The 72,089-nt window shown below is 40.6% G+C and overlaps 3 protein-coding genes across 3 annotated transcripts; 2 read left to right on the top strand and 1 right to left on the bottom strand.

Annotated features, from left to right (window-relative positions):
- Positions 1-10,609: 10,609 nt before the first annotated feature.
- LOC131231382 (pentatricopeptide repeat-containing protein At4g21065-like) lies at positions 10,610-13,540 on the bottom strand. The gene has a single exon (XM_058227548.1). The coding sequence runs from the start codon at positions 13,454-13,456 to the stop codon at positions 11,087-11,089; it is 2,370 nt and encodes a 789-aa protein (XP_058083531.1). The 5' UTR covers positions 13,457-13,540; the 3' UTR covers positions 10,610-11,086.
- A 36,318-nt stretch (positions 13,541-49,858) lies between these two features.
- LOC131231560 (MDIS1-interacting receptor like kinase 2-like) lies at positions 49,859-54,241 on the top strand. Its single transcript, XM_058227789.1, has 2 exons — positions 49,859-52,596; positions 53,561-54,241. The coding sequence occupies exons 1-2, from the start codon at positions 52,152-52,154 to the stop codon at positions 53,809-53,811; spliced, it is 696 nt and encodes a 231-aa protein (XP_058083772.1). The 5' UTR covers positions 49,859-52,151; the 3' UTR covers positions 53,812-54,241.
- Positions 54,242-66,269: 12,028 nt separating this feature from the next.
- On the top strand, positions 66,270-71,283 carry LOC131231276 (probable leucine-rich repeat receptor-like protein kinase At1g35710). Its single transcript, XM_058227422.1, has 2 exons — positions 66,270-69,363; positions 70,691-71,283. Exons 1-2 carry the CDS (start codon positions 66,339-66,341, stop codon positions 71,047-71,049), a joined length of 3,384 nt encoding a protein of 1,127 aa, XP_058083405.1. The 5' UTR covers positions 66,270-66,338; the 3' UTR covers positions 71,050-71,283.
- Positions 71,284-72,089: the final 806 nt, after the last annotated feature.

Below are 72,089 nucleotides of genomic sequence, written 5' to 3'. Positions count from 1 at the left end.
TGCACGATATAAAGATGTGGTTGCAAACTTTGGGAATAAAATTTCAAACTATGAGGGTGGTTTTCTCTTGGTGTAATTTGAATGATCTGAAATTTATATTTAAATAGAAATAAATAATAACCATTAGAAGCACCAAAAAAAAAAAAAAAAAAGAAGAAGAAGAAGAAGAAGAAAAACATTAATAATATCTTTTCATCTATGTTTGTAGGGAAAATAATTCATCACTAGTGATCCATAGCCTAATGACATCTTTCTAATCTTCTCGACAATTTGTCGTATATGTGATAAGCACATAATGCTTTTTTAAAGTTTGGCTGCGCCATCTTTTTAAAATTTTTAAATATCCTTTCTTTTTGTAAAAAACTCTTTACATGTCTTTTTCTTTTTGGTAGCCTATTAAGAAATAGAGCTTTTACGGGAAAGCTTTACCTCATCCAAAAACTAATTATCTTGGTAAAAATATCTATATCTATTAATGTTTTATATTTAAAAAAGTATGGCATGGCCAATGCTTATGAAGAGAGGAGTGGAGAGAAAAAGAAAGAGATCGAAGAGAAAAGGTGTATCAATGTAGAAAAAAGCTCATGCAAGCTACGCAAAAAGAAGGGCGAATTTCCGCATAGAAATAGTTTGTAATGGGCGTCTCATTCCTACTATTTCTAGAGTTGTGGCCTATTTGTGTTTTAGATTTGATTTGCTTTTGGGTTAATCTTTTAAAACGAGCCGGCACAATAGATATATGGATTCGATGTTATAAAAACATTATAGTGAGCCTCGCAATGCTTTTTTGAGTCACATGCCGTGTGAATGGTGGCGGAGGAATAAGAGCATTGTTTTTAACCCAACTTCCCCTGCATTTGTAGTTAGCTTGTTTTTAAGTACTACATATTTCAAACATTTCCTATCAATTTGATAGATGCTTACACACAACATCTAGTCATAGGGTTTAAACATTTGGTGTGTGGGACTCAACCATGGTGTTGTATGTCATCTGGACTTTCCCGTATGATCCCTCACAATGAAAATGAGATGCCCTAAAAAAACAAGTGGATCCAGCTATTAAATGAGACCCATATGAAAATAGAGTTATTTGAGTAATTGTTCATTATTTTTTTATAGAGTAAGCCATCTAATGGTTAGATTGATCTAATTTATAGAGCATTCCATTTTCATAGTGGGATTACCTTGTTAGATGTACAACTAATTATGCTAGAGCATTTCTCAATTAATTTAAATACTTCTTTAGTTTAATTATAAAATATTTGAATCTCAATTAATTTAAATACCTCTTTAGTTTAATTATAAAATATTTGAATCGGGTCCTCAAGTCGACCCGACCCGTCTGGATATCAACTCAGGTACCCGGTTTAGTAAACCAGGGGATGTGCAGCTTTTCCTGTCTATCTACCTGTCCGTTTGTATCGTACAATGTGGCCCACCTGAAGAATGAAATGCTGGACGTCTAGGATGGAAGATCAAAACAGTGTGGCCCACCTGATGAAAAGTTCCAACATCACCCACAACTGTCATATTAGCACATCTGCTAGCTTGTGGACGACAGAGCTCTATTTCCAGATCTAAGCCGTTCATCAGGCAGGTCCCACCTCGTGGACCCCTTATGTTAAAAATAAGGTTGATCCAACCATTGACAGTGAACTATTGATTAATTTTCCATAAAAATTCTATTACTTTATAAAGTGTGGTCCACATGTCATCAAATTGTCCCAATTTTCGAGAAATGCATCTATTTGGTGGGGCCCACCGAGTGAATTGATATGATCCGTACACGTGCTCCTCATGTGGAAAGAGAATGGCAAAAGAAAGTGCACTCGCTCGAGTACACTCGGCCTTGGTATTTTGTAGCATTGAAGAGAATGGGGTCGTGGCCAGCTAAAGGCCATGAGAAAAGATAAAGAGCTTGCTTTAGTAAAAAGGAATTTCCAAAGAAAGATAAAAGGAGTCTGTGGATACAATCATTTCATTCAACCGTGCATTCCATGGCCCACCACATGCACACAATCCAACGGTGCATGTTCATGCACACATAAGAAAATAACCTAAGAAGTGCTTAGTTATAGTTAAAGAGATTCTAGTTGCATAGGTTCACTTGGAGTGTCTAATCTATTGATCTGAACCGTCCATTAAACTCAGGACATATTTCATATGTTTCCATCTTAAAATATCACTGGTCAGATGATCCAATCACTCCATGATGTGGCCTTCTTCTCTGTAGCCATTCATTTTTGAAGCCATGGATCGGAGGGTTATAATTACCTAGAACAAGTGATCCTTTAGTACCATAAGCAATCCAGGATGGGTCCTAACAAATAGATTGATCAAATTGAAGATTGGACCAATTTTTGTGTAAATGATATTGACCGTCCATATTAGAGACTATTGATCAAATAGTGAAATTTCTCAGATTTCATGTAATTTCTGCATTGTAGACCATGAAATATGTGATGGACCTAATGAACAGTCTAGATCAATGGATTGGACTATCTAACTCATACATTGTCATTATGGAAAATAATCACATGCAACACCTTTGGCATGATAAGCTTACTTTGTTATACTCTTGTGACATTTCTAGGAGATCTGAGCCGTGTAAAGATGGACCCATCAAGAAGATCCTTCACACAAATCAAATCAAGTGGATCGAATCAGTCACAAGTGGGCCAGACTATAAAAATCAGTGAATGTATGAAGATCCAACCCAAATTAGAAGTGTGGCCCACTTGATGAATCGATGGGCCTGATTTTCATGATGCTTACCAACTTTTCGACGGCTGAGATGTTCTACAAATGTGACACGATACCGTGCATTGATTGTATGTGATCATTCCACCATTAGAAGAACAATCACTAGTTATTATTACTTTATTGAAATGCATGATTTGGATTTCTACTAATCCTTTTAGAAAAAAGCTTATCTTACAAGTTACTTATCTGATTGTGAATATTCACTCATCTGAATATAGAAATTATTCATCATGTCTATTCAACTTCATATGTGTGGGGCCCATCTGTTATGTTTAATTCCATCCAAGCCACTCATTAATCTGGTCCCACAATCATGATGAGAATTGCCAAATATCAAGCTGATAGAATCATTAGGTGTGCCACAACATAGAAAACAAATAACCTCCATCCAAAAACATTAAAATTAATATGGTTGGTCACATGATGGTTGGATTAGCCTGATTTTTGGGCCATCCAACATTCATGGTGGGGCGAATTTTCTGATAGGTTGGATGCCATACACATACGGTTGGATGCCATGTACTGTATTATTTGGGCTCTTCTTCCTTTTTTTTTTTTTTTTTTGAGATCATGGTTTAATGATCAAAGCCGTTGATATGATGGGCCTCGCCCTGGATGGTCCATGAAGAAAATCTTTAGATTGGGAGAGAATGTGAGCTGTTACTGTATCTTCTCTCTTAATCGTCTGCTTGTTGGACTCCCAAATGGAGAGTTAGGATTCGTTCCACCTGGAGATTTCCGGGCCATTGATCATCCTAGTGGGTCCAATCAGATCAACGGTTTGGATCGTTGCACAATGGGCCTTATAAAATACGTAGCTTAAATAACTTTCTTTGAATTACTTGTATGGATGTCTCTTGGGTGATCCACTTTTGAGATTCGAGTGGATGGACGGTTGCGATTAAAGGGAAAGCTCGTTGGTAGATTTTCCCCACGATTCTTTTCATGCATCTGGTTACTGTCCATTTACTGGGGCCCACACATTAGGGACCCTTATTGCTAGCGTACTCCAAATATCTCTAGCTTGTGATATGGTAGAGACATCTTTACCATAATATGATAGTCCTCAGGCTACCATATAGCACAAGGGATGGGAGATCAGGACCATGAACCTGGTGGGACCCACCATGGATGATCCATACTGTTAAAAAACCTCACAAATGTGATGATCCAAGACATGGGATTCTTTGACCTTTAAACGGACGGTGTAAAAGAAAGAAAATTAATTGTTAAAAGGAAGCTGGACAATTGAGGAAAATGATGGCTAGGATCTTCCAACACTCTTCAACCATACACATGGCTCACTTGTACGGCAATCCATTCCAGAGCATCCAAATCGATCACCCAACTGTGGGTGGAGCATGTCCAGAAAATTACATTAACTGTCAGATTTTTATTTTATTTTCTCCCTTTAAATTTGATTGCCATTAATGGATGGTTTATGATTGCTTGATACGTGTGATTTTAGAGATATCCTCTATTCACAGTGGGACCCACAATTTAAATGGCTTGGATATCTATACATCAGTGCCACATATGTGGATATATGTCACCCCGAATTCTTAAATTGTGCAAAACTAACATAGATGTCTATTTCACAAAAAATAATAATAATAATAAATAAAAATAAAGATAAAAATAAAAATGCTAGAAACCTTGTATCCATAGTGGAATTACAGGTCCTGCTCAAACTAATCGATCCTAACAAACGAATGTGGGGCCCACTGTTAAACCATCACCATTGATGAGATCTTGTCCTAACACCTCTGATTGACCACAGACCTTCGAGTCGACTATGAGTATTTGGGTGTTTTAAACTATGGCGTTTACCATCGACTAACTAAATAGGCCCGTGGGTCTTTACTCTTGCTCGGGTGGTAGACTCTCAGGAGTATCAACTCCCGATCAAGGGTTCGAGTACCCATAGGTGGTGAAATTCCACCAGTGTGAATGTGTGGGGGGGTGTGTGCGTGTGTATTAAAAAATTAATTTTTTTTTTTAAAAAAAATCTAAATGGGCCCGTCCATCCAGGTCAGGCCTGTTCAATCTCAATGCAAACAACTATCTAGAATATAAGAGTAGGCCCGGCCACCCACTGACCCAGTACTCGATCGACTGCAAGAGTAGGCCCAGCCACACACTGACGCAGTACTCGACTATAAGAGTAGGCCCAGCCACTCACTGACCCAGTACTCGACTACTCGAGCTGTGTGGGCCCCACCGTTATGCCTTTCGAACATCTAATCCATCAGTCAGATGCACCATTCCATCGTGGGCTTATGTCTCAAAAAGCAAGTCAATCCGTGACTTGTCTGGGCCACACCACATACAGAAGTGGGGAGGGGCCATGTACCATTAAAACATTCATAATCAGTTTTTTGGGCCTAGCGAGATGTGGTTTGCAAATCCAAACCATCCATTATGTGTGTCCCACTTGCATGAGGGTTCAGACCAAGTTTTACCAGCATTCAAACTCAGGTGGGCCCCACCAAGTGCTTTTATATGTTTTAACGGTGTTTCATAGATTTTAGATGGTATGGCCCACCTGAGTTCCGTATACGGCTGATTTTTGGGATATCCCATAATTTAGAGGGTACCCATCAAATGCACGGCGTGTGCTGTTGGTAGACACGCATCACGGTAGGGCCCACACAGCTCGACCTCACGGGAGCTAATATAGTACCTTTTCCCATAATATATTAGGGATGAGGGGTTAGACCCAGTTTCATCCGCATCCAAAACTCAGGTGGCCCCACCAAGTACTTTTATATATTTTAGGCATGTCTTTACATGATATGGCCACCTGAGTTTCATATACAGCAGAGTTTTGAGATAAACCATAACCTAGGGGGACCCATCAAATACACCGTGTATGTTCAACATGCATTACGAGGTGTGTGTGTGTCTATATATATATATATATATATATATATATATATATATATGCAGGGGTATGTATATGTATATGTATATGTGGGGAAAAGGTTCTAGCAGTTGAGCTCATGGGAACTTCCCATGAGGTTGAGCTGTGTGGGCCCCACCATGATGTATGTCGAAAATCAACACTGTGTATTTGATGGGTCCCTTTAAATTATGGGATATCCCAAAAATCAGCCGTATACGGAACCCAGGTGGGCCATACCATCTAAAATCATGTGAAGATATTCATAAAACATATAAAAGCACTTGGTGGGACCCACCTGAAATTTGGATGCATCTGAAACTTGGTCTACCCCTCATCCAAGTGGGACACACATAATGGATGGTCTAGATTTGTGAACTACATCTCGGTTGGCCCAACAAATGATTATGAATGTTTTAATCGAGGGTAACCCCTCTCAACTTTTGTATGTGTTGTGGCCCACACAAGTCACAGATTGACTTGATTTTTAAACCCAAGCCTACCATGGAATGGTGCATCTAACTGATGGGGTAGATGTTCGACACGCATCATGGTGGACCTACACAGCTCGACCTCACCTTGTGGGAAGTTCCCATGAGCTCGACCGCATAGAACCTTTTCCCGTGTGTGTGTGTGTGTGTATGTGTGTGTGTGTCATGGTCAGGCCCACAAATTTAAACTAATTCTTTTGAGCTGGTTTTCCTGGGAGAAATATTATTGTATTTTTCAAACAAGGTGAAAATGTAATAATTGCTCAATTTATTAGGTATTTATCAAGGATTTAGTAAATCAAATGGACCAAAAGCTAAAAAGGCCCTAGATGGGTCTACTTTGACCCAACCCACTCTAAAAACACATTGACTTGGTTGGCTCGAACCGGGCAAAAGCAAAATTTTGAATAGACCCAGCTCACCAGGTCCAGCCCAAACAGTTCAAAATCCTTCCCGACCGTTGACAGCCATAGTCACTTACCTGGGCAAGCTCTTTTTCATTTTACAAACTGCTAAGAAAGCAAGGGCCATTGACCATTTTGATTATAAAATTTCTTGGACTGATTTTATAAGAAATTTATTTCTAGGAAAATCATTTTAGAACTGTCATCCAAACGGGCCTTAATTATTTAAAACATTTGTAATTACAGAGTCAGCTGAAGACTTTCAAGAGTCTTTCAATTGACCCAACTCAGCTAGACTTTGAGTCCAGTCAAGTTTTGGATTTTTTGGAACTATGACTTTAGGGTCTGTTTGGTTTACCAAATCTCGGAGAAATTTTCGTTGTTTGAGTTTGAATTTCGCTCCCGTTGTGGAATTTCCATGCGCTCATGTCAGCATAATGAGAGAAATCCTGAGGGAATTTGAAAAGGGTGGTAGGCAGGAACATCCACAACAACAGATAAAGCTTCAATAGCCACAACTAGTAATTCCGAACTCCAAACTGCTAAAAATATACCAAAGATCACACTACTGCTAGCATAAGATAGATAATGGTTCCAAGCATCTGAAGTGTTCCTAATTCTCTAAGTACCAAAAACAGGAATTGGGTCACATGGATTTTTTCTTTCAATTTAGGAAAAACAAATGATATTTTAGACGGATGGTCATCAAGTCCGCAGGAATTAGGCTAGAAGAAGATGCTTGATTGAGGATTGAAAAGTTGCATCTCTTGCTTAACGTATACATTTATAAAAGATCTTATTATGGCTGTTGCATTTGATGTCTTAAATCGAGTCGGATACGGGGCCTGTCGATGCCATCGACAAATTGTTCGATGTCACCTTTAATGGCATTGAACATTTCTCGATCTTATCAATATTTTCTGAATTTCTTCAATTGGTCACTGCACTAACTGGGCACCTTTTTGATGCCATTGAGAATTTCCGGAAAATCATATTTTGTCTCTGGACAGTTGAGGTGTTAGTTCAATGCCATGAAAGGATTACTTTCGATGCCATCAATGAGTGTTTGATGTCATCGACAGATTCTACGCAAAATACGCAAAGTTGCGATTTTGCGGGATTTATTTCCAATTTCGTTTGGGATTCCATCTTGACTTATAAATATGGATGTAAATGAGATCGTGAGTTATTCCAAGGGTTTCAAAATTGTTCAATGGTTTCAAAGAGTGTAGCAAGGCTGAGATTCAGTGTTGTTCGAATCGGGTAATCTCTTTCTCTTTGTAATTTCTACTTTCATAGTGTTCATTTGTTGCTTTATGTCGTAGTTTTTCTCGAAAAGGTTTTTCCATGTTAAAATTGCTATGCTGTTCTCATTTTTACTTAGTGTTTTTGGATTGCTATCCTTGATTTGTTCCTGTGTGCTTCCGCAATCCCCCAACAATGCCTACATGTAGAAATGTTTTGAAGATCACAATTAAGAAATCCACTCCAACTATTAGATTTCACAAAAATCATTTAGACCTGGGGTTTAAAAATTAGGACAATCCCTAATTTAGGTGGGTCATACAAAAGGAAAATAGTTTGAAGGGTGGGCATCACCATTTACACTGTTATTTAGTTGGGTCACGTGGAAAGAAAGAGTCTGGAGGATGGGCATCTTTGTGCACTGTTTCCAATCGCATGGTCCACTTAAATCACAAATTAAACTTTTTTAATGCCCACGCATAAAAATTAAGTCATGCAATTAGTGATTGGATTAGATTTTCGGAAATGCAACAAATGAGGGCTAACCTAGCTTCTCATTTCTTAGGCACCGGGGAAGACAAGGCTTCCCGTTTTGCGAGTAAATTTTCACCTCCATTCCATTCACATCATCATACAAACGGTTTGGTAAATATGGAGAGTCAAAGCATGTCATGGGAATATCATATGCTCATAGGAATTTTTTGGTACAAACCATTCACCTAGCCTATTCACTTATTCACTTTTATGTGTGGGACCCTTCATGTTGTGTGTGATTCCATCCTAACTATTCATTAAGCTAGTCCTACAATCATCAAGTGTGCCAGAACAAACCCAATTGGGCTCTCAAACAAAATACCAGAAAGTAAATTCTCGATGACACAATAAAATCCATACAATCACGCAATAAAAATAAAATAAAATAAGAAAAATATGGGGCTGGGTGATATGAAAATACCCATCATTAGAAAACTCAGACAAGATACCAGAAAGTAAATTCTCGATATTCGGAAATTTGAAGCAACAGCTGAATTTTTTCTGAAGCTAGAGGTAAAAGTTGTTAGTTGGTGAGTTTTTCTCTGCCGTGAGTCCGGATCGTTTAAGAGAGGGAAAATGGGAATTCAAGCAAGCGAAGGTTGGAATTTCTTGTAGAGGATGGGGCTGTTGGGAGAAAAGAAAACATGCTCTCTCTCTCTCTCTCTCTCTCTCTCTCTCTCTCTCTTTAATTTTATTTATTTTTTTATCTGTATAGGGATTGGATTTAGTAGAGGGAATGGGTGAAGATTGATTGATTTTTTTTTTTTTTTAAAGTTTTCTTGAAAAATGATTTCTTATTTTTTAATACCGCTTATGCCGACATCAGTGCTTGCTAACCTGGTCCAATAAAAAACAAGGAACATGGATTTCTTGTTCCCTAGGAATTGACAATCTGAACTCACATGAGAAACGGGGGACCAGGCAAAAGCGTCATGGAAATTTGCTTATCATAAGTGGTATTCTAATACAAGATCTAGGCTGTACATTTAGTGGGTCCCACTATGAAGATATTATTGGTTCAAAGATCAAGTCAATCCACTCATAAGATTGACCACACTTCACAAAATAAATGGATGGTTGAACAAACTTCAAAAAATGTGGCCCGCTTGAATTGTTGACCCATCTAATTTTTTGCTCCGAACATGTAATTGGTTAGTCAATTTGATTTACAGCTTGGATCTTGCTTCCATATACAATAAACTAGGATGAATTCTAGCAATAGGTGTAGCCAAAAAAAGAAATGCAGGAACGTGATAGCGCATTTTATGATTAATGTGGAATGGGGAGGATGTTTTGGGATGCGAAAGTCCTAAAAAAGATGCACTCCATGCATTTTTATACATTAGGTTAGAAAAATGCAGATGAAAAACTAGTTACAATTTCATGCACTGGTATTGATGGAAGTGTGACGTGCAACACACAGAGAGGATGAGGGGAAAAAAATTGAGAAAATAAAAAACAGTGCAGGATGAGAGGAAAAAAATTGAAAAAATAAAAAAAAACAGTGTACGACCATTACCATGTTTTCCTATGACCTATTCAAGCTTTAGGTTGCTTCCTTTTTTAACTAATATCCTAACATGTGCCGGTGCAATAAAAGCATGACATGAACTTCACACGGTTATGGCATTGGGCAACACAAAGCCTTTATTACACAATCTCCCCACTGCTAGGCTTGGTTCAAGCAAATGGCATCAAACAATAGAAAAGTCAAAAATATTTGATCACTGGTAAAAGTCAAATCATTTAAAAGGTTTAGTCAAATCATTTAAAGGTTCGCGGGTTACACCTAACTAGAATATAAGAAAACAACCATATTTTTGAATTCTTAAAATATGTATTTATTTAAAATGTCTTTCCATATCCTTTTGAATGTTTTGATTTCACAAGTACAGATATACATAAATGCGCATAGAGTACATTAATTGGACAGAGATATAATAAAAAAGACATCTTGAGTTCAACAGTGATGTGGATCTCAGACGGTGGGCCATCAACTGTTGGCGCCCACCCAGTGGAAAGTCCTAATAAGCCCATTCTGATTGATTGCACAGCTAACAAACAATGCAGCATGTTACACTTCCAATACAATTTGGAAAGAGCTTTTCCAAGCCCACATTCACTTCTAGGCATGGCCAGCATAAGATATCTGAGCCATGCATCAAGTCCATTATGTTTTGATTGTTTCACCAATTACGTCAGTAAAGAAAATAAGCAATGATTATAAATTATTTTACTTGTCTAGTAACATCAACTCTATTTGACAACAATGCTTTAATTGTTTATTTTATTCATATAAAATCATATATGTGACAATTTCACAATATAAAATTGTAATGATTACAAATATCTTTATCAGTCTTCTATTATATTTGCATTTGATCCTCAAATTATGTGTCGTAATACTTGTTTAAATAAGCACTGTAAAATATTAATGATGGCTTATTAACATTACCCTGAAAATTAGCAAAATAAACAGGCATTAAAAATTTGGGCAGTGCAATAACATTGGTCGGTTTAGAAAAGCCATTGACCGTCCAAGCCCAATTCCCACATGGCCCACCAGATGAGCAGGTGATCGGAAATTCTGGCCAAGGTCCTCTACACAATGGGCCTACCTGATAGACGGCACCAGTGTCTCCTGTGTGGGCATGGCAGAGCTCCTACCAGTAATCTCTGCAAAAACAAGATCCTTCACTACAGAACCATTGGTGGGGGACACCAGACCCAAATTTGGGCTTCTAGTCTTACCAGTAATCTCTACAAGAACAAGATCCTTCACTAAACCGATGAAATCGGTTCCGGTCCCTTACGACAATCACTCGGCCATAGATCTTTGAAAGAAGCTTAGTTGCAGCATGACAATCGTCGCATACCCGTAGATTTTTAATGATCCAAATTGGGGTGTTTGGAGCTGTACTGATCAGACCGTAGGCCATTGCTAGTTTCTCACTGTGGTAATTAAGGGCAGTTTCCTTCTCTTCATACTCAAGGTTGAGCAACACAGCTGAAGTATCTGCTACATACCCTGCCTCTCTTAGTTTTCTACTCATTTCAGCTATCATTTCATGTATTTCGTTAGTTTTTGGATGGGATTCATCGCCCATCACAAACTCATGAACTGACCCATTCACTTCAATCGAGCTAAACCCAGGCGCCTTTTTCAATCCAACATCTTTCATGGCCCTTCTCATGTCTGCAACATCCGCCCATCTATTAGCAGCCGCGTAGATGTTCGATATCAGCACATTGTAACCGCAGTTATAAGGCTCTAGTTTGAGAAGCCGTTCTGCGGCCAATTCTCCCAGACTTAGATTTCTATGAAGCTTACAGGCAGCGAGGAGTGCTCCCCATACGATGATATTGGGCCTGATGGGCATGCTGCATATCAATTTGTATGCCTCGTTGAGTCGGCCTGCTCGTCCAAGAAGGTCTACCATACATCCGTAGTGCTCTACTTTTGGTGCCAATCCAAAATCATGCACCATTCGGTTGAAAATCCGTTGCCCGTCAGCAACCAATCCCGCATGGCTACATGCGTGGAGGATTCCAATGAATGTGATGTCATTGGGCTTTATCCGTGCAATCTCCATTTGGGAGAAGAGCTCAAGTGCTTCCTTGCCATGACCATGCATGGCTAGCCCGCCCATCATGGCATTCCACATGCATACATCTCTATGTGGAGCAGTGACGAATATACCGTAAGCTACATCTATATCCCCGCATTTGGCATACATATCAATCAGAGCAGTTGCTAGTACAACATCCGATTCAATCCCCTGCTTGTCGATGCAAGCATGGATCCATTTGCCGAGATCGAGCGCTCCAGCTTCCACACACAGTGAGAGGAGGTTAACCATTGTGACTTCGTTCGGCTTGATTTTTGCATTCTTCATCTGTATGAAGAGATCAAATGCCTGATCAAGGAACTGGGCCTTTGTGTACCCAGAGATCATCGCTGTCCATGTCATCACATCCCTCCCATCCATACGATCAAATACAGCTCTCGCACTGGCGACTGCACCGCACTTACCATACATATCTACCAAGGCCGTCGCTAGGACAATGGACATAACAAACCCGTTCTTAATCACGTATACATGCAACCATTTGCCCAATTCCAAAGCCCCTCTGGACCCACATTCCAAAACCAGGCTTAGCATTGTAATCTCATTTGGAATCACATTCTCTTCCTGCATTTCACAGAAAAGTTTCAGCACCTCATCCAAGTTTCCACAACGGATGTGCCCTGCAATCATGGCTGTCCATGATACAACACTCTTCCTAACCATCTGATCAAAGATCCGCCGGGCCGGTCTTATACTACCACACTTAACATACATATCAATCAAAGCAGTATTTACAGAAACCCCAATAACCTCAGAGCTACAATTCTTTATAACATAAGCATGCATTGCTCTCCCCATTTCCAAAACTGCGATGCCTGCAAAGAGGCTGACCATGTTTATCATGGCAACCTCCGTGGGCCTTATTTCCAAGCTACGCATCTCTTTAATGAGACCCAAAGCTTCGTAGAAGAACCTACTCCTGTTGTAGATTCCAATCATAGTACTCCATGAGACTATATCTCTTTCAGGCATTTTATCAAACACCCACCGAGCAGATTCTATATCATCACATTCTGAATACATCTGAACCAATGCATTATGTATGAAAATGTCCCAGTCAAGCCCAATCTTCAATGCATAGCCATGGATTTCCTTTCCTTGTCCGATCTCCGATCGACGGCCGCAGGCTTTCAGGACCGACGGCAATGTGAAATTATCAATAAAGATGTTAGCAGCACGCAGGTGGGCGTAAACGCTGATAGCCCAATTGGGTTTGTCGTGGTTGATGTAAGATGTGATGATGAAGTTGAAATGGGTGGGTTGGGGTTGGATTGGGTCGTCGGGGGTGATTGGACGGCTGGGATTGAGATGGGTCTTGATCATGTGGGCATGGATTTGCTTGGTGTGATCCAGGGTGGTGGGGTGGGCATTGGGTGGTGGAGATGGGTTTTGTTTTGGTTTGAGATTTGGAGGGAGATCTTGGAGATTTTTGAATTTGAATGGGAGGAGGGAGGAGAGGTGGGCCTTGTTGGGGGACATGAGATCCATGGTGGGGATGGTTCTCTGAGGAGTGGGATACCTCCTTTTATAGTTTGGAGAAAACTTTGATACTCCGGAGAGTGTGATGGATGATATGCAGGCAGTTAGAAATTGAATACTTGGCATATAAGAATTCAAATTAAACCGTTTGACTTAAGGATCCTAGTTTAGATGTATCATGAACCAAATATGATAGTTGACTGTCTGATTATTAGATTGGTGGACATTTATTGGATGATTAGAAAATAAAATATCCACAGGGTTGGTCCATGAATCAGAGGCTAGGATTGTTCAACTAATCTGAGTTTTGGCATGTGACTTAGATACGGTGGGTCCCACAATTTAGTCGATTTAATATGAGTTAATGTAAGACACATGTTCCATTTCGAAGTGCCTGTGTAGCGAGTGTCATACGCAGCTAGAATATCTGATATTAAAAAGACCCCCTTGCATGATCCACGTGGCATGGTAAACAGAGAGAATCCCGAGTTTTAGGGCGTGTCTGGGCGCATGGATTAGGTGGGAGTAGAGTGGAGTAGGTGGGATAGGGTTTTCAAAATCCCATCTCGTCCGCTTGTAGTTCTGTTTGGGCGGCACGGTTTTGCCGACGGATGGGAGTGGTCTCTGGATTCGGGAGAGGATCCGTTGGATTGCGAAATCCCGTTGACTTGAAATCTCGCCTCTTCGCTATCCCATACCTGATCTCATCCCTAGCCTATCTGCAGTCTAGCGTACGGACTGCGGGATGGGATTTCACATGCTTCTGATTTGAAGGAAGAGATGCTGGTGGTAGGTTTTCGTTTTGGCGCGAAATGGGGTTTATAACAACCACCTGAGGGTCGCGATGGCCGTCTTCATCGATCGGCTGCCATTGCGAGCTGAGGGTCTGTTCGTCCTGAGGTATGTCTTCTTCCTCGCACGATGAGCATGAGACGTTGTTCTGTACTATGCATATGTCTTGCATGTTCCAGATATGGAAGATTTCTGTAGCATCCGAGAGGGCCATGAAGGGTTTTCATGCATCTGATGTATATCTGTCCATTCCGGCGAAACAGGCCCTCCGATATGGAGTTGGCTTGTCTGGCTGGCTGCGATGGCTTCTAATCCAGGTCTAATATACATGTGCAGTTGGATTTCTTCTCCATCCGTCCAAGCTGCCTTGTTTTTATTCCTATTGTTCTAATCTTTCTTACAAAATCTGCGAAATGGAGGTCACCGCATCATTTCATTCTCTTCACTTTCTGTTAACTCAGATGAACGAGATGTCGTTGTAGAATGACTGTATGGGGTTATTTCTATATCGATTCTCAGGTTTAAGCATTATGGATTCAGATTATAAAATGTCTTGGCAATTGCATGATCCATGGGGTTTTGGGTTCTCTGAATATATTTGAGGAATTTGACACCTTGTTATTTTTTCTCATTCGTAAATCTCAAATGGTATATAATCTACTAATATATGTACTATTTGCCATAGATTGTTCATCTGAGAATCTCTTTTTACTATATTAGAGGTGTTACAATCATAGATCTCAGATGGATCTACTCTAGTTGGTTTTCATTGGAATTGAGATATGAATTTCTTTTAGGGATACGTATGTTAACCGCTGTTTGATTAATGCTATCTTCAATTGCAGATCCATGTTCATGCGTATCTTCTTTTCTTTTCATTTGAGATGAAATGTTTACTTTTCGTTGAATGTATGCCTAGAAATTTTCCTTGTTTTCACATTCACTTTATATTGTAGATTTTCTTAGAATATTGTTGTATGTTTTTTAAACTTGTCTTAGTTTTCTGCTTTACTATTTCTTAGAATGTGGGCCTATCGATGCTTACTTTCATATTCTATGGAATTTCATTTAACATCGATTGATGAGTCATCCGAATATGTTTGAATGTTTTGTTGTCTGGGTTTTCTTTGATTTACATAAGGTGGAAATTTGTCTTCCTCTCTACAATTTTCTAACGAAATGTGTGGTTTCTGCTTCATGTATTGCTATTAATTTCCTTGGATAGTTACTGTGATTGAATCCCATGTGTCGAAAAAACTTCCTATTCAAACTCATTTTGTTCTCCCTGTTACCAGTCAGTCTAAATGGATTTAGTGGTTTTGGTTTCCTTTGAATCAAGTTTTGAAATTTTATTTAAAATAAGTATATGAATCTGTGGTTACCAGATCTATCTGTATTATTAATCATCTGTGGATTCTGTTAAGTAAATTGCAGTGAACTCGTATGTTTGTTGGAATGTATTCTCAATAAATTTTCAGATATTACATTTCCACTCTAAAACCATATGGCATGGAATGATGCTGGCATTTTCCACTTGAGGTATATTTGTCAAGTGGCCTGTGTGTGCAAAGATTCTTACGTATCCTGCTCTTCACATTTAGTTTGTATATGACAATCGTTTCTTAGTTTATATACAGGAAACAAATATACTTACAGGAAGAATTGTTTTGATTTATATTGTTTTTTCAACAGTGTTGATAATTGTTGTCTTTTGTGGTTTCAATGGTTTCCTTTGGATTCAATCCAGATGTATTCAGTTGGATACCTACTTTAAGTAGGGAATATGCTTATTTGGATGGTTTTCTTTGGACTCAATCCAGATATATTCAGTTGGATACCTGCTTTAAGCAGGGAATATGGTTATTTCGATGGTTTCCTTTGGATTCAAACCAAATATATTCAGTTGGATACCTGCTTTAAGTAGGGAATATGCTTATTTTGATGGTTTCCTTTGGATTCAATCTAGATATATTTAGTTGGATACCTTCTTTAAACAGGCAATATGCTTATTCTGTTTAACCTAAAGTCAGGTTCTTTTCGTCGAATATTGTTGGTTCTTCGCAGCCTATTCTCATTGACTTGAACTTCGTGTTTGGAAGCGCAAAAGGTGAGCCCTCAAGATCTGATGGTCTACACGATGTTTGGAACCTTTACAAAGCAGAAGATTGACGATCCAATGGCCCACCTATCTACTACTAGAGCAGATGGATCTATTCACACATCTGATCCTACGGTATAAGTGGCCCCGGATTGCGATCTATGGATCAGATCATCCCAAAGACAAGCTAAAATGAACAGACTATAGTGCACACTATATCTCTCTATATACTCTCGGTTTATCGTATGATTCAATGCGAGAGAGAGCGCATCCCTTTTTATAGGAAAGGAGGGAGAGATCGGATAAGATAGGATGAAACCATATTATCCGGTCAAATCCCTATCTCTTATCATATTTCAAATTCAAAGTTGAATTTGAAATCTTAACCGAATGGAAAAGGCTGGAGAAAGCCTAAACATGTGGGACCCACCCACTAGTGATTGCTCACCAGTGGGCCCCAGTGGCCTACGTCCAACATCTCCCACTCAATCACACTGTGGGATAGGCATAAAAATTTGTCCATTTAACTCGCCTAATAACAATCAAAGATCAAACATCGTGATCAAAAGAATCAGAGACGTGAGACCAGCTAGATCATCGTAATCTTCTCACAGGTGCTTAAGTACTAAGTGACCACCTAACTAGTACCAATAACCTAAGCTTTGCAATGCATGTTCTAGTCTGCATGACCACACCGGATGGAGTTGACTCCCGACCTGGAGTACTCGGCCAACATACGCACTTATCCAACTTATCGAGTTATTCTGAAAACTTGATTTTTCACAAACTTCGATTGAAACCAATTTAAAGCAATACTTATATATATATATATATATATATATATATATATATATATATATATATATATATATGCTTTTTAAGAAAAATATTGTTTGCAAAAGTCTAATAAAAACAACTCGATACTGCCGGCGGATAAGTCTTCAAGTGCGTATTTATAGTTCTAGAAACTTGGTGTAGCTGTCATGGGATCTTCCCCACGCAGATGTGTAATTTGAAATTAATCAAGCCGCTTTCCTAGCGTAACTGAGTCTGGCCAATCAAAGACTTTTCGTCATAGTACACTAAATTAGTGACACTCAATCTCATCCTCATATACATAAGAGGAGGGTAGCTAAGGACACAAAGAGTCACCTACGGGACTGGCTACTCGCACGTTACAATGATTAGATCGAATCAAAGCAATCTGTAGGTAATAGGTCCCAGCACGTGGCTACAATCCACGTCGTAAATTAAACAATACTAGGTGAATGTTGGATCTACAATACACAGGTCATTCTACATGAGGTACGACTCATCTCATAACCTCATAACCTGGCTTTAATTTCAGGCCATAACATTGATCGCATCTAACAGAATGGTGCGATTATGTTATTCGACTTTATCAGTCTCATCTTCAATCTTTATAAGATTGTAGGCGGATACTACTCACTCATATCCTCATCCTTTATTATTCACAATAAAGGGAAGTTCATACCTCAATGTATAAACACAGCCCCAAAAGTACCTTTCTTGTACATTCAAGGTTGGTCAACCCATGCGAGTGGGTGACCGGCCTGCTGACAAAAATAGAAATCTTACATGATTTCAAGGTAAATGCTGATAATCTTCATACCTAGTTATATTAGTGTTCAATACTGAATAAAAGGAATAAAATATTCATTAATGAAAGATCAAAGGTACTACAAAACAAGTACATCAGTCAAGCTTTCCTCAATCCCATCTGCCTGACGTGAACCTGAAATAAATCTCTAGCTATAGGTTTCGTCATAGGATCAGCCATCATCTCCTTAGTAGGAAGGTAGCTGAGGGCGACCTTCTTATCTCTCACTTGATCATGGACGTAATGATACTTGATCTCAATGTGCTTAGATTTCTGGTGATGTTTAGGGTCCTTTGCCAAGTCAATGGCAGAAGTATTGTCTATCTTTAGCGATATAGGCTGATGAACACTCGGTACAACACCGAGACTTAATAGAAATCTGCGAACCCATATACACTCCTAAACTGCAGCACAACATACAATATATTCGGCCTCCATAGATAAAAGAGTTGTGGATGTCTATTTTTTACTCGACTATGAGATAGCTCCTCCTCCGAGTAAGAATACATATCTTGAAGTAGACTTTCCCTCATCGGCATCATTACCCCAAGCAGCATCTGAATATCCTTTGAGCTCGAGGCTTGTGCCTTAATAACACAACATTAGGTCTTTTGTTCCTCTGAGATAACGGAATATACGTTTGACGGCTTGCCAATGAGACTGTCCCGGGTTACTCTGATAACGGCTGACTATGCCAACTGCATAGCTAATATCCGGTCTAGTGCAAAGCATATCATACATTAAGCTCCCTACTGCGCTTGCATAAGGTAATGAGGACATGACGAATTTCTCGGCTTCAGTCTGGGGACACGATTTCCTGTCTAGCTTGGTAGCTTTATCCATAGGGGTTTCAACAGCTTTTTAATTTTTCATCCTGAACCGCTCTAAGATCTTTCGTATATAGGTTGCTTGAGACAAGCCTAAAAATTTCTTAGGGCGATCCCTGATGATTTTTATCCTAAGAATAAAGTTGGCTTTATAGAGGTCTTTCATCTCAAAGTTCGAGAATAGCCAATCTTTAGTCGATATCAACAATTGCATGTCATTACCAGCTAACAGGATATCGTCCACATATAGAGATAGTATCAGAAAAGATCTTTCAGACCATTTCATGTATATACAATGATCTTCTTCACTCATCATGAATCCAAAAGTGGTGATGGCTAAGTGGAACCTCATGTACCATTGTCTTGAAGATTACTTCAGCCCATATATAGATTTCAATAACTTGCAGACTTTCTTCGGGTGCTTTTTGTCTACTTAACCCATAGGCTGTTGCATGTATATCTCTTCATCCAAGTCACTATTTAAGAATGCGGTCTTTACATCCATCTGATATAACTCTAAGTTTAAACTTGAGACAATGGATAAGATCATGCGGATTGAGGAGAACTTTACAACAGGTGAAAATGTCTCCTTGTAATCAATGCCTTCTTGTTGTGTAAAACCTTTAGTAACTAATCATGCTTTATACTTGTCCACTGTACCATCTGTATTTCTTTTGATCTTAAGTACCCATTTATTACCTATCGCTTGGCAATTGGAAGGCAGATCAACAAGTTCCCAGACTTTATTGTTCTCCATAGAAGCGATCTCTTCATCCACAACATTCACCCAATCGGCCGAGTTAGAAGATAATAATGCATCCTGATACGAATCAGGTTCATCATCATCAACTACAACACAAGAGAATGTTTGCCCCTCAATATCGAAGTATCTTTGAGAAATTAATCCTCTTTCGCTTCGACATAACTTATAAGCCTGCTGAGATGTCCTTCCACCGTTCTGACGAACGATAGGAGTATCATCATCGTGAGAAGCAGAACTCCCACTCTCCTGAGATACATCGGGTATTTCAAAAAATTCTAAGGGAACCTTTTGCTTCATTTGGCTTGGGTATCTATTTTCAACGAAAGTCACGTCTCAGGATTCTATCTCAATCCATCGTCTATGGTCCTCATAAACTAGAACGTATCCTTTTGAATGCATAGGATACCTTATGAACACGCATTTAATGGTTTTACTATCAAGTTTACCTCTATGAGGAGTAGGTAGCAAAACATATCCTAAAGATCCCCAAGGGCATAGGTTGGCCAGAGAAGGAGTCCTCCTAGACCACATCTCATATGGAGTCTTAGGAATGGATTTAGTTGGGACTCTATTAAGGACGTAGACGGCTGTTAGTAGTACGTCTTCCCAGAATGTGGTAGAGAGATTAACTTATGCCATCATCAATCTAACCATGTCCAATAGTGTCCTATTCCTTCTCTCTGCAACACCATTTTGTTGTGGAGTGTAAGCCATTGTGTACTGCCGAACTATTTCAACGTTTTCACAATATGACTTAAACGTTTCAGATGTATACTCGCCACCTCTATCAGATCGAAGGATTTTAATCTTTTTCTCAAGCTGATTTTCCACTTCAGCTTTATATTTAAGAAAACAATCGAAAGCCTTAGATTTGTGTAAGATGAGATACACATATCCATAGAGCGAGTAATCGTCAATGAAAGTGACAAAATATTGATATTCGTTTCTGGCATATACATTAAAGGGTCCACAAATATCTGAATGGATTATCTCTAGTGTGCCCTTGGACTTAGCCACTTTGGAAAATGGTTTCTTCGAAGTCTTCCCAGACACACAATATTCACAAAATAGCAAATCAACTTTGGATAAGGAGTCTAACAGACCAGAACGTACTAGTCTTGTCATATGATCCTTTCCGATGTGACCTAACCTCGCGTGCCATTTTTGAGATTCAGATGCTATATTTTTATTCGACATAGCAGATAAAGCAAGAGGGGCATTATCACAATATACGTATAGAATAAATAAATCTGAAATTAAATTTCTCCATGCAAAGATGAGGTTATTTAGTCTCAAAGAAACTCGTCCCGAAAAATCAAATATCAAAACCATCAAATAATAACCTAGAAACAGAAATTAAATTTCGACGCATTTCCGGTGCAAAAAGAGTATCACGAAGCATTATTGTTTGCCCTATGCGCGTACGGAGATGGAGAACGTCAATCCCTAGTACGTCTTCAACAGCGTTATTGCCCATGTACAGCTTGTAACTTCCTTTGGCTAGAGGCCGGAATTCCTCGAGTCCTCGACGACTCTGTGTCACGTGCTTTGTTGCGCTTGAATCTAAAATCCACTCGTTAGATATAGTATCAATGGAAAGGATTTCAGAACAAACGCCTACATACAAAGTATCTTGTGACTGAGAAATTATCGTCTTTTTGCGGGCACACTGCCGAGCATAATGGCCAAAATTTCCACAGACAAAGTAGATTATATTTGTCTTTTTCTGATTCTTCTTTCCATTCCCCTTATTGAGATTTGGAGGAGGTGTTGTGGTCTTCTATTCTTGATTATTATTCTTCACCTTCTTGCGAGCTTTGAACCATTTATTATTAGCTTTCCGCTTATGGGTCTCTGCTATAAAGGCCTTGGCCGAACCTGGTTGAATTGCATTCATTTCAATCTCACGTACCAAGTGGCCTCAAAAGTCTCTAAACGTAGTGATAGAATCAGTATGGTTCAGAATTCTTTTGATTTGGGCCCAAGATTCAGGCAAGGAACGGTGCATGGCTATAATCTTCTGATTTTTAGTCAATTTACACCAAACATTCCTAAGGGCACCTATCATTTGCTCCATCTTTCGAATATGATCTTTGATGGGGCAGCTGACAGACATCCTGTCCTCCTGGAATTCTAATTTCATTGCCCTAACTCTCGCATCTGACTTCTGCGCGTAGGCATCTGTCAGTGCTTCCCAGATTTCCTTAGCGATTTCATGCACTTTATACGTAGGTATGAGTTCTTTGTGTATAGTGTTAAGAAGGACATTACGGGCTGAGCGATTTTATTTTCGCCACTTATTATAACGAGTCATCGCAACCCTATATTCTTGTGAATTCCCGTTTTCAGTGAAGATGGGTTCTTCTTGAACTACATCGAGTGTGTGAGATATTCGTCCTCGTCCAGAAGGCATCGCACTGCGCAGGACCAGTATTCGTAGTTGTTACTGTCGAAATATTATCCTTTCAGTTGTTCAATGATTAACGCTTTGGTGGCCATCTCTACATTACATGAGTATCACTACTTAGCTATGATCTAAGGTATTGACACTAATCATCAGCATTTCTACGTGTAATACAAATTTTCAAAGTATAAAAGTAGTAAACGCATCTTAATGAGATCTGAAAGTCCACATACCCGAATGGGCGGTGTAGAACAATTAAGTTCTCCTTTTAAGATGAGATTTAATGCTTTTATAAGAATAAATTTATATAACGTGCAACCTACCATTACTTAGTTGCATGCATCATTTGGTGGAGGAGAATAAACTCCCACTCAGGTTATGCACAACCTATTTTTTATGTGTATAAGGAGTATCTAAGCACTAAGTTTTTCTATATTTTTCAATGAAAAATAAAGGGGCTTAAATCTAAGCACATAAAGCCTAATTATATCACATATATAAACATCATTATCAGAAAGAAAAATAAAGTGCTAAGATATCAGGATATTTCTATCTTCACCTGTGATCATGACCATTAGTGATGAATCCAATCATTACCGATAATGATCATTGTTGATGATGGATCCTTTCATCAACATTGATCATCATAGTTGATGATCTTTTCGATCACTAATGAGCTTTAGATCAACAGTGAAGAAGATATAATAAAGGAAACAACTTACTTGATATGTGTCCATCAACTCATAAAAAATATATATGATCAAATCCAAAACTTAGGATAACACATTCAGGTTGCAACATATCTGAATGTGGGCCACACTATTGTTTTGTAGATTAAACATGAATTCAACAAATATGTACATAGATCTTTCAACAGATCTATACATGTGGAATTAGCAAAACTAAAACATAGTTGCTGCACGTGTACATCAGCCAACACGTGTACGTTAACTAATCACGTGAGATGTACATCGGCCTATCTACTTTACAAAGCAGGGAGGCATGTATGTCACGAGCTGATTTTTGAATTTATTTCACACATATGCCATCTGCTTCACACGTGAAATGTACATATCATTATTCAATAGATGTGCATATCAGATGTGTACCATTAAACGTGTTGAATTTATAATAGCAACGTGTACAACAACATGTACAGCAACATGTAGGCTAACGTACAACATGTAAGAAACGTGTGATGTATACATGTAGACTGACGTATGATGAACATCTTGTAGGCTGACGTATTGTATTTTAACACGTTAGAATATGTACATGTATTGCATGTTAAAGTACTTTAACATATACTCATGTGGTGTGGTCCACCAGAATAGTGGATCTGCCTCATTTTTAACCCTATATCATGAGATGATATAGAGAAAGTAATGAATAGAGCGGATCCCCAAGATGACATCATTAGTGGACCCCACCATTCCATCCTTCTTAAATAGAAACCTTCCACGTACAATCATATGATGATGTATATATTTTAGTTATAGTACAACACGTCAGCCCTCCTCACACGTTAACATATGGCTTGTAGTTAATATGTTTAATGATATAGTGGGCTACATTACATGTGTTATTCTTGCATGCTTTATACGTGCACAGCATCCACACCATCATTTAAACTACATGTATTTGAGAAGCCATGTGTATTGTAAGCACTAGATCACGTGGCCTACATCTATATTCAGCCAACTATATCACATGTGTACAGTAAGCCATCCATGTGTACTGTGAACAATTTATATCCTTCCATGTGTACATATATAAACTACATGTGTAAACACCATGCTAACGTGTTGCTGTAAACAACATGTTAACAGAAACAATGCAACATGTTATAGGACATCATACAACAATATGCAACATATAACCAACGTGTTATAGTACATCATATAACAACATGGAACATGTTGCTGTAAACTACATGTTAACAGAAACAATGTGTTGACATATGTACAGCACAACACATTGGCATGTGTACATAACAACATGTGCACAAAAGAACATGTATACAGTAGCCAATGTGTATAAAAGCCATCGTAATTATTGCTAAACTTGTATATAGATACATGTGTGTACAGCCAACATGTGTACAAATACATGTGTAAATATACATGTGTGTACAGATACAAGATTCACATCGAAGGGCCTTTATTTATTGTACGACTGCAGTCTCACCCACGTGCGGAAAGACTCTACGGGAAATGGATTGAGAGAATGGATGATCTTACAATGATCGTCGGTTCGGACCAAGCAACAGGACGTTATGTCTGCGGCAGTAGGAGTATAGCTGCATTAGCATCATCATCTCATCTTCAACGAGAACTCAATGATGCATGGAGAGAACTGGATGATGATATCGATGATACAATTGACTTGTCAGATGATTTTGTCACAGACTCCACAGGGGGGACCATCCCATTCTCGTCAAACAGTCCTTCGATGGGACAACACGACTCATGTAGCACTCCCACTCACACAGCTGATTCCAATGCTACTCAAAGTGGGAGCACAGGAAGGAAACGATCGCACCCTCCTCATCCCTGTGAAGTACTCGGGGCCTCTTTGCAGACCGTCACCAATTTAATGCTGAAATTTGGCCTCAGAAAGTCGATGAATCGCACTTCCAAAGTACTTGATGTACTAGAAGAGGTCCAGGGCCTGACCAAGTCAAAGTTTTTTTAGGTTGGTCAGGTTTTGAGTAAGGACAAGGGGCTGGCGTCGTTCTTTGTGAGTCTGCGACCTGAGCGTCGCATTGATTGGTTGAAGAAAACACTCCATGACCACTTTTGTAACATCCTAGATTTTCACTACTTTGAATTTTTAAAAATTCTTAAATTTTTTTTTGTGTAATTAACTTATAATGCCACTTACTGACCATTAGCCCTCAATGTTAGTTTAAACACGGGTGGAACTAGTAAAAAATCGCACAAGTTCAATTAATCAATCGTAGGAAGCCAAAGAATCCACTCGATCACTTGAACATCAACTTTAGCCCCATGATTCACTCACATTGAACCCAAAAATCTAACCGACCCATCATTAAATAATAAAGACAATCATAACTAAATTAAAGATTTAACCGAAGTCGAGTCAGATAAGGCCCGGATCTTGACTAATAGACCAAATCAACCTCGTTACTCTTGTAGCCTAAAACCGACGGTTTAGAGTAATCATGACCAAATCTCCACTTTCACTAGTTATAAATAGGCCACACTATGAACATAGTTAATCCAAATTCTAATCATTGCTCACGAGAAATCTCAATACCTAATTCATTACAGAAATGACCCGATTTCCCGAATAGGCTATAAACCGCTCGTTGGTGGGCTACTAGTTACAAAACTATAGAATAATGTCCATCTTACTGGGCTTGACGTCCATCACAGGAGTCAGACCTAAGTATTGTCCAGAATCGCTCAACTTGAGCCGAAGGACAAGTGCATGAGAAGTGCAAATACCCTAAAGAAAGGAGCTGGAACTTAAGTGAATTTAGTCGTCCACTCTTATGCAAAGTTGAGGATTTCGGACCGTCGGTTTGCGACCAAACTTCACTCATGGAGTAAGGATATTTCCCTGCTCATATCCGTATAGCCGCAGTCCCGATCGACTATCGGTGACCGTTGAACAGACTTTTAATCATATCTGTCGATCGACGCATCCAAATGTAGGCCGATTGTGTCTGTGCGTAGATCATCACTAGGGCCAACTATCTAATAGTGGGTGTCGACTCCTACACCCCATAATGGGCCCTAGAGCTAGAAAAATTCTCCCATTGGGTTAGTATAGTAAAAACCCAACACTTGGGGCCATTTGCACTAAATTTGGCATTATAAAAGGGGCTTCCTTAGGGCACCCCTCTCCCCATACGAATTTGCCCTGGAGAAATGAAAGAGAGAAGAGAGAAAAGAGAGAAAGGGAGAAGAGGAAGAGGAGAAAGGAGGAGAAAGAGAGGAAGAAGAAAGGAAAGGAGTGTGTGGTAGGAGGTGGGGCCCAAGGAAGCTTGGAGCCTTAGAGAAATACCTTTCCTTTCCCATATCCATAACTACAAGCCACTTCCATCCGAATGGGGAGGTAAGCACCCATCCTTTTTGGTAATATTTAGGGTTGAGCTAGGAAATGCATGTTATCCTAACATGCAAGTTCATTTGGCTAAGGCTCTCTACGAATTGACCCGCGAGTTTGGCAACCCTAGATCACTTCCTAACGTCTTCAACGATCCATAGGTGCGGACTATTTTTCTAAGGTGACCTAGCACCAATTTCAATATGAATCTAATAATTTTGTTTGTTAGATGATGTATTTGGGTAACCTAGCAAAACCTAGACAAGACCTTACAATTTAGATCCCCTAAATTAATGTGGAATGATGATGGAATGCTTGTTGTTTCTCAAATATGATTGGGTATGTTAATGATGATTGCTTCTACATTCCTTGCTCGGTTCATGGATGATGTTTTCCCCATAACATGTTTGATGCACTAACCCTTGTGTATATTTTGGTATTATGAGATATATGAAGTGCTTGCCTTCCACACTAACCCACACAACACTTGCACCTTTATTTCATGATATTGTTAGCATTTGCCTTGTAAAAATATGAATTCTATGATGGGAAGTATGAATGCATGCTATTACCTATGCTAGTTGACAACCTATGTTAGTCGGCATGCTACACATTACCACCAAACCCTTGGGTTAGTCAGGAATACGAGGAGAGTGAAGGTGGTCCTGTAAGACCCGTATCCTAGCCTGTACCATTCCATAAACTTCCGCGGTCCTCCCAGTCGAATTTCGACGACCCGCGACGCGTAGATAACATTGGCGCACCCTCTTGAGTCACATCCTGTAAACCCAAGCCGACTCAAAACGAGACCTATGTCATTGCGACCACAGCATCGCTGCGGTTTCGACGACGCGTCTCGTGCGTCAATGCGATGCTCAGATTATGAGATCCGGCACGTGCATTATCTACGTCGTTGATCGCTTGAACGTGGGACCCACCTACCCCTATTGTTGTACTTCCCTAGAAAAAAATAATTACTATGATGTCACCCTAGGGGTGACATCACCCTACCCTACCACCTTACCTTCCCTTTTCCCCATAAGTCAAACTCATTAATTCCCATCACCTCACCATCCCTCTCTCCCATCACTCCCTTACATCATTTCTCTCTTTCACTTCTCTCCATTCCAAGCAATCCCTCCATGGAGCAACCCACGTCCATGGCTCCCATGAGAGAGCTAGTGTGGCCCACCTCCCTATCTCCCATCTCCACCATCCAATGATCATCTCCACCATTGAAATTGTTTCTTTGGGGCTCTATCATGCATTGGCGGAAGAAGGAAGAAGAGATCTCGAGGTGGGTGATTCTCCTTCTCTCTCTCTCTCTCTCTCTCTCTTTTTCCTTTATTTTGTGGCCCACTCAATAAGATGTGATGTGTATTTGTCCATCAAATGGACCCCACGGTTGTCCAAGCTATGTGGGCCCTATCTTGTGGGTGATGGAAAATCACAAATATCAAGTTGATCCTGTCAGGTGGGCCACGTCAACGTGGGACCCACCTTAAAGAATTTTCATATTCACTTCGTCCGTCCAGCGTCATCCACGGACGCTGGACGTGCTTCACACAGCGTCAAAAAAAATAAAAATAAAAAAAGAAGAAGAGATTTTAAGGCTTTTGGGAAGGGTTGCCTATGCAGGCCCCACCTTGATGTATCAGTCTAATCCACACTGTCAACCCCACTCCCCAGATCATTTTAGGCGTTGAACCAGAAAATGGAGTCAATCCGATAATCGAGCGGGCCATACCATAGGGAATAGTGAGGTTAACCATTAAAACTCACCTTGATGCTTTTATCCACCACAACACGCTGCATATTAGATTCGATGAGTCTGTCTCGAGCTATGAAATTCAATGGCTGGATCGGATTTATCTTAGGTGGGCCCCACCTACTAAAAACCGTAGAAAAACTTTAAAAAAAAAAAAACATTGCATGCAGCAGCAGCGCTGCTGCTGTCAGAACGCTCGACCTCACGATAAGCTCCTGTGAGGTCGAGCAGTGTGGGCCCCACCGTGATGCGTGTCGACCATCAACACCGTGCATTTGATGGGTCCCTACAAAATATGTGTCCATTCCAAAAATCAGCCTTATAAGAGACTCAGGCGGGACACACCATCTAAAATCACATGAAAACATGCCTAAACATATAAAATCATTTGGTGGGGCCTACCTGAGTTTTGGATGTGATTGAGACTTGGTTTAGACCTCTAATTTTATGGGACACATATAATGGACGGAGTAGATCTAGTTAATATGGGTCCCACCTAGGAAAAAATAAAAAATACATAAAATAAAAAAATATACATGTATACCTTGACGTCCAGACTCCTGGACGTCCAACGTTAAACAGGGAGGCCCCCTTAGCCCCAATTGTGGACCCTACCATGATGTATGTTCTACATCCATGCCATTCATCTAATAGGTCCCCTTTTATGATGCGTTGATTCCAAAAATAAGTCATAAAAAGTTCTCAGATGGCCCACACCACCACCTTTCATGCGGTGGTATGCCAAGCCACATGGAATCAACTGCTGGGATCCACATGCAGCTTGGATCCACCTGAAACTCGGTTTGGACCCTTAAATTGGTGGGACACACGCAATGAATGGGTTGGATTTGTGAACTACATCACGGTGGACCCCAGGACCACATACCCGTACCAAAAGTTTGGTGGACAAATAAACATTACAGTGGCTCAGTCTACGTGACCTGACCTTATAAACAGGTTGTATGGCAAGTAAATATTGCAGTGGGCCCCTGGCCCATGTAACTTTATCAACAGATTGGATGCAAGTAAATATTGCAGTGGGTTACATGATCGTGTGACCCCATCAACAGGTTAGAAGAAAAAAGTAAATATTGTAGTGGGCCCCAGGTCTATAAGACCTTATCAACAGGTTGGTTGCAAATAGATATTATAGTGGCCCAGGTTGGATTATAAATAAATATTACAGTGGGCCCTAGGCCCATGTGACCCTATGACTAGTTTGGATGGAAGATAAACATCATGTTGGCCTCATTTTGGATGGACAGTATGTTGGGCCCTAGGTTGGGTGGAAAATAAACATTTTGGTGGGTCTTACTTAAGACCTATTTATGTATGTGTTGTGTCCACTACTGTGGACCTCCATCATGGAACATGTGACTTATCTATTCCTTCCATCCCTATGGGACCCACTATGATGCATGTGTTTCATCCAACCGTCCAACCATTTTTGGAAAATGATCCTTTTTTTAAGGTTTGGGACCAAAATAAGTTAGATTTACTTATCAAGTGGACCATAGTGCACGGTGAGGATTGAACGGCTATCTTTGAAATCTTGAGACCTTATGATTTGATTAGATGGGAAATAAATGTTATGGCGGACCTTGAAAATTTTAGTAGTGGAAATCATTATCACCACTTATATTGAGTGTGGCCCATTTGACATACATGGGGCCCATTGATGTGGCCAATTTGATGTATGTATGACCATGTTATGAGGCCTACTTTGATGTATGTTGTGGCCCATTTGTCAGGCCCACTTTGATGTATCTTTATCCACGCCATCCAGGGCAGGCACCCCATTATGATATATATATCAGGGCCCATGGGTCGAGGCCCATTAGTGCTGCCTATTTGATACAACCCACTTGATGTGTACGAGGCCCATTAGGGCGGCCCATTGATGCAAGGCCTATTGTGACATGTATTGGGCCCATGACGCGTGACCCATTTGATGTGTATAAGACCCATGGGTAGGGCCCACATATTATGTATTTGAAGCCCATGAGCAGAGCCCACCTGAGGTTTATATATGGGCCCCATTAATGTGGCCCACTTGTATTTGAGGCCCATGGGTTGCGGCCCATGGGTCGTGGCCCATTGTGATATATACTCGGCCCATACGTCGTGGCCCATTGAGATGTGTTTCCGACCCATTTAGTGAGGCCATTGTGAAATATTCCTACTCTTGTGATGAGGCCCATTGAGATGTGTTTCCGACCCATTTAGTGAGGCCATTGTGAAATATTCCTACTCTTGTGATGAGGCCCATTGAGATGTATTTCTGGCTCATTTATGCGGCCCACTTGTTGAATTGAGGCCCATTGGTGTGGCCCAATGATGCGACCCACCGTGATGTGTATATTAGGTCCAATGGTGCGGCCCAATGTATCGACCCACCGTGATGTGTAGGTCCACGTGCTGTATGTGTAAGGCCCACCTGTGATGACTGTTTGAGGCCCACTTGTTGGATATTTGGGCCCATCTTATGTTTGACTCTATGTGGACCACTCCTTGGGAGCAATGTTGGTTAAATGTCCACATTGCTGGGCAGTGATGGTTGGATGTCACATTGTGACCCTTCCTTAGGCCTTATCAGGCCCATTCTCATCATTCTCTTAGTGGGTTAACCCAAATAAGTGGGCCCCATTTACCACGGACGGATGGCTTCATGCTACCAGATTTGATATAACCATGGCCGAGGGCTGATCTTTATATTATGGTTGATCAGATGTTCATCTATGGACCCAGTCTTGTCTATATGACTGGTCGTCGGTGTTGATTATCAATGCTGATTGTCGGTGCTAATTATCGATGTAGATTATCAGTGTCGATTTGTTGAGGCCGATTGTCGAGACCTATATGATGTATATGTGACCCGTATTGAGGGCCATTGTGATATGTATTAAGCCTATGATGCATGGTCCATTTGATGCATTCAAGACTCATGTGTAGGGCCCACATGTCCTGTATTTGAGGCCCATGGGCAAGGCCATTGTGATGTATTCATGGCCCATGGGCAAGGCCCATCGTGATATGTATTAGGCCCATGAGCAGGGACCACCTGTTGTGTATATGTGACCCTTGAGTAAGACCCATTGTGTTGTATATTAGGCCCTTGTGTGAGGCCGTGGGCCCATTATATGTTTGACTCTATGTAGGCCATTCCTTGGGGGCAATGTTGGTTAAATGTCCACATGGTCGAGGTCGATTATCGATGCTGGTTGTGGATATCAGTTGTGAGTATGTGGCGGCATAGCATCATGATACATGCTCATACGCATCATCTACATGTTTGTTATGAGAGGTGGTTGATCATTGCATATGTCATTGAGCATGTTGTTATGAGACTCCCTGATAGGTGGAGATTATCTCACATGAGCATGTGCAGGACTGATGCATGACTGGATTGTATGACTCATGCATCTCGCATTATGATTACTGTATGCCCTAGCGACATCAGGGCCGTAGCCTCCACAGGAATATCGTGGATGGCCAAATAGGACACCGAAAATGTTTGGTTCTAGCATATGGGCGTCATAGATGTCCCTGGGTGAAAATCCCTAAACCTCCGTGGCCAGGAGACGCCACAACGTCGAGACCGAGTGGATACATGAGCGCCCGAGTGCCGAATACCAGAAGGCCGCGTCTCCCACTGTGTCGTGGTCGATTGGGAGGGGGTGTGGCCTTACTCGCCCGAGGGTAGGGGGCAATACTAGGCTGAGTTTGACCAGCTCGTGAATGGGTCCGCTATCGACGTGCCGGATAGGTATTGGCGGACTATTGGCAAAGCGGATATTGAGGTTTCTTATGCTCACTTGGACTGTGCGGCTGGGAGAGCGGCAGTGCCATTTGGAGTGTACTAAACGCCGGTGATGATCCTAGAGATGAACTGTACTGATATGTGGATTTAGTGAGTAGGAGTTGCATACTCATTCATGCATTAATTCATCCACTATCCACTCAGGTTGGTGGTGCGCAACTATTTGTTACGAGTGCTTTCGCAATGGCCAGGATTTCAGTTAGGGCGCGCGACTAACCTGAGATTAGGAGTTTACCACATTGAGTCTAACTATCCAAATTTAGGTATGGGACTGGTTTGGATAGAAGTCCCTTGTGATGGACCCCATAGCCTGCGATACTACGTACCATCATCCCGACTTCACACTGCAGTATGGTCATTCCATTCGCACCGCATATTGCATGACATTCGCGGCATATGACATTTTGAGTTATTGTGTCCCTGCATTTATATGGTTTAGGTACGACTGATGCTATTTGTGTTACTCATCAGAAATGTATATTGTATTACAACCTCTACGTCTGATATTTGGCTATCTATGATTCCTCACTTGTATAGTTGTTCTACATTGCATATTTTGACATTGATTGACTCATGGACTTGTCCGTATTTTCGCTTACTCTGTTATCGTATGTTTGTGATCATGTCGATATTCTGTTTACTATGACAATTCATACTCTTGTCAATATTTCTGCTTATTTCAACATTATACAATTTATGGATTACAAGTACTTTCGATATTGTGTGATTTATGACATTGCATCCTCGGCATCTAATATTTAGCTTGCTTTAATTCCTTATTTGCACAGTTGATCTGTGTTATGTACCCTGATATCGTATGATCCATGGATTTATCAGTACTTCCGCTTATTTTGATTACTCTGATATGGAATACTAGGCACTTACCTTGTACACACACTTACACCACCCTCTAAGCTTTCTATAAGCTTATGCACGATAGATGCGTGCAGGTGATGTTAGGTTATAACAGTGTTGAGCTTGGAGCGTGCAGCGGTCTTCTGGAGCTTGATTTTTGATTGATGTATTTTCCTTTCAGCATTGTACTCAAATGATTATATTAGTGGATATATGATGGTGATGTTGCCTTTGTGAATTGGGTAATCTTGTGGTTATGCTTATTACAAATTAAACGTATATTGTATAAAAAAAATCCTCCTTATAAGATCCCAGGATCGGAATCTGGCATATGAATGCTAGGAGCCGAGAATGGGGTACTATGGAGGCTGTCGGCACCAGATTCGGCAATCGGAATTCCTGTGAATCCGATTTCCGGGTTTGGGGCGTGACAGGTCCCATTGGTAGGACTATCCTGAGGTTAAACCCATGAATTTGGGCGGGTGCGTGTGGGCGACAGTAGTTAGACTACATGGGTCGCTTGTACCCAATGTCGTCTGTTACATGCTGTCTGAACTCATGCGGTCTAGCCTATTTACTGACTAACCTTGATTGTTACCCATGTTTGCTCACATATGTATGGAACCTGGAACACCCTACAACCGTTGTAGCCCATCGATAACCATATTGAAACCGATCTACCGCCTTGTGAGCCGGGCATGGTGGAATGGGACACTATGTCCGAGCTGTCGGCCTATACTGGGGTGACGCGCCTCCCCGTAGTGACCACAAGTGATCCCTTCTTTTCAGCACTCCCCATGTGCTTGAAGTCGGGGATGGGGAACCTAACGGGATCAAGGATCGTGGGGTCTTGACCTCACACGTTGGGGGGCCTTGGCCTCGTAACTAGTTCAGATCATTGATACGTGGGGTGTATCAGTTTCCCCAACCTGCTGGATGAATGAAATTAACTAAGAACTTTGCTAACATTATCATCGCATCACACTAGCTAGGTTGGCGACTCGGCAGGCGAGGTCGCTATGAGGGAGTGTTGGTCATACGCGATCGTTAGATGGAGTCGCTTGAGGGAATGTTGTGGCGAAGGCATGCATCATATCATCTATCATGCATATGCATTAATAAGATTAGTTATGTATTTATGAATAATTGCTTTTCATTAAGTTCATAATATAATTGATACCTGGTACAACTTAAGATTAATAGCACCCACTGAGTTAATCACTCACTCCTACTCTGGGACAGTGTTTTAAAACACCAACCAGACTCTTCAATAGTTGTAGGTAGCGATGAGTTTGAGGAGCCTGACGGTGCGAGCCTTGACGAGGAGGATGAGCCATCTTACTTCCAGCTGATGGGCAACTCTCCATCAGCTTGATAGGCAGGATCTGGATCGCTGAGCAGTGGGCTCAGCTCTATTCTTTTGGACATATTATTCTTTTTGTAGTTTTGTGGGCACGCCTTGTGCGACCCATTTATATTTTTGGACCTGTAAATATACTAGATCTCTTTCATTTCAGTAGACTTGTGTGGTTATGCTTCATGTTCCAGGATATTCCAGCTGCGCATTTAAACCTGATTAAATGCATATTAATGAAAAACGATTATAAGTGATACTCGAAAACTCGAGAGTCCAGTGTATACACGACTCCCGATTTTCAGGGCGTTACAACTTTGGTGATCTAGGTGTCGAATCCATTTGAGGACTTAATATCTTTGGTTATCTTCTCTTACTTATTAGGTGTTGGCATGTAATAACTTTGATTTACTTGATCTGGTACTTGATTTTTATTTTTTTTTAGATTTATTTTTCTGGACTAACAAACATGGTGGTATATCCGTAGTATATTAAAATATGACTTTTACAATGGCGACAACTTTTATGTAGTTAACATCTTTTATATGGTTTCACATGAACTAAATTGGTAAGTTTATTTTCTTAAGACAGATAAGACCATATAATCCGCTTGCTTGGGAGGGTACGTACTGACAACTAGATTTTGTATTCATTTCCTAGTCTATTTGTACTTTACGATACTACTTGATAGAACAATACTACATGTAAACTTTGTTTACAAATTTCTATTCCAAGATACGATCTCGTGTCAATTACGTCCATGTCATTGCAGATGGGTAAGGAGAAGTATTACGTCATCTTGGTGGGACGTAGGCCTAGAATATACATGTGTTGGGACGACGTGAGGTTGGAGGTGGAAGGATTTAGTGGAGCAAGACACTGTGCATTCAGGAACTGGAAAGAGGCAATTGCATGCTGGAACAGTCACTTCAGTAAGGCATGTGCACCGTTGAGACCTTACACGGATTCTCATGCAGTTCAGTTTGCTGTATTTTCTAATGAGCTGGACATCCGCCATTCTTCGTCATCGTCCATCTGACAAACGATACAGGCGGCATAGTCGACACCGGCCGTGGTTTCTAGGGCCGTGTCGACTGATGATTTTCCCCCATTAAACAGAGAGATATTCTGTGCCCTTCTAGTTGGCGTCGGTGTCCTTTTTCTTGCCTTCCTTATTCTTTTTAAATTCTAACCTAACACGAATGACTGTATACAAAGAATATGTCACTTCTTTCATTTCCTCTCATTTTCCCGCGCAACTTATGTTTTGACATTGTCTTTTGCTTCTCATGTTTTCATATATCTCTATTTTCGACTGTCATACACCTGTTGGGATCTATCTGTATCACACCACTGTCACATGATGTAGTCCATGCGGATACACAGGTATGTTCCATGGTGATAGTGATATTAATTGAATAAACTAGGTATTAAAGGCGCTGATGAGACATACCTCATGTGGGCCCCACACAGTTTTATGACCCCTACAATGTATGGGCATGTCCAAATATCATGTGGACCACATTACAAGAAACAATGTTGAATGAGGGTCGACCTTTAAAAACACCAGTGGGCATTGCGGCTATATCTTCATGTGGTGTGGTCCACCTGAGATAAGTCGCGCCTCCAATTTTTGGGACAACGGTGTAAGGTGATATGTCAAAATGGATGGACAGCATGGATGAAACATTTAGATCATAATGTGGTGCAGAGAGCACAGACAACCAGCCACATCATTGTCTACGGTGCATGTATGCAATCTATCCGTTGATGCGAATGGAACGCGGATTGTCTACTCCCCCTGCCACCAGCCAATGGCTGGTGGTCGGTGATTTGTGGGCCCCAACATGACTTATGTGTTTCATCCATGTCGTCCATCTATTTTTACATATCATTTTATGGTATGAGACCAAAAATGATGTATATATCAATCTCAATTGGACCACATTACAGGAAACAGTGTCGAATGAGCGTCAACCATTAAAAACCTTTTGGGGGCCATAAAAGTTTTGGATCAAGCTGATATTTTTTTCTTCCTTCATCTGTGCCTGTATGACCTAATTAACAGGTTGGATGTCAAATAAACAGTACAGTGGGCCTGAGGATGATTTTAAAGGTCGATTTCACATGCTATTATTTTCCTGTGGTGTGGTCCACCCGAGATTTTTGTGTTAGGCCCTAAAATGATCTTTAAAAATGGATGAGTGGAATGGATGAAACACATACATATGGTGGGTCCCACATATCACTGACCACCAGACACGGGGCTGGTGGCAGGGGGAGTAGCCAGTCCTTTCTCGCGTGAATGAGGTTGTAACCGTCCCTTTCTAAGTAACGTCTGTCCAAGTATATCAATCCCATGCCCGGCCAAATGCACCAGGGTTTTGAAATCCCATCCCATCCGCCCGTCCAAACATGGCAGTAGCTGGGCCGATGGATATAGCAATCCAGTGGGATTGCATGTAATCCAATGACAAACTCATTTATGACATTGAAAGCCGTGCAATCCACCCTAATACAACCCACTCCCACCTAATCCGCCCATCCAAACACGTCCTTAGTGGACTCGTGATGGATAGCTGATGTTTAAGGGGAAAAAGGCCTAAAGGATGATACTATGCATATGATCTGGGACTTACAATGGACGGTAGAAAGGAGATATAGTCGACAATTGCCGTTTATTAGAAGGTTGTGGGAAGAAAGAATGGTTAGAATTTTCTTATACTTGATAATTTGATAATCTCAAATTACGTATTTATAATTTTTGTAAAATAAAAAGTAATAGGAAATAAAAAATTATTACATATGATCATAATGTATAGGGGTGTACAAGAACCGAGCTAGCTCAGGTAGCTCGAAAAAGCTCGATTCAACTCGGTTCGAAGCTGAGTTTGAGCAGAGTCGAGCTAATTTTTTGACCTTGAAAATAAGTTCAAGTCAAGTTCGAGTTGGCCCCAGCTCGACTCGACTCGGATCGAACCTAGCTCAAATCAAACTCGAATTGAGCCAATTTGGTGACTTGGTTACTTTGATATTGATGCAACTAACCAAGTGTTTGTTGAAATGACTCAAAGAAGTGTGGCCGGTGGCAAGGAAGGTATGTATATGAAACCAACACCCTTTTTTCTTGATTTTTTATGTTGCTTGGAAGGTGTTTGATAAAATACTTGTAAAACCATTGCTACTCTCTCAAATACAATGAGATTTTGAAGGTGCAGTCTAGGTGTTTGTGAAAATGGCTCAATGGCGAACTCGGCTCGAACTCGGCCCGAGCTGCTAACCAAACTGAGTTGAGCTGGCCAGTCAGGCTCGAGGACTGAGCTGATCTGAGTTCGAGCTGAGGTCAGCTAGTGGCTGAGTCGAGCTGAGGCCAGCTCGACTCGGTTTAACTCAATGTACACCCCTAATAATGTCTATAAAGTATTATTGGCCCATTCTCAAAGTAATTGAGATTGCTGATAGGTTGTAGACAAATAACTTACAGAATATGACGAGCTTGCGTGTGGTTCTGCATTCAGCAAGCATGAAGGAACCACTAGTGGAACTTTTTAAACATAGTTTTTTTGGTAGATGAAAAATTTTTAAAAAAAATTCTTAAATGAAAAGGAGAGATAAAAAGCAGAAGATTGGGTTTGTTGGATTATAGCTGTAGATACCCTACCCAGGCTAACATCTTGAAAAGGCAAGGACAATCCGGACCATGATCAATACCCAAACCCTGAACCCTAATTCAAAACCCAAAATCCTAATCCAAATCTTAAACCTAAAACCCCACAACCTGACCCATTAGAGCTAGATCAACACAAAAACCCACCCAGTCGAACCTAGAAGCCTCAAAGAAGACTATCGGACGAACCAGTGCACCAAATGAGGCCCACACGCTCAAGCCTGACCCGGGCGGTAGTTTAATTATCGTCGGCGGTACTCTGATTACCACCGCTTGCGGGGCGAATCCTCCGAGCAATAGCTGGCCCAGCACCCGAAAATCAACTTTGACCCCCCATTCGACCTTATTTACTATTTTACCAAACCCAAGAGCCAATAGGAGTGCTCCTCATGGCGTTTCTCTCCCCTCAACCACTCACAACGTGCCACATCAGCTTTTACCCCTCCTAAACCTCACATTTGCCATAAGACCATTGGAGAAGGCTATAAATAGCCCTCTCCTCTTCACATTTCGCAACAACCACTTCACTTTCCAAGTGTGAGAGAAAGAGAAGGATAGAAGAGAAGAGAATGGGAGTGAGGGTGAGGAGGAGCTCCCAAGCCTTAAATTTTAGATTTTTTTCAGTCACCTCCTAGCCTCACCTCAACCATCTCAACCCTTAGACCTAGCCCAAAGTGGTCATGGCTTAGTCCATGTCTTAGCCTATTCAAGTTCATGCCAAAGATCTATTCATCTCATACATAAGCATTCATCATAACATTTATTTCCTTCTCAACCCTCCTGCTCCTCTAGATTTCTAGTGAACGTATGATCTGTGACTTACCATATACCGGATCTTGTCACATTAAAAATTCCTAGCGATCTAGTCCGATTTTCTTTATCTCTTTACATAAACATCATCACATCCGCCTTCTAGACACACCGTTAGACGTATGCTCTGTGGCTTGCCGAAATCTCGAATCTTGCTGCATTAGAAATCCGTGTGTGTGCCTAGTCCCATCTCAACCACAGGATACATCATCCCTTGAGATTGTTTTACCACACCAAGTAGAGACCGTACATTTGTATTGGCAAAGAGAGTGCCTAACACCTTCCCTCTTCGTAACTGAGATCCTTTACCTGGAATCCTGGATCATAGATCATGAGTCAATCTGATTAATTGGCTAGTGGCGACTCCAACATTCACAAATCAGCCAACAAACTCCCATCTACTCCAACCAAATTCACAAACATTTTTTAAATCAGCATGGGCGCCAATTTCCAATGTCCACAATAGCATTACACTGGTTTGGTTCTTTCTACTTTAGACTCCTATAGTGGTCTGGTTTTTGTGGACTTGTTTGCTTAGGTTCATATTGAACATGGTAGCTTGATAAGAGAACATTTGGAGTTTTACTGGTTCATATGAGAGAATGAGTTGAACGGTTTGTGATAATGAAATGAACTAGCCAAGTTTGGTTTATATAGGTAAAGGTGGCTGTACGGGTCATAATTGTAATGATCGTTTCTAACTGTTGGTGAGAAACTAGACGTTATTTAACATTTTCTGACCGTTTTGTATGTGGGAGACTAGCTGTATGCTAGCCGTTTATGATTATTGGGTTAGCCACTGTATCTAAACAGCTAGCCATTTATGACTGTTGGGCTAGTCACATTTTGGTTCAGGGTCATAATTGCAATGGATTGTTTCTTACTGCTGATAGCGGTGCACATGGAACCAGTAGAACTGATAAACCGGATTGGAACCAACCAACGGTTCTGAAGTGCACCGGTTTCATTTTTGGTTCCGAAAATCAGAGAACCGATTAGTTCGGTTCGGTTCTCAGTTCGGGTTATGTAGAACCGAATCGAACCGTAGAACCAACTGTGGAACGAACCCTGGAATCGGTCTATCCCAAGCAATATTTTTTAAAAAAAATAAAAATAAAAAAACCCTAATATAATAATTCTCTCTTCACACCACCCCTGGCTCCTTGCTGCCCCATTCCATTCCTCTCTCTCTCTCTCTCTCTCACTGTAACACCCTAAAAATCGGGGGCTGAGTAAAAGTCCAACTCCCGAGTTCCAACACATCACTTATACAACATATTTAATGATGGTTAAATGTTGTCTGTATTAGTGCATAAAACATGAATAAGATTAAGCCAAATCAGCAAAACATAATCCAAGGATAGTTGTAATATGCAAGCGGAAGACTGAAACAAATATATATAAGTTCACAAATTAGTATAAGTCCCCAAAGTATGTGTGCATTGCCCGGTTAATAATTACATGTTTGGTTTCAAAGTATAAAATGCCAAAATGTAATAGTCCACTACAAGTATAACCCTGAAGCCCCGCCAATCGGAGCAGTCTATGTAAACCCGCCTGAATAGTGCATATATGAGAATGCCTCCTCATCATCCTCGAAATCCGGCTTTGCCTCGCAGGCTGTGCGATCGTCTGAACCTACAATAGGGTCTGGTTGGTGTTTGAAACACCATCCTGTAACATGGGAGTGAGTGATCAACTCAGTGGAACAATAAAGCAAAGGTTAACATGTTATCAATTCAGTCAAGCAGTAATGATAAAGCAATACAATCGAACATCCCTAGATACTCTGATTAATGCAAGATGGTATGAATAAATGATGCATGCTCTCGCCTGCACTCCCTCAGCGATCTACATCTAACGGTCGCGTATGTCAGTCACTTCCTCATGCTCTCTAAAAATCGCCAAACGGCACATGCAATGTGGTGCATGAGCGTAATTACCAAGTTCTTATTAGTCCTTTTCATACAGCAGGATTGGGAAGCTAAGGTACCTCCCTTATATCAATTCTCAAACAATGATCCAATTTAGGGTCGTCAATCCTAGTAAATCTCATACGATATTATGGTTCTAGGTCGCTGCAAAAGACTCGTCACCTTATCAGTGCAGGCCTAGTGTACTTTTGTTGCTACGTAAGGGCTCATCACCTCTACGCAGTCTTAGCGTACACTCGAGGTCACTACAAAGGGCTCATCTCTCTCTCTCTCTCTCTCTCTCTCTCTCTCTCTCTCTCTCTCTCTCTCTAGACATGGGCTAGATAATTAAAAAACATGCAGTTGGTTGGATTATAAAAAGCCCAAAACCATAGAACCGATTCGGTTTTTACGGTCCGGTTCCGATTTTCCTAGAACCTTTATGAACGGTTCGATTCTAATTTCACCCTAGAACTGGACTAAACCGACCTGTGTGCACCCTTAACTGCTGGTGAGAAACCAGCCGTTATTTGACAGTTTCTAACCGTTTTGCATGTGGGAGACTAGATGCATGCTAGCTGTTTAGATACAGTGGCTAGCCATTTTATGATTGTTAGGTTAGCCACATATAGAAGTTTCTGTATGGTCTAATAAATTACTATATGAGCAGTTACACCAGGTACCTTAAATGGCTAGTTTATCTCATTTATAATGCGAAGAGGTCTTTCTTAGATCTCTTACCCACAACACTCTGAACCCAGCCACCTAACCCATCTCTCTTAGTCATTGTTGTGCTGTGAGTTGTACTTGCCTCGCGTGAGCAACCCATATGCGATATGATACGCACATGTGAAGTGCAAAGTGTACCACTAGTGCTTCTACAACCACACTGCCTCGCTCGAGCAACCCATCTTTGACACGATGCACACGTGCGAAGTGCAGAGTGCACCACTAGTGTTTCTACAGCCACATGAGATATTGTTCACAAATCCAGCCCATCCATTGTGTGTGTCCCACTTGGATGAGGGGTTAGACCAAGTTTCAGGCGCATCCAAAACTCAGGTGGCCCCCACCAAGTGCTTTTTTATGTTTTTGCCATGTATTGACATGATTTTAGATGGTATGGCCCATAGAAAATCATATGCGGCTTTTTTTTGGGATATCCTATAACCTAAAGGAAACTCATCAAATGTACAGTGTTGATGTTCAACACACATCACACACCGTTCATCATTTTTCTCAAATCTTTTTAAGGTATGAGGCAAAAAACGAGGCAGGTAGAGTCTTGAGTGGACCACAAAGTGGGGATTGAACTTCTACCATTAAAAACTTCTTGGGAGCTGGAGAAGTTTCCGATCAAGCTGATATTTGTTTTTTCACTTCATCAACGTCTACATACCTTATGAATAGGTTGGATGGTAAAAAAACATCACGGTAGCCCTCAGAAACGGTGGGTGTCATTATCACTGCAGCTTCCTTTAGTGTGGTCCACTGGAGCTATGAACCTACTTCATTTTTAGAATCATATCTTTAATAATCCCAGAAAAGTGATGAACGGCGTGGATAAAACACTTACATAACGGTGGACCCCACAGATCCCTGCCTGGATGGATAACCGTCCGGGCGAGGGTAGGACGCAATCCGCGTCCCTGCCAGGGCCGTCCATATGTAGCTAGGTCCTGGTTGGAGGGTAGTACCCAATCCGCACCCTCGAGTACAGTTGGACGGCCACGGATTTATGGTGGAAAGTGGACGGGCCTAGGCCCACTATTGTACATGGGCCTATGATTAGGACCTGATGACAAACTGCACTGGACCCGGGCAATCTGTTTTTAAGGCTGTTTCGGGACGGGTAGGCCACACCACAGGGCGTGCTGTCCAGAAACAGCATGTCCCACACGCTCACACCCTCATCTCACCGTCCATCTGTTTTGAAAGATGTGGGCCGACTGCGTTGCATGGGTTTTACCATCACCATCTAGGGCCGACATGGTATCGTGCTGTGTCTAATTGGGATCCAACCTTTTGCTTATATTGTCCAATCAGTGGATAGGATCATTTGATTGGTGTGATGATAGGGGTAGGCCACACCAACGAAGTGGCTGACTGGCTCGATTGTATGGATTGACGGGCTCATGCATTTATCAGATGTGGCTTGTGAACCTAGCTACCATCTGTTTTGAAAGATGTGGGCCCACTGCGTTGCATGGGTTTTACCCTCACCATCTAGGGCCCACATGGTATCGAGCTGTATCTAATTGGGATCCAACCTTTTGCTTATATTGTCCAATCAGTGGATAGGATCATTTGATTGGTGTGATGATAGGGGTAGGCCACACCAACGAAGTGGCTGACCGGCTCGATTGTATGGATTGACGGGCTCATGCATTTATCAGATGTGGCTTGTGAACCTAGCTACCAATCATCATTATCCGTACCTTATTTCAATCAAGAGTCTGATTCTTCCGTTTGCCACAAGCAGAAATTTTTCCTTACTTGTTGCAATATGTTTCATTTACAACATCAATGACTGCATTGAATGCAGTAGTGCCAACAATATCAGTGATGACATGGACTAATTACATTACAATAAACAGTAAATCTTTACTTATGGCAAGAAATTTTTAATTAGTTGTGATAAGCCTACATGAATCTTGTTCCCTATTTCCACTCTATCAGGAGCTAATAAGGTCACCATCCATCCATTTTTACATATCATTTTATGGTATGCGGTAAAACATGAGAGATCCAAATATAAGGTGGACCAAACCATGGTGATTAAATGCCCACCATAAAAAAGTTCTTGATGGGTATTAAAGTTTTGGATTTAGCTAATATTTATATTTTCCCTTTGTCCAGGTCTATGTGGGGAGCAGATTAGGTGAGACCTGGGCCTTGCCCAAGATGGTGCCGCCGGTACTTTGGGGTCCACCTTGTTATGTGTGTTGTGTCCATGATGTATGTCCATTTCTCTGGATCATTTTAGGGCATTATTTCAAAGTGAAGTAGATCTAATGTTCAGGTGGATCATACCATAGAAAACAATAGTGATTGATTGCCCTACCATTAAAACTTCTTAGAGAGTGCCTTACTAATTTTGTAGTGTTTCTTTGTCATGCAATTCATTGATAAGGTCACACAAGCTGGAATGATTGGATAAAACAAATATCACTTGGTCCTAAAGTTTGTAGCTCATTAATAGCTAATTACTATAGTTTCCTTTGGTGTGGTCCACCTAATAATTGGATCTGCTTCACTTTTGCCATAATGCCTTAAAATGATACGAAAAAATAGGTGGACGACATACGTACAAAATACATACATCAAGGTAGGCCCCATGGTAAGGGCTGCATCGTCTTTGGTAGGCCCAAGTCTCACTTAATCTGCTCCCGTGATCTACTCAACAGGTTGGATAGCAAATAAATATTATAGAGGACCCTAGAAAGTTTTTAATTGTGGACATTCAATAGCCACTGTTTACTATGGTGTGGTCCACCTGAGATTTGGATCTACCAATTTTTTTGGCTCATGCTCTAAAATGAACTGAATAACTGAATGTACAGCGTGGATAAGATACTTACATCACATTATCCACGTACATCACTGTTGGGCACACATAACTAATCCAACACCAACCAGTACCGAGCTCGGCACTGGAGGGGGTCACTACCGAAACCGAGTCCCATATAAGGCCATTGCGACTGTCCATATAGAGCCTCGTCTTGGATCTTTGATAGCCAATCACCCAAAAGTTACATTGGCTACCTCAACTGGACCATTGGATCAATGCCTTGCAAAAAGAACTGATTGAAAGGAGGGTAGGCAGCCGTCCAATTTTAAAAGGAAAATCATGTTGATGATATTGGTAGGATCTTCTAACTATCGAGGCTTCTTCAGCCTGGCCCCACCTACAGTTTTGCCTACAAAGTGGACAGTTGATATAAATGTGCAGACACATGTATGGTCCAGATGGCTGCCAACCAATGCCATTCCAACACGCTTGAATTTGATCAAACCAACTTAAAAACACATGTATGCCCGTTAAATGACTGCAAAGGTCTATTTTTTGGAAGCGGATTGGCTGGTGTACCACACACCAGCTATATAGCTAGTGTAGATACGTGTCGTACGAAGACGAGCGCCAAGTTTTACGAACGGTTCAAATGAGATCAGAGTTACATGGGCCCACAATGATGTATTTATTATATCCATACCGTTCATCCATTTTTTGAGATAATTTTAGAGCATTAGACAACAAATGAATCATATCCAAAGCTCAAATGGACCACACCAAAAATACCAGCGAGGATAATGATTTTCACCGATAAAAAATTTGTAGGCCCACATAACGTTAATTTTCCGTCCAATCTGTTAATAATGTCAAAAATACATATATGAAGAGGAAAAACAAACTTCATATTGATCCAAAACTTCTACGACTCTAAAAGGATTTCAATGGTATACGTGCAATCCTCCACTGTTTCTTGCAGTGTAGTCAACTTTCTGTCTTATTTTTCCACTCAAGCCTTAAGACAAGCTCGCCAAATGAATGGACAGTTTGAATATAATACATACCTCATGATGGGACCCACAGAACTTGCTGACGTGTACACAGCCAATCTGCTTCCCTATTTCTTAGGTCATCCCCACGTCATCCTGGTGTGGATTAAATAATGCATTGGTTGAATGTCAGTGGGCCCCACCGTAGAAAACAGTGGATAACCATCCAAGGTACTGGGATTCGGTAGTGACCCTCCAGTACCAAGCTCGGTACCCGTTAGTACTGGAAAAGCTCTTCGGCCCACTATGATATAATTACACCCCTGCCGTTCATTTATTTTAGAGAAAGAGAAATAAAAAATTATGCAAATGAAAGCTCAAGTTTACCAGTGGAGATAATGACTCCCCCTTCTAAAAATTCCTAGGGCCCCCCTTGGTTTTTATTTGCCATCCAACCCATTCATAAGATCACTGAGAATAGGATGAAAAAATAATTATTATCAATTTGATCCAAAACTTTTGTAGCGGCCGATAGAGTTGAGCATCAAGTCGAGTCGGACTGAGTTACAGTGGGGATAATGACTCCCCCTTCTAAAAATTCCTAGGGCCCACCTTGGTTTTTATTTGCCATCCAACCCGTTCATAAGATCACTGAGAACAGGATGAAAAAATAATAAATTATCAATTTGATCCAAAACTTTTGTAGCGGCTGATAGAGCTGGGCATCAAGTCGAGTCGGACTGAGTTAGGGCTGACCCTACTCAATCCGGTTTTCAAATAGGCTTGACCTGAACTCGATTTGACTCGGTACTGAGTCCAGCATGCCTGACTCGATCCGAGTCCGGGTCTGGCTTAGACTAATCCGAACCCAGTCAGAAGTACCGAGTCAGTTCAAGTTGACACTGAGTCGAATAGAGAGAGAGAGAGAGAGAGAGAGAGAGAGAGAGAGAGAGAGAGAGAGAGAGTGGTGGTGGTAGTGGGTGTCTGCTGGGCTTGGAAGAGAAGGATGATGAGGGTAGTGGGTGTCTGCCGGGCTTGGAAAAAAAGGATGATGAGAGAGGGAGGGAGAGAGAGAGAGAGAGAGAGTTTGGGATCAGGTCAAGGTTGGGTGCGGCGAGTAGGGTTAGAGATAGTTAAAAATTAGTTACACACACACACCTGAACCCGAGTCGAGTATGACCAAATTAAGTTAAGGGTCGAGTTACTGGGTAACTCAGACTCAACTCGGTGTGAGTTCCGATTGGGCGAAGCCTACTCAGTTAGGACCGACTCACCTATTCGGATCGAATTGAGTCAGGTTTGAACGAGTCGGATGATCAAGTCGTCCCATGCCCAACTCTAGCTGCCAACAAGTTTTCAATGGTAGATGTTTTGTAGTAGTCCACTTCAGCTCTTTATCTACCTCAATTTTCAGTCAATACTTAAAATGATCTTTCAAAATGGATGGTGGCATGGACAAAACCCATACATTATGTTGGGGCCTACAGAGCTTCGACCGGAACGGACCTCCGTGATGGAGGGGTCACTACGGAATCCGAGTCCCATCCAAAGAACTCCAAATCCCAGCTGAAGGTAGTGAGGGTGGTTGGATTGACCAACTTCACAGTGGTGTGACCTTGACAGAGGCTGGATGCCATATACAATGCCAGTGGCTCCACCTGGGGCACTGGTAGAATAACTTATTCGGACTAAAAGAAATGAATGTGAAAAAGCGAGCATATGTAGTCAATTTTCACCTTAATGAACGAGAAATCGTAAGATTTCTCCACTCGAGTGACTCCAGCATTTTTTAAGTAATAACTTCACTTATAAAAAAGAAAGAGGTTAAGCACAATTTTCACCCGTGCAAAACACTATCTAACTTACGTGAAAAAAAAAATACTTAATGGGAGTGTCTACAAGATTATTAACAAAAATTATTCAAAGGTTTTGTTTTCATAAACAAGCATCCATGATAAGAGGCTAAAATTGTTCAACCAATTTATTATGGGGATTATGACTTAACTACAAAGGATGAGTTTTGGATCAAAGTAAATAATAGGCTGGGGGGTTTCATGAGGTGCTTTTTCAGGTGGACCATTCAGATTTTTGAGTCGCATCACGTGGGATGACTTCTCAAAAAAGTTCGCGCGCAGCTGAGCATTCGGTTATATATATATAGCTCTTTTTTTTTTTTTTTTTGGGTTAGCTTGTTAGAACACACCCATGTCAGTAAACACACTCTATGTTAGATCGATACCAAGACCTCAAGTGTTGAAACAAGGTATCTCCACTCAATCTGCCAGTTGAGCTGTGGATCTGGGTGTATAGCATTGCTAAGCTTAGATGTACGTGCAATAGAAATAATACACACGCCACATTCATACCACCATAGGACCATATCATAAATCCAAGGTCCAATTCATCAATCACAACAATAACATTATATTGATGCTCTAGCTCCAGAGTCAGGTTGATTCATCTGCCACGTGGGATACAATTTGCAAAACAAATGTACAGCTTGAAATATTGGGAGGAGTTTTTTTTTTTTTCCAACCCATTCACATGTGATCCAATATTGAGGCCTAAATGTTAATGGAATTAGATTTTCCTTTTGAAGAAACATATAAGAGGGTCGGACTAACCAGATGGATGGATCAGATCTCTGACATATATGCCATGCTGGCACATGTGTGGCATGTACCCTTGCATTAGTGCATGCATATGTGCTCAGGTTTGCTCGTAGAATAACACAGCTATGCCTGACGTGAGTAGCACCAACCTTCTACTATAAATACTCATCCATCATAAGTTCCTAATAATAGAGTATAAGCAACAGCAGACATGGCCACACATAAATCTCTCTCCCTTTCTTTTCTCATCTTTTTACTGCCCTTTCTTTCTTCCCATATAACTCCATTTACAACGGCAGCACCAGCACCGACACTCTCAGAAACAGAGGCTCCGTTGAAATGGAAAGCTAGCCTCTCACCAGCACAAGCTCTCCATCATGGTCGCTTCCTGCTGCTAATGCTACCACCAACACAATCCCTCCATGCAAATGGATTGGAATCTCATGCAATGGTTTTGGAAGGGTAATAGGGATAAGCTAACCAAGTGCAAGCTTGCAAGGTAAGATTGATAACTTGAGCTTCCTATCATTTCCAAACCTCTTTCATCTCAATCTCAATAACAACAACCTCACTGGAACCATCCCAACCCATATTGGCACTCTTTACAAACTCACATCCCTCAATCTGTCCAAAAATAAAATAAGTGGATCAATACCTCTAGAAATAGGAAATCTTGTAAATTTGAATGAGCTAGACTTGTCCATTAACCATCCAACAGGTTCCATCCCTTCCACTTTAGGTAACTTGACAAAGTTTTCCATCTTGTTCTTGGACCATAATCAAATATTAGGCTCCTTTCCTCCACAGATTGGGAATCTGCACGATCTTATTCAATTGAAGTTGTCCCAAAACAATCTGACTGGTCCAATCTCTCCTGTTAAAATTTGAGCAACCTTGAGACACAAACGCCTCAAGTTTGGAATTAAATAGAATGTTGTTGTTTGAAAGGTCTCGATGGACAATCGGCATGGTGCATATATGATAAAGCATGGGCCACACCTTTAATAACCTTCACCCTTAGAGTCCAATCCAACTGTGCAGCTCCTTTGTCGTTGCTTAGGATACTAGTCAAGCTTCCCCTTTTCATGTACTCGTAGACTAGAAACGAGCATCAAGCATGAGAACAGAAGCCATAAAGCTTCACAATATTGCGATGACGGATTTCTGTTAATGCTCGTATCTCATTCCTAAAACTTCTTTGATCTGATTGATCCCCACTTTCAAGTAGGGGAAGTTTCTTTACTGCCACTACTTGGCCCGTTGGTAAATTTGTTTTGTAAACTTTCCTATACCCTCCAATTCCAATGCAGTATTTCTCATCAAAATCTTCTGTTGCTTCTACGATGTCTTCAAACGTGGCAATTCCATCATAATTCTATATTGAAAATGGATTTTTGTTGTTCCTTTCAAAAACTCATTTCTCTATATTTCTTGTTCTTTGGTAATAAAGGGAAAAAATGCCGATGATTATAGATAAAAGAAACAAAGCCACCAAGAGATAAAGAATAATAAGAATCACCAATTTGTGGCCTTTTCGTGCATTACCATGACTTACTGAAGAGGTATTGCAAGGTTGCAAACCATGCACTTCACCACGTAAATATTTATTTTTTATGAATGCCTCTGCAGTAGCGTTCTGAAAGGCTCTGCTATTGGGCAGAGGACCTTCCAAAGCATTATATGAAAAATCAATAGATCACAGGGTTCGAGTACCCACCTGTGCGTGTGTGGGGTGTGTGCACATGTGTAAGCATGTGTGTGTGGGGTGTGTGTAAAAAAATAAAAATAAAATTAATACACATGCCACATACATACCACCATAGTACAATATCATAAATCCGAGGTCCAATTCATCAATCACAACAATAACATTATATTGATGCTCTAGCTCTAGAGTCAGGTTGATTCATTTGCCAAGTGGGATACAATTTGCAAAACAAATGTACAGCCTGAAATATTGGGATGAGTGTTTTTTTTTTCCCCAACCCATTCACATGTGATCCAATATTGAGGCCTAGATGTTAGTGGAATTAGATTTTCTTTTTGGAGAAACATATAAGAGGGTCGGACTAACCAGATGGATGGATCAGATCTCTTACATATATGCCATGCTGGCACATGTGTGGCGTGTACCCTTGCTTTAGTGCATGCATGTGTGCTCAGGTATGCTCGTAGAACAACACAGCTATGCCTGACGTGAGTAGCACCAACCTTCTACTATAAATACCCATCCATCATAAGTTCCTAATGCCACACATAAATCTCTCTCCCTTTCTTTTCTCATCTTTTTACTACCCTTTCTTTCTTCCCATATAACTTCATTTACAACGGCAGCACCAGCACCGACACTCTCAGAAACAGAAGCTCTGATGAAATGGAAAGCTAGCCTCTCACCAGCACAAGCTCTCCATTCATGGTCGCTTCCTGCTGCTAATGCTACCACCAACACAATCTCTCCATGCAAATGGATTGGAATCTCATGCAATGGTTTTGGAAGGGTAATAGGGATAAGCTAACCAAGTGCAGGCTTGCAAGGTAAGCTTGATAACTTGAGCTTCCTATCATTTCCAAACCTCTTTCATCTCAATCTCAATAACAACAACCTCACTGGAACCATCCCAACCCATATTGGCACTCTTTACAAACCCACATCCCTCAAATCTGTCCAAAAATAAAATAAGTGGATCAATACCTCTGGAAATAGGAAATCTTGTAAATTTGAATGAGCTAGACTTGTCCATTAACCATCTAATAGGTTCCATCCCTTCCACTTTAGGTAACTTGATAAAGCTTTCCATCTTGTTCTTGGACCAAAATCAAATATCAGGCTCCTTTCCTCCACAGATTGGGAATCTGCAAGATCTCATTCAATTGAAGTTGTCCCAAAACAATCTGACTGGTCCAATCCCTCCTGTTTTAGGTAATTTGAGCAACCTTGGGATTTTGCATCTCTGCAATAACCAATTTTCTGATTCAATTCCACCAGAAATAGGGAATTTGGTTAATCTCAAGGAGCTTGACATGTCCAGTAACGTTTTAACAGGTTCTATCTCTTCGATTTTAGGGAAGTTGTCCATGCTCACTGTTCTTCATCTGTTTGAAAATGAATTATCTGGTTTTATTCCTTCAGAGATAGGAAATCTAAAGAATCTGGTTGAGCTAGAATTGTACAAAAACAATCTGCTTGGTCCAATCCCACCTGCTTTAGGTAATTTGAGCAACCTTGCACTTTTATATCTCCACAACAACCAAGTTTCTGGTTCAATTCCACTAGAAATAGGAAATCTTGTTAATCTCAAGGAGCTCGACATGTCAAATAGCCTTGTAATAGGTTCTATCCCTTCGACTTTAGGGAACTTGACCATGCTCACAATTTTGTATTTAAAAGAAAATCAGATTTCAGGCCCAATTCCCGCAGAATTAGCGCATCTCAAGAATTTGGTTAGGATGATATTGGAGCGTAACAATCTGACTGGTCCAATCCCACCTGCTTTCAGAAACTTGACCAAACTTACTTTTTTGTCGATGATTTACTGTCAGTTATCTGGTTCCTTGCCTCAAGAAATGACAAACATGACAAATCTTTCTCATCTCCACTTGGGTGACAACAACTTCTCTGGTTATTTGCCTCAGCTATGCCAAGGTGGATCACTTCAAGTATTCCCGCATTAAACAACAATTTTACTGGTGATATTCCTAGAAGCTTCAGAAACTGCACTAGCTTAACAAGATTGCGACTCAATAGAAACCGATTAACTGCAAATGTATCAGAAGCCTTTGGTGTATACCCACATCTTAAATTCATGGATGTCAGTAACAATATGTTGTTTGGTGAACTCTCGCCGAACTGGGGTGAATGCCGAAACTTGACAATGCTACAATTCTCTGGGAACATGATCACTGGTAGAATTCCTCCTGAGATTGGCAGATGACGCAGCTAGGAGTGCTTGGTCTTTCTTCGAATCATCTAGTAGGACAGATTCCAAAGGAATTTGGGAGGCTGACTTCTTTGTTCAACTTGAATTTAAATGATAACCAGCTTTTTGGTCAGGTACCACAAGAGATTGGAAACCTAACCAATTTGAAGGTTCTTGACTTGTCAATGAATCACCCAAGTGGTCCAATACCACCTCATTTATGGGATTGCTCCAAACTCCTGTATCTGAAATTGAGCGAAAATGTTTTGAATGAAAGCATTCCTTTTCAGATCGGTTACCTCGTATACCTACAAGTCCTATTAGATCTAAGTCATAACTCCCTCAATGGAGAAATTTCAGCACAAATTGCCAAATTGATTAGGCTGGAAAAGTTAAACCTCTCCCACAATATGTTGTCAGGCTCCATTCTGCCTTCTTTTGAAATGATGGTCAGCTTGCAATCCATTGATTTTTCGTATAATGCTTTGGAAGGTCCTCTGCCCAATAGCAGAGCCTTTCAGAACGCTAGTGCAGAGGCATTCATAAAAAAATAAAGATTTATGTGGTGAAGTGCAAGGTTTGCAACCTTGCAATACCTCTTCAGTACGTCATGACAATGCACGAAAAGGCCACAAATTGACAATCCTCATTATTCTTCTTCTCTTGGTAGCTTTGTTTCTTTTATTTGTAATCATCGGCATTTCTTCCCTTTATTACTAAAGAAAAAGAAATATAGAAAAAGGGGTTCTTGAAAGGAGCAGCAAAAATCCATTTTCAATATGAAATTATGATGGGATTGCCACGTTTGAAGACATCGTAGAAGCAACGGAGGGTTTTGATGAGAAATACTGCATTGGAATTGGAGGGTATGGGAAAGTTTACAAAGCAAATCTACCAACGGGCCAGGTAATGACAGTAAAGAAACTTCACCTACTTGAAATTGGGGATCAATCAGATCAAAAAAGTTTTAGAAATGAGATACGAGCATTAACAGAAATCCGTCATCGCAACATTGTGAAGCTTTATGGCTTTTGTTCCCATGCTCGATGCTCGTTTCTAGTCTACGAGTACATGGAAAGAGGAAGCTTAGCTAGTATCCTAAGCAACGACAAAGGAGTTGCACAGTTGCATTGGACTCTAAGGGTGAAGGTTATTAAAGGTGTGGCCCATGCTTTATCTTATATGCACCATGATTGCATCATGCCGATTGTCCATCGAGACCTTTCAAGCAACAACATTCTATTTAATTCCGAACTTGAGGCATTTGTCTCTGACTTCGGCATTGCACGATTGCTGATACCGGGTTCATCCAATTGGACTATGCTCGCAGGCACACATGGTTATGTCGCTCCAAGTTAGTTGCTAGTATATTCACTATTTAAGAATGATTGAAAATGCTCATTACTTCTAGCATATACAAGTAAATGTAAGAAATGATGCATCAGGAAATGTGGTATCCTGTAAGGCTCTGCCAAGAGATCCAAGAGAATGGTTGGCTCTATGATCCACACCGTCAATGGGATGTTTGGCATAGTGAATGCCCCATTCAACAAACAAGTTCCAAGATTGGAAAATCCTAGCCATTGAATGTATGCTTATTGATGTTCACAATTGCTTCTTCTTTTTTTTTTAACTTCGACCATAGATGTTGACCACCAAAATGGTTAGGATCACCAATTAGGAGAATTAGTAATGCATGTGCCATCTAAATCACGACGCACTATATCAATGGTTTGGATCTTGGATCCATGGACCTGCCAGTACAAACTTAAATCCTGAGTAGAACATCATAGAAACTCTTGGGTGGAGCATGTTTGTTGGTTCTTTCCTTTGCTTCCCATACGTTTAGAGAGATAGATATTTAGAGAGAGAGAGAGAAAGAGAGAGAGAGAGAGAGAGAGAGAGAGAGAGAGAGATTTGGTTTGTGGGTCTAGAATATTTATACAAGTAATTATGCTAGATCCATTTTAATATTAGCAAACAATGCCCATATCACCCAATCCTTGTAGCTACAATGACACCTATACATGCTGATGACCAGACATAATGATTAAGCTAGTCCCTTATCAATGGGGCTGATGGGTGGACCATCCCGACATTTTAGCAAGATCATCCGAAAGTTTGATCCATCTTATGCATGTCCCAGTTGTACCACATGCATCTCGGTTGGCATATGGGCAGTTAGTAAGCACAAAAACTTAGAAGATATGAAACCTAGCTTGAGAAACCTAGGTGAGTTTTGATATATGGTTAAGGGTTTAGGCATTGATGATTAACAAAGAGAAAAGAACATGATTCAACTATCTTCTTTCTTGCAGAGCTTGCATATACAATGAGGGTTACTGAAAAATGCGATGTATATAGCTTTGGTGTTGTGGCACTTGAAGTGAATATGGGAAGGCATCCTGGGGAGCTCATCTCCTCTTTGTCATCATCAAGTAGTCAAGAAACACTGTTAAAGGATATTTTGGACCAGCGTCTCTTAGATCCAATGGCTGAGGCTGCACAGGAAGCCATATTTGTGGTGTCCATTGCAATTGCATGCATTTCGCCGGATCCAGACTCTTGACCAACCATGCACTACGTGGCTCAGGAGCTATCTATTGGTGGGCCTTCTTTCTCTTTAGCACCACTCCATGAACTTACATTATGTCAACTGATGGATCTCAAGGTATGATTGGGTGGATGAAAATCATCCAGGTTGTGGGCGTGTAGTGGAAAGAACATTATTACTATGTGTTTATTGTATGAAAATCATTGAGTACAAAGAAGGGTTTTTTTTTTTTTTTTTTGATATGTACATAGTTCAGAGTGTGGAAACGATGTGTATCTAGAATGTAGATTTTTAAGATTGTGATCAAAATCCAAATGTAATAAAAGTAGGTTGAAAGAATAAATATGGTTTCTTGTATGATGGTTATCTTTTAACTGAAGATTTTCAAGCCAAAGAATTTACCTTTTAGGAATCACAATCCTCTTTTGTGATACCAGTTTTGTACTATTTTATTATCAAAAGTAGAATAATGGGTTTATTTATTTGCAAGAGAAGCTATACATTGTGGCTTCTTTAATTAAAAGAGAAAAGAGCTGAAAAGAAAAAGGAACAAATTCACACTCTATCAATGTGACTTGTTGAGAAACAAACCTAATTTTGTAGTTGCACAAGCAAGCAAGGCTATTGCTATAAGAAAATTCATTATTGTGAAAATGTTCAGAAAAGAACAAAGCTAAAAGTTTAAAGAGAGTGTACTAGAAGGTTCATAAAGTTAAATTCATATGAAAATATATATAAATAGTTAAAGTGTGTAGAAAGTTATCAAATAAGAAGAGAAGTGTGCAGAAAGGTGCCTAAGTTCCTAGGGGCCTCATTGTGATGTATCAAGTAAAAAATACTTAATAGAAGTGAGATTCTTCCACCATTTCTTCGTCCTTCTTCCTCTTATCCCACTTCTTACTTGTGTGAGAGTGTGAGTGTCAAAGGCCTATTTGCATACAAGATAACTCACAATGGGCGTATTGTAGCTCAAACCAAAGTGCCTACCTAATCTGCTCAATTCTATAAGGGCATAAGGAATAGCCTAAGCCTTTCTTTACATGCAACCGATGTTAAGAGGTCCAAAACTGTCATGAAGAGGTCCTCATGTTGCATGGATATATCCCAAAATTTGCATAACTTGGATAAGCCTCCTTACCTTCGGAATAAAGGAAATTTTATTTTATTTTCCTAAAAGAGGAGGCACTCTGAAGAACTTCAATTGGCCTTGTTGCGACCATCTTCTTTCTCCTTGTGAAGTCCTTCAATAATAAATAGAGTTGTTAGTGGAGAGGTCTGCCCATCACCTACCTCCCATTTTTTTCATGTCTCCATGCTTCTCTTAAGAGTTGGAGTCCATGCGATTCTATGGTTTCTAACCGACTGTAGATTTTGGGCTTTCATCGGCTAGCGGCAACTCCAATCAAACATGTCACATCTGAATCAATACTACACCTTATCTATGCATCAAGCAAGAATCCAAGCGAAATAGAGCAGACAAGGAAGTGGACATGTGCTCGCACATTGTTCATAGTATGTTAATACTAACACTAACTTGACTTGGTGTGAATAGATGTTAAGCAGCAGCAATGTAACTTATAGTGCTTAGAGAGCATAAGAGCATTTTTCATTTAGTATTTTTTTTTCTTCAGAAATCCCCCTTGGAGTGAGTGTATCCAAAGGAGCCCTCAACTAAGAGTACAAGTGGCAATGGACCATGTTTGGGTGGGTCAAGCTAGGCCCGACCCTGGCCTGACACTTGATACCCAAGGTTTGAACCTAACATAGGCCTAGCACAAGTCCAAGTCTGAGCCCCAAAAAATTTGGTTGGGTCCAGGCCTAATTCAGTCTTGCCCAAAAATTAATAAGAATACATATTTCCCACTTTAATGTTCCTAATCTATCCATTGACGAGGTAAGACAAATAAGAATAAAGAAATAACCACTTTAAGGGTCGTTTGGATGCCTGAGACTTTTGTAAAATGTAACTTACTTGTAAGTTACTTATATGTGGTGTTTGGGGGAGAAATTTTACAGGCAAGTTTCTCAACCTATAACTAAGTTCAAGGAAAATCTGCAAGAAAAGTTACAAGGTAAAGAGTTATGTTTTCACTCACGGGGAACTTTCTAATGGGCCAGTGGATTTTATTTTTATTTTTATTTTTTGAATTTGAAAAAGAAAGGGAGAAACACGGTTGCATCCATTAAAGGACCACCTAATGGGTCAAAGATGCAATAAAAGCTCCTTAATGCTCTTCTGAAGAAACTGAGGCAACCATTGGAGGAACCACTAGCCGGTTGGTGGGCTCTCTCTCTCTCTCTCTCTCTCTCTCTCTCTCTCTCTCTCTCTCTCTCTCTCCAATACATAGGTGACCTAATCTCCCTTTTTGCCTCTCAGCCAGGGTCCAATTGACGAATGCGGATTGTATGTGTTATATCCATGACATTCATCCGCTTTGCCAGTTCATTTTTTAGCATGGGCCAAACTATCAAGCTGAAAATCTCAAATAGGCCACAACACAGGAAACAACTTTTACTAAATATCGACCATTAAAAGATTCTTAAGGGTCACAGAAGTTTTGGATCAGATTGATATTTTGTGTTTTCCTTTCCTCCCGGTCCACATTATAAGTATTTTGAATACATGGACAATTCATCTATAAGGGCTTGACAAAATGACATACTTTGTACCAAGCTTTTTATTGTGTCAATCAGATTTTTTAATGATTCTCTACTTGAAGCTCTTCTTGATGTGAATATTCAACTACTTACTTGCAACTGACTTATAAGTTATCTAAACACAAAAACTAACTTAACTGCAAGTAACTTACAACTTACGTCCAAATAGAATTATATATAAGTTAGTTTCACTTGTAAGTAATTTACCTATAACTTACAATATAAAAAACTTACAGCATACAAACACGCACTTAGAGGCATGAAACCAGTGGAATGGATTCAATATAGATGAGTAGCCTAATGGAGGATTAGAAATTGCATTGTAGTAAATATATTTACGTACATATACCTCAGTGGGCCTTATTTCCAAGATACGCATCTCTTTGATGAGACCCAAAGCCTCGTTGAAGAACTGACTCCTGATGTAGATTCCAATTATAATACTTCATGAGACTACATCTCTTTCAGGCATTTTATCAAACATGTTGCGGGCAGATTCTCTGCCAATGCATTATGTAGGTAAATGTTCCAATCAAGCTCAGCTTTCAATCCTTTCCTTGTCCTATCTCAGATTGGCGGCCAAAGGCTATCAGGATCGACGACAATGTGAAATTATCGGCAAAGATGGCCGCGGCACGCAAGTAGGCGTAAACATGCGTGCATAAACGTTGATCACCTAATTGGGTTTGTTGTGGTTGATGTAAGATGTGATGATGAAGTTGAATTGTGTGGGTTGGGGTTGGATCATGTCGTCGGGGGTGATCGGACGGCTGGGATTGAGATTGGTCTTGATCATGTAGGCGTGGATTTGGTTGGTATGGTCCAGGGTGGTGGAGAAGGGTTTTGTTTTGGTTTGAAATTTGGAGGGAAACCTTTGAGGTTTTTGAATTTGAATGGGATGAGGGAGGAGAGGTGGGCCTTGTTGGGGGACTAGCTCCTTAAATAGCATGGCAGCAAAATGACATGGCTGGTGTACCCCACACTAGCTATATAGCTGATGTATTGACGTCAGCAAGTCCTGTGGGTCCCATCATGATGTATGTGTTATATCCAAACCGTCCATCCATTTGGCGAGATGGTCCTAATGTTTGAGCCGAAAAATAAGGTAGATAGAAAGATTAAGTGGACCACACTGAAAAAAGCAATAGGGGATTGAACATCTACCATTGAAATCCTTTTGGGCTTACAGAAGTTTTGGATTAATATGAAATTTGTTTTTACTCTTCATTCATGTATTTGTGACCTTATTTGGATGGAAAATAAATATTATGGTGGGCCCTACGAATTTTTTAACGGTGAAATTCATCGTCTCGCTGTTATTTTTGGTGTGGTCCATTTAAGATTTGGATATAATTTATTTTTTGTCTAATGATTTAAAAGATCTTGGAAAATGGATGAACCGTATGAATATAATAAATACATTATTATGGGGCGATGTAACTTTGATCTTCTTTGAACCGTTCGTACAACTCGGGAAGGATCGTCGGCACTCGTATTGGCACGACACGTGTCTACACCAGCTATATTGCCGGTGGGTGGTACACCAGCCAGTCCGCTTCGATTGAGGAGTGGGACAGCTCCTTTCATAATGGAAGTAGATTGGTTGGTGTACCACACAATAGCCAATCACGAGGTATGTGTTATATCCCATCCGTGCTTTTATTTGGCAAGCTCATCCCAAGGCTTGAATTTAAAAATAAGATAGATCCAAAGATCAAGTGGGCTACACTTTAAAAACCTGTAGGGAATGTTTACCATTGAAATCATTCAGTGGGTCAAAGAAGTTTTGGATCGATATGATATTTATTTTTCCTCTCCATTGAAGTCTTTGTAAGCTTATGAATAAATTGGATGGAAAATAAATGTTATGTTGGGCTAGAGGTGGGCATCGAGTCGAGTCGGACCGGATTGCCCCAACTCACCTCTATCCAAGCTTCTCAACGCCTTATCCGAACTCGTTCGGATCTAGGACCGAGACCGGGTCCTCTGACTCGACCAGAACCGTTGTACTGCTGGCCTCACCCGACCCGTGCCCGATTCGGTCAAAAAAATTGGGTCGGATCGAATTATGTACGGTTCGGATAGAACCTCCTTGACCTTAAAAGAGTTTCAATGGTAGACGTTCAATCCCAACTGCTTTTTACAGTGTGGTCCATTGATCTTTAGATCTATCTTATTTTTCAGCTCAAGCCTTCAAACGAGCCCCCCGAGTGGATGGACGGTTTAGATATAATACATACCTCTTGATGGGACCCACAGAACTTGCCGACGGCAACACGCGAAATCAACTGGGCTGGTGCGTGGTACATCTCGCAATCCACTTGCATATTTTTTTTTTAATATTTTCTGCACCACGTAATGGGATGCTATGTGGGCCCATAGTGATATTTTTAAGAAATCCACACCGTTCATCAGTTGTGAGACGTTATTTTAGGACATGATACTAAAAAATAGCTAGATCCAAAGCTCAAGTGTGCCGGACGAGAGAGGAAGGTGGTCATCGAATTTACACTGTTTCCTCTCGTAAGGGCCACTTGAGTTTTGGATATACTTTGTTTTTGGTCACGTGTCCTAAAATAATCTCCCAAAACGGATGGACGGTGTGGATTTATCACAAACATCACGGTAGGACCCACCTAGCATCCACGCAGGGGGGGTTCACGTGAAAGGCTATCCCTTCAAATCCGCCTGTGTCAGCGAGCTCAGTGCTCGAGGCAGTGAAGGAAGCCGGTGAGAAGACAGATTGGCTACTCCTCGTGCCACCAGCCAACGATGGTAGTCGGTGTTCTGTGGACCCCACTATGATGTATTTATTTCATCCATGCCGTCCATCTATTTTTTTAGATCATTTTATGGTAATAAAAAAAGAGCTAAAAGCTAAACAAAGTGTGACCAACGTGATGGACAGTGCAGATCTCACACATACTCAATCTTTCCATCCACGTCAGTAAAATCAGCACCACCACACTCGTATGCCAACACACGTGCAGCTCACAGCCATAGTTATTTTGCTTGTTTAAAAAAGGTGAACCCATCTCACCTGACGAAACCCACACGTCCACCAGACTACCGCTCTCTCTCAGATCTCACACATGCACTGACGCTCCTCGAGCTTTGAGTTGTATGAACGGTTCAAACAGGTCAAAGTTTCATGGGCCCAAAGTGATGTATTTATTAATCTACACCGTTCATCTATTTTTAGAGATCATTTTAGAGTATTATCACAAAAACGAATTATGTCCAAAGATCATCTAGACCACACCATAAATAGCAGCGGAGATAATGATTTTCACCGTTAAACCATTTGTGGGCCCACCATAACGTTTATCTTCCATCATAAGGTCACAAAGACCTGAATGAAGCGGAAAAACAAATTTCATATCGATCTAAAACTCTTGTGAATGCAAAAAGGGTTTCAATGGTAAACGTTTAATCCCCATTACTTCCCGGAGTGTGGTCCACTTAATAGTTAGATCTATCTTATTTTTTGTCTCAAGCCTTAATACAATATTGCCAAATGGATGGACGGTTTGGATATAACACATACCTTGTGATCAGACTCACAGAAGTTGTTAACGTTACACCAGCCAATCCGCTTCGTACGCTAGCCAATCCGCTTCAGACAACTGTATGCCAACCATTCTGCCTGCTGCGACTCTCTCTCTCTTTCTCTCTCGCATATACAGTGATACTCCATTTTTCAATCTGGTACCTCTCTCTCCAACAAAGAAATACCGTAAAGATCTAGCTAGCCTTTACTTGCCTTCTTCTTCACTAGACAGAGAGACAGACATAAAGAGAGAGAGATATAAAGAGAGATAGAGAGAGAGCGTTGGGGGCTAGGGCGGGGTTTTTTAGCGCCAAACGAAAAGCAAAGACGCGCAGCGGTAAAACTTTACTGAGAAAGATAATTTTGAAAAATGAAGGGATATGTAGATCTCGGGTCGGGTCGAGTCGGACCCTTTCGGTTCGGATTTTTGGATCGGTTCTGTCCGGATACGTCACTATCCGAACCCGACCCGAAAAAAATCGGATCTGGATGGACAGACTCGATCAGAGCCGATCTAGGCCGTCGGTTCTGTTCGGAACGGTACCGAGTCGGGTCGGATCTGGTCGGATCCACCGGATCGGGTCCAACATGCCCACCTCTAATCACCATTATTTCCCGTAGTGATATTCAATCATCACTATTTTTTGTGGTGTGGTCCACCAAAGATTAGAATTTGCTTCATTTTTACATCATGCTTTCTGTGGTGTGGTCCACCTAAGATTAAAATTTGCTTCATTTTGAGATCATGCCTTAAAATGAGCTGGCAAAATGGATGGACCAGGTGTGCCTAAGATATATACCGAAATCCGATTGCATACTGAGTTACTCAGTACGGTCTCATCGTACGGAGTAAACTCTATTGGCCCACCTTGAATGCATGTGTTTATCCACACTACCAGTACACTCTTATTGTACTGAGTAAACTCTGTTGGGCCTACCTTGAATGCATGTCATTTATCCACACCGTCCATCCGTCTTTATAGATCATTTTAGTGGTTGATCCCAACATTTAAGCATATCCAAATCTCAAGTGGACCATACCACAGGAAAGAGTGGAATTATTGATTTCCACCTTTGATACCTTTATAAGGCCCCCAGTAATATTTATTTGTCATACAAGATATTCATAAGATTACACAGACATGGATGAAGGGAAATCGCAAATATCAGCTTGATCTAAACCTTCTGTGCCTCAAGAAACTTTCAACGGTGGAATTTCAATTCACACTGTTTCTTGTGGTGTGTTCCACTTGCGCTTTGGATATGATTATTTTTGGGATAAAACTCTAAAACTATCTGATAAAATGGATGGACGGAATGGATAATATATATATATATATATATATATATATATATATATGACGGTGGGCCCCACATCAGCGATCCACCGAAGCCACGCCCCATTACGACCGTCCACATAGGTCCTCATCTTGGATCTTGGATGGCCATAAACCGAAAGTTGAATTGGCTGCGTTGTCTTGACCATTGGATCAATGCCTTGCAAAATGACTTTTTGAAAGAAGCACAGCCGTCCAAGTTTAATGGGAAAATCTTGTTGATATATTGGTAGGGTCCTCTAACCATTGAGGCTTCTTCAGCCTAGCCCCACCTACAATAATGCCTACAAAATGGACAGTTGAGATAAATGTGCAGCCACATGTATGGTCCAGATGACTGCCAACCAATACCATTCCAACACTCTAGAATTTGATCAAACCGTTCAAAACACATGTATTGCGTGACCCTTAAATTACTGCCAAGCTCTAATTTTTTAGGTCATCCACCACCATCCTGGTGTGGATTAAATAATCCATGGGTTGCATATCCGTGGGCTCCACTGTAGAAAATAATATAGAACCGTCCAAAGTGACTCGGATTCGGTAGTGCCTCGGGTGCCAAGATCTGTTGGTACTGGAAAAGCTCTTTGGGCCCCACCACGATGTATGTATTGGATCAATTCCGTTCATTCATTTTTTTCAGTTATTTTAGATTATTTGCCCAAAAATGATGCAGATCCAAAGTTTAAATGGACCACACCACAGCAAGGAGTGCGATAATGACTCTCACAATTGAAACATACCTAGGGCCCACCTTGATGTTTATTTGCTATTAAAACTGATCATAATATCACGGAGAACTGGATGAAGGGAAAAAAACAAATATCAGCTCGATCCAAAATTTCATTGGCCTCTAACAAGTTTTCAATGGTAGGCGTTCAATCTCCACGATTTATTGTGTTGTGGTCCATTTTAACTATATATCTGTCTCGTTTTTTTCTTGCCCATGCTGTAAAATGAGCTCGAAAAATAGATGGACAGCATAGATAAAATACATACATCATGGTGGGGCCCAAATAGCTCTGACCAGTAGTGGTCACTAAGAACTCCAAATCCATGAGGTCTCCCACTTCACATGATGGTTGGATATCGGCCAACTTCATAGTGGTGTGACATTAATTGATGGGTAGGTTGGATGCCATATAAACATGCCGTGGGCCCCACATGCAGCACTGGGAGAATAACTTATTCCAAAGGTTTGGCAGAGGAACGGGACTTCAGAAATGAATACTAATAAAAGTGGAATGTCCACAAAATCAATAGCTACGCATGCAATGACAAAGACTGTCACAAACGTAAATTTTAAAAAATAAAAATAAAATGTTAGTATAAATGTAAAATAATAATAATAAAATCACGTGTGTGGGGACGGGACTTGGCTAGAGGTGTACACAAGTAGAACCAAGTCGAGCTTGGCACAGCTTGACTCCGGCGGCCACTAGCTGACCTCAACTCGAACTTGGCTTGGCTCGGCCCTCAAGCTTGATTGGTCAGCTCAGCTCGGCTCGGTTCGGTCAACAACTTAGGCTAGTTCAAGCCGAGTTTGAGCCAAGATAGAGCCAAATTCACATAAACTGTACCTTCAAATTCTCACTTAATGTAAAACACTAGCAGCAGTTTTACAGGTATTTCATCGAAGGTGTAGGCAACATCACAACAAAAAAAAAAAAAAAAAGAATTTGTTTGATTAAACATATCTTCCTTGCCACCAGCAGACACTTCATTGAGTCATTTCATCAAACAATTGGTGAGCAACATCAAAGTAACCGAGTCACCGAATTGGTTCGATTTGAATTCAATTCGAGTTAGGTTCGAGTCGAGCTTGGACAAGCTTGAACTCAATTTGAAATTTTTTCGAGCTCAAAAAATCAGCTCGACTTGGCTCGAATTCAGTTTCAAACTGAGTCAAATCGAGCTTTTTCGAGTCAAGTCGAGTCGAGTAAGCTAACTGAGCTAACTTGGTTCGTGTACAGCCCTAGACTTGGCTGCCATGGCGTAGCCAGCAATGCCAGTGAGACCCTGAACGTGTAGCCCACCTTGATGTATGATGGTATATCCACACCGTCCATCCTTTTTGCCAAATTATTTAGGGACATTTTAACTGAGATGAAGCATACAAAAATCTCAGATGGACTGACGCACCATAGAAAACAGTGGTCATTGAGAGGCCATTGATAAAAACTTCCTATAGTCCACCATAATGTATATTTGCATTCAACCTGTTGATAATGTCATGCAGACCTGAACCTGGATGAAGGGAAACACAAATGTCAGCTTGATTCAAAACCTTGTGGTCTGTGATAAGTTTTTAATGGTCAATGACCAATATTTTCTGTGGCATGATCCACCTGAAACTTGTACCTGCTTCATTTTTTGGTACCATGCCCTAAAATAAGCTTGCAAAACCAATGGATGGCGTCGGTATACAATTCATACATTGAGGTGGGTCCGGGGTTGAGGTCTCACCCACCCGATTGGGTAATACCCCTACCAACTAGCCAGAGACTGATGACCCTGTCAGGGATCTGTGGGGCCTACCATGATATATGTGTTTTATCCATGCAATTCATTTATTTTAACAGATCATTTTAGCTAACAGTCCAAAAAAGAGCTAGTTCCGAGGCTTCAATGGACCACACCAATGGAAACAATGGGAATTGAATTGTGAGCTGCAGAAGTTTTGAATCAAGCTGATATTTATGTTTTTTATTCATCCATTTGTATATAACCTTATAAACAAGTTGGATGGCAAATAAGCATCACAGCGAGCCCTAAGAAGGTTTCAACAATGGGCCTTATTGTCACCAATGCTTTTTGTGGTGTGATCCACTTAGCCTTATCTGTACCTCCTTTTTAGCTTATTCCCTAAAATGATCCGTAAAAATGAATGGACATGGATAAAACAAATATATCATGGTGGGCCGCACAAAGCCCCTACTAGGGGAAGCGGATTGGCTGGTGTAACACACACTACCGACTTGGCTAGTGTGGGTACGTGCCGTGCGAAGACGAGAGCCCACGCTCCCCGATCTTCAAGCCGTACGAACGGTTCAAAGTATATCAAAGTTACATGGGCCCACAATGATGTATCATATCCAAAGGTCAAATGGACCACACCACAAATAGCAGTGGAGACAATGATTATCACCATTAAAACATTCGTAGGACCTACTATAATATTTATTTTCCATCCATTTTGTTCATAAGGTCATACAGACCTAGATGCAAATTTCATATCGATCCAAAACTTTTGTGACCCCCGAGAGGGTTTCAATGGTAGGCATTCAATCCCCCAGCAGTGTGGTTCATTTGATCTTTGGATTTGTCATATTTTCTCAGCTCAAGCCTTACAATGAACTCACCAAATGAATTGGCGGTTTGGATATAACACATAACTCTTGATGGGACCCATAGGACTTGGTGACGTCGACGCACCAGCCAAACCGTCCATCTATTTGAAGTGATCATATTAGGGCATGATTAAAAGAATGAGTCAAATTTAAAGCTCTAGTGGACCCCACCATAGAAAACAGTGGGGAGAGTAACTTCCACGATTAGAAGTGGGCCACAATCAAGCTGATATTTATGTTTTCTCTCTTTCATGTCTGCATTAAGACATGAACAGCTTAGATCTCAAATAAACATCACGGTGAACCTTAGGAAGGTTTCAACAGTGGACATTACTCTTCCCACTGTTTTCTGTGGTGGGTTCTACTCCATCTTCAGATAAGCCTCACTCTTTGGATAATACCATGAAATGGTCTCTTTAAATGGATGAACGGTATGGATACAACACATACATTATATTGGGCCACCATAATTTGATGACGTCACTTCAATAGCCACTCAGGCTACTCAACCGTCAGTAGCTAATCCGCGTCCGGTGGAACTAAGGAAATGGGTGTAAGTAACCAAATCCGCGCCATTCCGCGGTCGCAGCCGCAGGGGACGCGGATTAGCTACTTAAAAGTTGAGCAGAGAGAGTTCGATACCGAAGTGAGGTCACCAAGTTATGTGGATCCCACCATAATTTATGTTTTGTATCCACACCGTTCATCCATTTGGAGAAACGATTTTAGAGTTTAAGCCAAAGAATGAGTTAGATCCAAAGCTTGAGTAGACCCCACCACAGAAAAAAGTGGAGAGACTAATGCCCACCATGAAAAACTTCTAACGGCCACAAAAGTTTTCGATCAAGCTGATATTTATATTTTCCCTTATTTAATGTCGGTGTTAAGTTATGAACAGGTTGGATCTCGTATAAACATCACAGTAGACCTTGTGAAGGTTTCAATGGTGCTGGTCACTCTCTCCATTGTTTTCTGTGGTGGGATCTACTTCATATCTGGATCTGCCTCATCTCATGCTCTAAAATGATCTCTCCAAATGGATGGATGGTGTGGATACAAAACAAACATCATTGTGGGACCCACATAACTTGGTCACGTCACTTTTCGGTGGACGGGGATTGCCCGCCTGTTTTGTGGGCGGGCCCACCGTGATGTATCTGTTTATCTACGCCGTCTATATCCCTTCTCTCATATTATTTTAAGGTATATCCACAAAAATTAGGCAGATCAAAGCTAAGTGGACTAAACAAAATAATAAGCTTAGGTTGCATTAAATGCAAGATTGACCTTACAGTGTGATCCAATTGGGTATTGGATGTGCCTCATTTTTCCGCGTATAACTTAAAATGATATGAAAAAATGGATGAACGGCATAGATAAACAGATACATCACGGTGGGTCCACCCACTGAATTACCCGTTCGTTGCTAGAGAGGGGAGGGGCTTGGACAAAATCCGCGTCCGAGCCGAAGTCGAGTACGCGTTTGCATGTGCAAGTCGCGCGTCTGCCTGTAAATCGCATGTGTGCATGTGTAAATCATGCATGCGAGAATAACACAGCCGTGTCTGACTTGAGTGGCACCAACCTTCTACTATAAATACCCATCCATCATAAGTTCCTAATAATAGAGTATTAGCAACAGCAGACATGGCCACACATAAATCTCTCTCCCTTTCTTTTCTCATCTTTTTACTACCCTTTCTTTCTTCCCATATAACTTCATTTACAACGGCAGCACCAGCACCGACCCTCTCAGAAACAGAGGCTCTGATGAAATGGAGAGCTAGCCTCTCACCAGCACAAGCTCTCCATTCATGGTCGCTTCCTGCTGCTAATGCTACCACCAACACAATCTCTCCATGCAAATGGATTGGAATCTCATGCAATGGTTTTGGAAGGGTTCTAGGGATAAGCTTACCAAGTGCAGGCTTGCAAGGTAACCTTGATAACTTGAGCTTCCTATCATTTCCAACCCTCCTTCATCTCAATCTCAATAACAACAACCTCACTGGAACCATCCCAACCCATATTGGCACTCTTTACAAACTCACATCCCTCAATCTGTCCAAAAATAAAATAAGTGGATCAATACCTCTGGAAATAGGAAATCTTGTAAATTTGAATAAGCTAGACTTGTCCATTAACCATCTAGCAGGTTCCATCCCTTCCACTTTAGGTAACTTGACAAAGCTTTCCATCTTGTTCTTGGACCAAAATCAAATATCAGGCTCCTTTCCTCCACAGATTGGGAATCTGCAAGACCTCATTCAATTGAAGTTGTCCCAAAACAATCTGACTGGTCCAATCCCTCCTGTTTTAGGTAATTTGAGCAACCTTGTGATTTTGCATCTCTGCAATAACCAATTTTCTGATTCAATTCCACCAGAAATAGGGAATTTGGTTAATCTCAAGGAGCTTGACATGTCCAGTAACGTTTTAACAGGTTCTATCTCTTCGATTTTAGGGAACTTGTCCATGCTCACTGTCTTTCATCTGTTTGAAAATGAATTATCTGGTTTAATTCCTTCAGAGATAGGAAATCTAAAGAATCTGGTTGAGCTAGAATTGTACAAAAACAATCTGATTGGTCCAATCCCTCCTGCTTTAGGTAATTTGAGCAACCTTGCACTTTTATATCTCCACAACAACCAAATTTCTGGTTCAATTCCACTAGAAATAGGAAATCTGGTTAATCTGAAAGAGCTTGACATGTCCAGTAACCTTCTAACAGGTTCTATTCCTTCTACTTTGGGGAATTTAACCATGCTCACGTATTTCCGTTTATTCGAAAATCAGATTTTAGGTGGAATTCCTGCAGAATTAGGGAAACTGAAGAATTTGATTAAGATGTCATTGGGGATTAACAATCTGACTGGTCCAATCCCTCCTACTTTCGGAAAGTTGAAAAAACTTACTTTCTTGGGCCTTACTTACTGCAAATTATCTGGTTCCTTGCCTCAAGAAATGAGAAACATGACAAATCTTTCTCAACTCCACTTGGGCGACAACAGCTTCTCTGGTTATTTACCTCAGTTATGCAAAGGTGGATCTCTTCAAGTATTCACTGCATTAAACAACAATTTCAATGGTGAGATCCCGAGAAGCTTCAAAAACTGCACTAGCTTAATTAGAGTGCGACTCAACAGAAACCAATTAACTTCAAATGTATCTGAAGCCTTTGGTGTATACCCACATCTCATATTCATGGATGTCAGTGACAATATGTTGTTTGGAGAACTTTCATCGAATTGGGGAGAATGCCGAAACTTGACAATGTTACAATTCTCCGGGAACATGATCACAGGTGAAATTCCTCCAGAGATTGGGCAGTTGAAACATCTGCAATTGCTTGATCTTTCTTCGAATCATCTAGTTGGTCAGATTCCTAAGGAATTTGGGAGGCTGACTTCTTTGTTCAAATTGTTTTTAAATGATAACCAGCTTTCCGGTCAGGTACCACAAGAGATTGGAAAACTATCCAATTTGGAGGTTCTTGATTTGGCAATGAATCATCTAAGTGGTCCAATACCATCTCAATTAGGGGATTGCTCCAAACTCCAGAATCTGAAATTGAGCAAAAATAGTTTGAATGGAAGCATTCCTTTTCAGATCGGAAACCTAGTATACCTACAGGGCTTACTAGATCTAAGTCATAATTCCCTCAGTGGAGAAATATCAGCACAACTTGCGAAATTGATTAGGCTGGAAAATTTAAACCTCTCCCACAACATGCTGTCAGGCTCCATTCCACACTCTTTTGAAGGGATGTTCAGCTTGCAATCCATTGATTTTTCATATAATGCCTTGGAAGGTCCTCTGCCCAACAACAAAGCCTTTCAAAACGCTCCTGCAGAGGCATTCATAAAAAATAAGGACCTATGTGGTAAAGTGCAAGGTTTGCAACCTTGCAATACCTCTTTGGTTAGTCATGGCAATGCACGAAAAGGCCACAGGTTTGTGATCCTCATTATTCTTCCTCTCTTGGTGGCCTTGTTTCTTTTATCTGTAATCATCGGCATCTCTTACTTTTATTACCAAAGAAGAAGAAATATAGAGAAAGGGGTTCTTGAAAGGAGCAGCAAAAATCTATTTTCAATATGGAATTATGATGGGATTGCCGTGTTTGAAGATATCGTAGAAGCAACAGAGGGTTTTGATGAGAAATACTGCATTGGAATTGGAGGGTATGGGAAAGTTTACAAAGCAAATCTACCAACAGGCCAGGTAGTGGCTGTAAAGAAACTTCACCCACTAGAAAGTGGGGATCAATCAGATCAAAAAAGTTTTTGGAATGAGATACGAGCATTAACAGAAATCCGCCATCGCAACATTGTGAAGCTTTATGGCTTCTGTTCCCATGCTCGATGCTCGTTTCTAGTCTACGAGTACATGGAAAGGGGAAGCTTGGCTAGTATCCTAAGCAACGATGAAGGAGCTGCACAGTTGGACTGGACTCTAAGGGTGAAGGTTATTAAAGGAGTGGCCAATGCTTTATCTTATATGCACCATGATTGCACCCTGCCGATTGTCCATCGAGACCTTTCAAGTAACAACGTTCTATTTAATTCCGAACTTGAGGCGTTTGTCTCTGACTTTGGCACTGCACGATTGCTGATACCGGGTTCATCCAATTGGACTATGCTCGCAGGCACATATGGTTATGTCGCTCCAGGTTAGTTGCTAGTATATTCTCCATTCTTCAATAGTTTTATTAGCAACTAATCTTTATTTTTCTTAAGCGTTCCCATTCTTTATTAGCAATTATATAATATAAAGTTTGTACATTACTTACCTTCTTTGGAATGTGGCAATCTAGGGTGACTAGAATATGAGAAAATTTGTATTTGAAAATTTTTCCTTTTCCCTCTGGCCTTGCAAGGAAACATACAAGGGATTGTGTTCCAATCCCCAACTTTATTTGGCTAAAAATCATGAAGCATTCCTTCATACCAAGTCTAGATGGATGAATTATCACTATTTAAGAATGATTGAAAATGCTCATTACTTCTAGCCCATAAAAGTAAATGTGAAAAATGATGCATCAGGAAATGTGGTATCCTGTAATGCTCTGCCAAGAGATCCAAGAGAATGGTTGGATTTTCTCCATTGTACAAGGTTTCATAGCTCTATGATCCACACCGTCAATGGGATGTTCGATACAGTGAATGCCCCATGCAACAAAGAGGTTCCAAGAGTGGAAAATCCTAGCCGTTCAATCTATGCTTATTGATGTGCACAATTGCTTTTTTTACTTTGACCATAGATGTTGACCACCAAAATGGTTAGGATCACCAATTAGGGAATTAGTAATGCATGTGCCATCTGAATCACGAAGCACTATATCAATGGTTTGGATCTTGGATCTATGGACCTGCCAGTATAAACTTAAATCCTGAGCAGAATATCATAGAAACTCTTGGGTGGAGCATGTTCGTTGGCTCTTTCCTTTGCCCATACGTTGCGAGAGAGAGAGAGAGAGAGAGAGAGAGAGAGAGAGAGAGAGAGAGAGAGATATTTGGTTTGTGGGTCTAGAATATTTATACAAGTAATTATGCTAGATCCTTTTTAATATTAGCAAACAATGCCCATATCACCCAATCCTTGTAGCTACAACGACACCTATACATGCATTAATACATTCTGGTTCACATATGCCAACATCTCATGCATTTGGGACATTTGAGGCATGCATAAAAGTAGGCCCAACCATGCAGATGACCAGACATAATGATTAAGCTAGTACCTTATCAATGCGGCTGATGAGTGGACCATCCCGACATTTTAGCAAGATCATCCGAAATTTTGATCCATCTTGTGCATGTCCCAGTTGTACCACATACATCTCAGTTGGCATATGGGCAGTTAGTAAGCACAAAAACCTAGAAGATATGAAACCTAGCTTGAGAAACCCAGATGAGTTTTGATATATGATTATGAGTTTAGGCATTGATGATTAACAAAGAGAAACGAACATGGTTCAACTATCTTCTTTCTTGCAGAGCTTGCATATACAATGAGGGTGACTGAAAAATGCGATGTATATAGCTTTGGTGTTGTGGCACTTGAAGCGATTATGGGAAGGCATCCTGGGGAGCTCATCTCCTCTTTATCGTCATCAAGTAATCAAGATACACTGCTAAAGGATATGTTGGACCAACGTCTCTCGGATCCAATGGCTGATGTTGCGCAGGAAGTCGTATTTGCAGTGTCCATTGCCCTTGCATGCATTTCACCGGATCCAGACTCTCGACCAACCATGCACCACGTGGCTCAGGAGCTATCTGTTGGTGGGCCTTCTTTCTCTCTAGAGCCACTCCATGAACTTACATTATGTCAACTGATGGATCTCAAGGTATGATTGGGTGGATGAAAATCATCCAGGTTGTGGGCGTGTAGTGGAAAGAACATTATTACTGTGTGTTTATTGTATGAAAATCATTGAGCACAAAGAAGGTTTTTTTTTTTATTGTTATGATATGTACATTGTTCAGTGTGTAGAATTGATGTGTATTTAGAATGTAAATTTTTAAGATTGTGATCGAAATCCAAATATAATAAAAGTAGGTTGAAAGAATAAAGATGTTTTCTTGTATGATGGTTATCTTTTAACTAAAGATTTTCAAGCGAAAGAGTTTACCTTTTAGGAATCATAGTCCTCTTTTGTGATACCAATTTTGTACTATTTTATCTGCGAGAGAAGCTATACATTGTGGCTTCTTTAATTTTATTTTATTTTTTAAAGGAAAAAAGAACATCAAATTCATACTCTAGCAATGTGACTAGTTGAGAAACAAACCTAATTCTGTAGTTGCACAAGTGTGCAAGGCTATTGCTATAACGAAATTCATTATTGTGAAAATGTTCAAAAAAGAGTGTACTAGAAGATTTATAGAATTAAATTCATATGAAAATATATATGAATAGTTGAAGTGGGTAGAAAGTTATGAAATAAGAAGAGAAGTGTGTAGAAAGGTCCCTAAGTGCCTAGGGGCCTCTTTGTGATTTATCAAGTAAAAAATGCTTAATAGAAGTGAGATTCTTCCACCATTTCTTTGTCCCTCTTCCTCTTATCCCACTTCTTACTTGTGTGAGAGTGTGAGTGTCAAAGGCCTATTTGCATACAACATAACTCATGATGGGCATATTGTAGCTCAAACCAAAGTGCCTACCTAATCTGCTCAATTCTATAAGGGCATAAGGAATAGCCTAAGCCTTTCTTTACATGCAACCGATGTTAAGAGGTCCAAAACTGTCATCAAGAGGTCCTCATGTTGCATGGATATATCCCAAAATTTGCATAACTTGGATAAGCCTCCTTACCTTCGGAATAAAGGAATTTTTTTTCTAAAAGAGTTGGCACTCCAAAGAACTTCAATTGGCCTTGTTGAGACCATCTTC

This window comes from Magnolia sinica, chromosome 17, assembly GCF_029962835.1.
Source record: "Magnolia sinica isolate HGM2019 chromosome 17, MsV1, whole genome shotgun sequence".
Classification (NCBI taxonomy): Eukaryota; Viridiplantae; Streptophyta; class Magnoliopsida; order Magnoliales; family Magnoliaceae; genus Magnolia; species Magnolia sinica.
This window is presented reverse-complemented; position numbering and strand designations above follow the sequence as displayed.

What these genes read in the sequence shown, in the direction of transcription:
- LOC131231276 (XM_058227422.1), top strand. Translation starts at nt 66,339, where the DNA reads ATGGCCACACATAAATCTCTCTCCCTTTCTTTTCTCATCTTTTTACTA. An exon ending in ATATGGTTATGTCGCTCCAG is followed by an intron (nt 69,364 to 70,690) that starts GTTAGTTGCTAG and finishes TCTTTCTTGCAG; the next exon opens with AGCTTGCATATACAATGAGG.
- LOC131231560 (XM_058227789.1), top strand. Translation starts at nt 52,152, where the DNA reads ATGACAGTAAAGAAACTTCACCTACTTGAAATTGGGGATCAATCAGAT. An exon ending in ACATGGTTATGTCGCTCCAA is followed by an intron (nt 52,597 to 53,560) that starts GTTAGTTGCTAG and finishes TCTTTCTTGCAG; the next exon opens with AGCTTGCATATACAATGAGG.
- LOC131231382 (XM_058227548.1), bottom strand. Translation starts at nt 13,456, where the DNA reads ATGGATCTCATGTCCCCCAACAAGGCCCACCTCTCCTCCCTCCTCCCA.